This window comes from Pagrus major, chromosome 16, assembly GCF_040436345.1.
Source record: "Pagrus major chromosome 16, Pma_NU_1.0".
Lineage (NCBI taxonomy): Eukaryota > Metazoa > Chordata > Actinopteri > Spariformes > Sparidae > Pagrus > Pagrus major.
In genome coordinates, this window is record NC_133230.1 from 12873921 (window position 1) to 12946009 (window position 72089).

A 72089-nucleotide genomic window follows, 5' to 3' on the forward strand; every position below is an offset into this window, starting at 1 on the left:
CCCTCCCCCCTCTGAATTACTGTGAGATCCTCTTAAACATGTAGTCATTGTGATGGAGGTCGGTAATAAAAGAGCTCGGGTTGCTCCTGTGTTCATTCACTGGAGATGTAGTACGGCAAACAAACAAGGAGAGTGAAAGGCCAACCCTGCTGTTTGCATCCTGTACAGTATAATCCCTAAAAGGAGCTCTTTTGTTGTGAAGGACTGAGCTAACTGCAGGGCGTGGTGGTATTACTGTACCGTACCTCAACACAGGCTGTCAGGGCGAAATACTGCTGGCACAAAAAAAAAAACCAAGAGAAAGAGGAGACGAGAGCGGCGAGGAGGCAGGAGTGAGAAAGAAAATATAAAAACCTTAAATAAAGGCTTCAGCATTGTTATGGTTCAGACAGAAAAAGGCCTGCGGTCGACGTGCTTCAATCATTTTCGTGGCTCTGAACGGAATCAGGTCGTTTCATAATGGGGATGTTGTGTCCCAGATGACAGACAGATCAGCCTCAGCGTGACAGCGATGTACAGTAAACGCCTCGGCAGGCTGGGAGCCGGGCGAGGATGCCAGCGATAAGTGAGAGAGCGGCTCGGCAGACTTGTTATTATAACAGGACGAGGCGTTTGCGGCTCCGCTCGGCTCACATCCAGCTGCGGGGTTGCATAATATGAGAATAGGAAATTTCTGCTGATAAACTCTCTATTGTTCTGAAGTGCCACGCAGACGACAATGTAAACAACACGGGCCGGGCCAAACAGCAACACTGCGAGGTCCCGAGCAGAGACATTGGGTATTTTCTTGCAAAAGGGTGAAAAACTAAAATCTCTTTCAAAGAATCTGATTGGATCTGATTGGACGTCACTAATCGGCTGAAGAATGAGCGGCTGATTGTGAAGCGTGAACGAAGCAGCTGAAGCCAGAACCAACAGTGTGCAGCGCCGGTGGAGGGGAAGAATTAAATATACAATCATGTAGAATAAAAAAACAAGAAGCAGACGGGAGGAACGGGAGGAGGAATCCTTTATGAGCGTGAACAACATAAACTTCATGAAACAAGGACAGGAAGCAGGAGGGTGTTTGCTATTTGACATGTTAGGATGACGATTTCCAGACTCTTACAGCTGAGAAGTGCTGCCAACTGCCAGTCAACATAATGAAACCCACCTTTGTAACTGTGTGTAACCATTTATATGTTGCCCAAAACTTCAAATCGTCTCGTGACCAGCTCAACACAATAACATACAAACAAAATCGACCCTTTAAACTGTAGAAAAATGGGTTAAAAAAAAGTTAAAATGGCCGTGACCCTCGACAAAAATATAAATGCAACACAAATACAAACTTTTTACAATTAATTTCCCTCAATTTTGAGCCCAAATGTGTTGAAATCCACTGGAGTGAGCTTCTCCTTTGTCAAAATAACTCGTCCACCTGGCAGGTGTGGCTCATCAGGACGATGATTAAACAGCGTGATTAGTGCTCAGGTGTGTCTCAGACGGGTCACAATGAAATGAAAATATCCAAGCCTTGAGGGAGTGTGCATTTAGCAGGCTGACTGTACTGTCTACCAGAGCTATTGACCGTTTATTCAAGGTTCATTTCACCACCATAAGTTGTAAAAATTAAAATGAAATGAAAATCTTTGGCTGTAGCATGAGCTCTCCAGGTGGCCTCTCTCAGACGAACCTGCAGGTGAAGAAGCTGCAGGTGGAGGTCCTGGTCTGCTTCTGCTTCACTGCCAAACAACTTTGGAGGCTTATAAGTTTACATTTACCTCGTTTACAAAGCACGTTTAAAAACAGCTGATCAAAGTGATGCACAAAGCCAAAATCACAACACAGAGAATCAGAGATCAATACAAGAAATACATAAAAACACAGCAAAGAAGCAGCTGATTTAAAACAGGAGGGCTCGCATGCTAATGTGTAAAAACACATTTTGAGGCAGGAGTGAACAGGGGAGGATCTGATCGATCTGACTGCGATCAGCCCGCGGCACACCTGTGCACTAATCATGCTGTTTAATCATCATCACCATGTGCCACACCTGTGAGGTGGAGCGGTTATTTTGGCAAAGGAGACGAGCTCACTAACACGGGAGACTCCAGCACACCGTCCACTTCGCTCGCAATTAAGTTTAATACACATTTAGTGTTCTTGTCACACAGCAGCAGGATGATGTTTGTGTTGCTGCAACCATGTTCATTGTTCTGTTTTTCTTTAATAATGTGTGTTTTTAATACAAAAAAGACAGACCATCACCAGACTACCTTTTAAAAATCTGTTTCATGTGAATGTTGATTAACAAAAACCAGCTGATTGGCTGAAAATAGGATTTTAAATGTGTCTTGGCATCTTTACAAACAGTTTATTATTAGAAAGTCTTTTCATACAATCAAATAAAAACCCCACACTGTAAATATAGATCGTATTCTTTTCAAATCTAAACATCTAACAGCCCTCTGGAGGTTTCATTAGCGCGCCCTCAGGACTCTCCTGGCTCACAAACAAACACGGCCCTCCTCGCTCGGAGCGGAACGTGGCCTCCTCGCAGTTCATAACGAGATAAAATGTGGTCCATGTAAGTGGGTGAAGCCGGGATGCGGGCTCAGTTCAGCGGTAGCGAAGCCTCGGGGGAGCTTCGTGCAGGCGGGTTATATCAGGTCAGGATGGGAGCTGCGTATCCTGCAGCGGCCGGCGGCGTTGGTATCCTGGCCTGTTTTCATTCCAGCCGTCTGCTCGGGGACCGGCTCTGGTGGAATTGGTTTCGCCTCAGGTAGAGCGCTGGATGAGGAATCCATATTTTCAGCTAAGTAGGGAAATCTGCACCGCTGTTCAGAGCAATAACCTCAACATCAGCGGTGGAAACCAGACATGTATGGCTCAGGGACAGAAGGTCGGCTGTTTGCGTTGTCTTTTCTCTGCAGGAAATAACTTTCCCTTCGCAGAAAAAATCAAACCGCTGGAATATTTTCTCGTATTTCGGCTTTTGGAAAGAAACGCAGACCAAAAACGGTGCATGATTTAAATGTCCAACCTCTGTATTTCATGCAAGAATAACACAACAAAACACCGCTTCCCAGAGTCACAACGCACCACATCTCCAGTTCCACTTAGGAATATGAAATGATTTACAGCGCGGCACATTTTTCAGCCGCATTAAAAACTCGGAGCTGCTCCCCCGAGCCGGAGCAACACAAATATAAACATCACTTAAAGTTCCTGCGTCCAGATGAACTCAATAGCAAAAACAAATGGCTGGTTGAGTCAGGCAGCGAGCCCTGCGAGCATTCCTTCACCAAATGGGTTTCTCATCTGCTGCGAAGGATTTTTTGTCTCTTCTGCAGCATCTGTTGCTCTGAAATCGGAAACACAACATCAATCTGAGGTGGTAAAAGTTTCTGGAAGTGTTCCTGTCGTGTGAGGGTGCAAGAAACCTGACTGGTGGAGAGTTTGGAAGGTTGTGAGGAAATAAAATGTGCACTCTACACCCTCGTGGGCCTGTGACCACTGCAGACCAGACTCAACAACACATTTGTTTTGTTTTTTCACAGATTAAAGTTAAAAAAAAAAATGTAAAAACTTTTTTATGCACACAAAGGAATATTGTGCGCTCGCTGCACGCTTGCACATTTTCTCAAAACTTGTAACATCTGTGTCATTGTGTCGGGATAAAACTGGACATTTTTGTGGCCTTTCATGGCGAGCCACCATGAAAAGCCACCAAAATGTGCAGTAATCACTAATCATGCTCTTTAATCAGCATCCTGATACGCTACGCCTGTCAGGTGGATGGATTATCTCGACAAAGGAGACGAGCTCACTGACAAAAAGGCAACTTTTGAAACATTTTTTGGCATCTGAAGAACCTCCTGTTTCTGTTCTTTCTTTCTCCTTCACTGCAACGTGATATCTTTTGTCGAAAAAGCACAAACTTTTCCACTGTGTTGGATTTGTTTTACCCAAATCAACCAGTAAAAAAAGCAGCAAAACATTCGGGTCAATAGCATTTGGCGGAGCGTCCACATCTCTCAACCGTACAAGAACTCGATATATTCATTGTGAAGGCTCGTGTGTGACGACTGTATGTGTGGCTGCCTTTATTCAGATTGACTCTGACTGCATGGGGGGACATGGCATCGAGATGAAAACCACTCCGGATGGCCGAGAGCAGAAACCGGAGACCACAAGTTTGGCTGTGTTCGAGCATCAGTGTGTGTCAGAGAGAAAGAGGAACAAGAAAAGCAGAGGCCTCTCAGGTGACGGTAGACGCACTGAACGTCCCTCTAAATATAAAACTCAGCCGCCTTGAACGTATTGAAAAGACGTGTTTGTGTCTGCGCAGCTGTAGACGCTGAGGTTTCCTCGCAGGGACGTCAGATCGATTATTGTGTGCTAACAATCACTGCCTTGTTGTAAACATCTGTTTTGTATGTGAGCTAATGTGCTAGCGGCCTGTCGATGGATGTTTTCATGGCAGTCGCTTCAACCAACAACACAAAGAGGGTCATAAAGAGAACACGCATGAAATATGTTCCTTCAATAAAACTCAGATGCGGGATGTCCAGTCTGTTACAGTCACAGTTTAACAATATCAAGGGATTTATTAGCTTTGTGACAAACCAGTGAAAATGCTTTTTTTTTGCTCAAAGTAAATTCTAGTGGTGACAAATCATGTTTAAAGGTCATGGAGGGTTCACAGAGCTGAAATGAGCTGATCTCAAGTATGTTTGGAGCGTTTTTTATGTCTTGACATGCAATGTTGGTTCAAGATTGTCCTCTAAAAGACAGAAGACCAAAGACTTTTTCCCTCAGTTTAGTCGACAGGATCAAGAACAGAGTTGTCATCTTCCTACAGAGGGTGCTACAGTATCTACATGCGTAAAAACAGCAACATAAATGATGAGAATGAGGTCAGTTCCTGTACGTAAGTCAATTTAAAGAAATGTCTGAATATTTTCTTTCGTCCTCGTAAAAAACATGAGGTTAGCTGCTCCTCACGTAGCGACTGCTACCACAGCTTCGACTGGAACAAGACAGATCCTCTTCTCAACTTGAAAAAAGCTAACGTGAACACGAAGCCAACCAAGACGTATTATGGATCCAACCAGGCTACTTAGGACCCGCCTCAAATCTCACACAGCAGCTCTGGTTGTTTCTGTTTTTCTTGTGGTTGTGAAATGGTGGTTTATGAGCTGTTGTCTTCCAGGTAAACAAACCAACCTATTCAGCCTCTCTCCGAGTCTTCTGCAGCTTCTCTCTCTCTTCAATGCAAGAGTGTGTTTGTGGTCGTTAGGTAGAGCGGACAGTGTCCGTGGGGTTGACCTGCACCCGACCTGATCGCTCTATCGAAGGAGCCGAGAGACACTGAAACTGCAACAGTGAAGGTGTCTCAAAATCGGTTTAAGCTAATTAACACACTTGAGTATGCTAAAACTCTGAACTAGGATGGTGAACGTTATCATTTTTAGCATGTTAGCATGTTAAAGTACCACTGTGCCTAAGAAAAGCTTGACAGAGATGCTAGCATGGCTGTAGACTCTTAATCTCAGATTTAAGCAACACTGTTGTTGTTGAACAGATATGTGTTTGGGTGGAGCCACGCGGCCTCGTACTCCTACAGCCTGTTGATGTAATCTGTTTGCCTCCATTTCACAGTGAACAAACGTAGCATCATTAATACCAGAGATTGTCCCTCATTTCACCGTCTCTCGTCACGTCTCCTCCACAACAAATCCAGATGTAAGCCAAACGCGAGTTTTGCCTTTCAGCCGCAGATTCCCGGGCAGAGCTCCGTGTCCTGACAACCAGAACGCAATCAGACCCTGTTCTCAAGAGCCACAATTAGATTTGTAGCGCTCCAGACTCGGTGTTGAGCAATGCGCCAGCCCCAGACTACACCCTGCTATGAGTTCATTAAGAAACTACCCACACTACACCCATTCATCTCAGTCAGCAGGGTATGCAGGAAACCAGAACCCCATTTCCAAACGCCAGCTACAGCAGAGGCACACACTCACAAAAGACCTCGGCTCGGATGGCTCGCATTGTATCGCCGACTTTCCTTCCTCGACTCCCGCTTGTTTGCCTGATTGTGCTTTGTGTTTTTGGGGGTCGGATTAAGTAAAGAAAACAGATACATTCAGGTATAAAAACAGCCGTAGAGAACATGAGAAGGAAGGGAAGAAGAAAAGGTTCATGTGCACAGTGCAGCCAGGAGAAGCTAAAAGTAGGTCACTTGGCTGAGAGCCGTTTGTCTCGCAACAAAAAGGTGAGTAATAGGACCTGAGGTGGAGGCAAAGGTCAGGAATCCCTCTTACAATCCTGTTTATCTTCTGTGTGTGCATATTTAAACGTGTGTGTGTGTGTGTGTGCATGAGTGCACTCTGGAGCGCAGTATTTTCGAAAAAAAAAGCCGGAGGCGCTGGCGGGTCCTTCGCCCGTCCACCAACATGTTTGGGGGCTGAGTTGTTGCCTGGTTTAGATCCTCCACTTCCCAGAATTCCCACCCGCATCGCTCCCTGCCCGCAGAGCACAAAAGGATGGATGGATCCTCTCCATAAATAACCAGCAGAGCAAAGCCAAAACCACTATGTTTTTCTCTCCATGCTTTGTTTCAAAGGCCCGGGACAGCTTCGCTCCAGAAAAGTAGCTGTCCAAATGTGCTGGATCCATCACACGGGCGGATAAATCTCTGGCACAACATTTGCATAAAGGGGAAAATAAAACGAGTTTTCTGAGATAGAGAAGAAAAACCGTGAACGCGATCAGATTAGACGGACTTGTCAGCACACGAGATTATGAACAGAACAAAGCCAGAACGTGTTGATATAATGTGTCGCGGCGGGTTAGTTTTTCACGAGAGTCCAATCATCTGAAACATCAGAGCGCTGAAACGATTGCTCGACTCGTCCGTCAACACAAAACTAATCACCAGTTTTGATCCGATCGAGCTAAAATATCAAATATCTGCTTGTTTAAAGCTTTTGAATTGTGAGAATTTGCAGCTTTTGTCTGTTTTATATTATTTTAAATGGATATTAGGAGAGTTTTAGTGTGTTGGTGAGACAAAACAAGAAATTAAATGTCACACACAAAATATTGAGCTCATTCAGACCAGAACGAGGTGTTAAAGGTGTTATTGATCTTCTCCCCTTTGTTACCTACAATATGTTCAATAAAACAGTAATGATAAGCATTAAATGACACACTTACACACATCTACACACACACACAAACACCGTCATCATCTCAGGCTCAGCTTTAAAGTGTCTCATTTCACTCCCACAATGCCGCAGCTTTAAAAGCACCCTGGGATTAGTGGCCTGATTAAAGCTGCGTGTGCTCACACATCCCTGCAACACACACCACGTACAGTAAACACACACACTCGCAGGGCCACACACACATACACACAAACACACACTCCAATCAGACAGAGCAGAGGGGGTCAATACGCTCTGTCTGTCACCTTGCCAACTGGAGGTCTTATCAGGCTTCAAACCAGGCAGAAAAGCTTCCTGCAGCAGAAATGTGAGTGTCGACACGTTATCGGCATCATCGCCATCAAATCACAGGTCTGAGGTACCCCACAGCCCCGTTTATATCGACTCAGGAAGGCTAGAGACGCCAGACATCATGGTCAGAATGGTTGATTTTAGTTACATTTAAAGCCAGTAAAGATTCACCATTTATCCATTACTATTAGCCAACTATTGTAGGCTCCCACACTGTATATCCGTTACTTTAAGCTAAGTATTATAACTCTTTATGTGGCCTTATTTAGCTAACTATTTCACCATTTATACATTAGCCCATTGTTAGCCATTAACCTACCTTTAGCTAAGTTTGTTTGTCTGTTTTGTCTGTTTAATTTGACCTATTTCACCATCTATTGCTTCAACTAAATATTTCAAAAGTTGATTTCTTTTTCGCTAAATATTTCCATTAGGCTACTTCAGCTAGCTATTTCACTTTATCCAGCTTATTAGCTAAATATGTCCATGAGTTACACTAACTAATTCACCATTTATCCTTCATTTTCATCTATTTTTTAACTTTATTCATGCTTTTAGCTCAAATTTCACCTGCTCAGTATTTCTGGCCTATTTAGACTAATTGTCCACTACATTTAGCGAACTATTTCAACTGTTTGTTGACTATTTGTGCAACAGTTCCCTCACTCACTAACTTTTTATGCTCCCTAGATTGCAACCACAATATTAGAGCTGACTCTATATGTGGATATATATTCTTGTAAACCAAATTTCTATGCTTTTAAATTAAATAACACTACTAACAATCATGCATGCACCCTGTGGCATCTGCAGAAGGAGGCTACAAGCAGTTGGTAATGGTCCCACACTGGGATAAGACATAATAAGATAATATGTTAGTGGGAGAAATAGTTCATGTGAGCCAAGGAGGCAGTTTTGCTAATAACCAATTACAATATGTCTCCAAAAACCTTAAATAATTTTATCCCCTAAATAATTTAGTGTTAAGCCGACTCCCTTTGCTCTCTACTGACTTTGAGCTGAAAACTCAGCTCCTGCAGTAGATTGAGTGACATGCACAGCTTATAACACTGGTCAGTGGAGTGGATGATTGGGAGCGAGACCTTCACGCTACACTTTTGTCAATATCACATATATATGACCCCGCTGCACTCGCGTTTAAAGTGTAAAGTAAGTATTTCTCACCTCTCTTGTTTCCACTAGTAAAGCCGTGCTGTATGCAGGCATCTGTATGTCGTCTGAATTTTAAAACTGCTCTTGACACTGAAGCATTATCCTGCAGTAGCTGGTGACAGAATGATGAACAGTTGGCTCTGCAGCAGAATACAAGACCAATCCAGAGGCAAATTACTCACAGGGGAAGGTGTGCCCGGGCGATGTACAATGAATGAACAAGTGAGAGGGATGAAAAAAAACACAGAGTGAACATTGAACTCTGGATTTTTTAAAAGATGGCTCTTGGCGTCCAGTTAAGAGTAATTCACGTTCACTGTGAGCGTTTACGCGTGCAGCACAATCTAAAGTCTAATGCGGACTTTTATGGGCTTGTTTTTCAGCAGCCGTGGATCACTTATATCACTGCCAAGCTGAAGGCCAAATAAAGCAAAGCCTTTAGCCGCGCACAAGGAGCTATTCAGGCCATTGAAATACAACTGTGACAATCAGACGTAAGTGAAACCCCTTCATGTTAGTGAGGTCGGTCGGACCGGAGCCTCGGAGCGGTCGCTAAAGGCTACAGAGCGATAGTGCCGCGACTGTTTCCTCTGATCTGTGGCTGATTCAGCTAATGATGCAGAAGGGAATCAATCTGCTGTAATGTTTGAGCAGTGTGACGGGGGACATTAAGCACGGCACATAACGTCGGTGAGAGCTTGACGTGACGGCTCGAGGAGAGTGATGTCAGTTTGTGGATGTCGGTTCGACCAAAGTTCACTTCCGGAAGCACTTCGTCAAGTCGAGTACAAATATCTGTTGTTTTTTAAGGAAAGGAAATTAACTTTCCTTCTCTTAGAGGATACTTCGATGAAAAGATGGATATCAGTCTTACGTCAGGGCATTAATAAGTACGGAGCTGGAGCAGGAAACGATTAGCCTAGCTTAGCTTCACATAAAGACTGAAAGCAGGGGTAAACAGCGAGCTAGCTTAGGCTACTTTCCCGAAAAAACCACAGTTGTTGTATTGTTTTGTGTGTGTGTTGTCTTAAGCATTGCGCTGTAGTTGCATGATAAAAAGGCAGAGGATATACCTGCTGTTGAACAACCGGTTGCGTCATGAACGTAGCTGTTGCCTTTATATTACGCGTGTTACTGGAGGATACCACCAGATGGCAAACGTTAGCTTGTTGTCCCTTCTGCTGCTGATGTATTTACTGTCCACCGACCCTGTCACATCCCCATACTGGCGCTACACTGCCCCTACTGGTCATGTGCATATTGCATCTTGCTGTAAGTCCTCAGGTCGTGCACAACCATCGCTCCAATCGAACGCAGGATAAGCGAAGCAGCCATCAGGCATCATGAACTGCAAACAAGGTCAATAATGACTCATCCTGCTATAAATCATCGGTCCCTGGAGGTAAATATTCCCTCAAGCAGGGAAAAGTGATTCAGAAATCCATGATGTCATCACTGACGGACGGAACCAGGATTTTGTTTTTTGGCACGAAAGCCTGGCGAGTAATTCTTTTTGGACCGATGAGGTCCGGTGTCCAGATTGTAATACCTCCGTGTTTACAGCTGTGGGTATGTCAGGCCCGGTGTTGCCTCCGCTCCGACTGTTTATGCTAAACTAAGATTATCATCTCGCGGCTCCCTAAATGTTAAATTATTCCTGCGAGCTCTTCGACCCACATCACTATTCAAACACACAACATGAGCAGACACGTTCAGAATCACTCTATTATGAGTCCATGATGATGATTAGACCAGATCCAATACACAGCGAACCCAAAGAGACCCAAACAGAGAGAGAACTAACACTGCCTCAACACTTTCTTCTGATTGCGAGTCCACTTGGATCCACTTGGGTGACACTGACACACAAACCAGAGACCTGCAGGAGTCTGAACATCCCTGTAATTTAACCAGACTGATGTTTTCCGAGGCAGCGAGCGGACTCAAGCCCGTGAAAACCTCCTTTTTTTTTTTATCTGTCTTTAATTCAGCCGAGTTCAGTTCGAGGATGTTGTGTTAGAGATTAATTCTTTCGTACTATCGTGGCCGCACCTCCAGATGACCTCCTCCTTCCAGAGAACAAGTCAAGAACAATAAATACCTGAGGTCAGTCTGCAGCTTCAAGAGAAGAGAGCAACAGAAATAGTCCGAATTTTACGAGAAGAGGAGAGTAAACAGAACGAGGGAGGATCGGGCCGGTCCCGGTTGTGTAACCGAAAAACCACATGTTGTCTTTTCTTTTTCTGACTCAGGTACCTTATTCCTCTGAGCTCCACTGGTTTCCATGGCGATAGTTTTGGTATTACAAATCTTTTTTTTAATTAAAGGGTCGTTTCACCCACAATTCATGAACCAAACTATTTTCCCCCTTTATCTTTAGCTGTATTTTCATGCAGATAGCTGGAGTTGTGTGTGCTCCAGAGGTGTAGAAGAAGAAGTTTCTTGGGTTTGGAGAACATCTCTGGTACTCTGGATGATCCACAGAGCGTCTCTCCTCAGGAAAATTACCCTTTAAAGAAACTTAACTTCTAAGTTTTGGGTCCAAATGTCAGGAAAACATCCCGACCCGCCCGGCTGAGTGTCGGACTCATATTTTCTCACTCTTCTGTCTTGTGTGTTTTGTGCATTCCTCTCTGCTGCTGCCCGGCCACGAGGCTTCACAAGGTCACAGGGCTCAAAGAGGGAGACGAGTCGGGGGCCCCAACAAGACGGGTGGAGGTGGAGGTGGAGGTGGAGGAGGGTGGTGGTCCCATAAATCTGCCTGAGCCAGTTTTGCGAGAGCTTGAGGGACAGTGATTCACAGGCAGCGGCGAGGGGCCACCACCGCCCGGGGGCCTGCACAGAGGAGCTGTTGTCAGGCTTCTCCACCACCACCACCACCACCGGCACCACCTCCTGCTTCTGTCCATCCAACCAAACAGCAGCTTCAGGCTAAGCAGCCCCTGTGATCTCCACTTATGGGAAGATGTATGGCTGCTCTGCCCTCTGTAAAAACCTGGGGTCAGATCTGCAGGGGCGCTTATGTAACCCAAACATCACAGACACCTGGCGGAGATGAAAGGCGGAGCGGCTCGTTTTTCACTCGCACTATTACCGGCCATTTCCGCGCTGAAATGCACCATAATAACACTGAAAGACCTTCTGCGCCTTATGAGGACCCGAGGCCATCTTTTTCTGCTTGTGTAATACAGTAGGTGTGCAGCCACGGTGGCTCGAGCCCTGACGCCAGAGCAAAATCTTCCCCTGGCTGCTGATTTGTTTGACTTCTACGCCGAGATTCAAAAAAAGGAGGATTTCAGGGGCTCTGACTGGAGCTTTGCGAGGACGATTTCGCTCTCCAAAATCTCTCATTTTCTACCAGCGGCGGAGCTGATAATGCGTGTCGGAGCTCGAGTTGAAAGCAGCCAAAATGACACGCCACTAGAGATTGAAGACTAATGGACTCATTCAATCCAGCCAAATGTTGTGAAGAGGGGATAAACAACCTTTTTGGCTCATTCCAGGCTGTTTTCTTCCAAACGCGCTGATGTAAACAGATGGGGAAAAGAGTTGTGTTTGTCATAGGAAACAGGTGCTCGCAGGCACATAATCACATGCCATACACAGTAAAGAATAGCCCCCCGTACCCACTTGTGGCCCAGAGAATGGGCTCCAGCTGGGCACGGGTGTATATTACACAAATGAGTGTTTTGAGTGCCCTTACAAGAGGCATTCATCTGAGGATATGACTGTTCACGGGGGACAATGAGAGCCGATAGGGTCCCTGTGATTGTAATAAATGAGCTGACACAGATTAGAGCATTCGGAAACACATGAGAGGCGACTAATTACAGGAGGTCTCTGCCTCTTTAGAGAAAACAAGTCTCAATAACAAACAGACCGACCGAGCGGCTCTCATCAATCTGCATACAAATAACACGTCTGTACATAACGTGCAAGTGCATGTGCCAGAGTTCAGTTTGGCTTTTTTCTAATTAACTTTCTGTGGAGATTTTAAAAGTTAGGCGACCTTCACTGTCACGGTAATGAAAATAAACATGTGGTGGTCGCAGTTTAATTTAGGAAACAGTCAAGGAAAACAAACATATGTGTCGACTGTGAAAGCAGCTTGTTATGATCAATATTTACATTTCTTGTCGTGACCTCTAGTGGTTGTAAACAGTTACAGCTGCAAAGGAGGAAGTCAGGTGAAGTAGTTTAAAGAGCAACAAGTCTGCAAAGAAGGAGGTCGAGGACAGATGGTGAGGTTAAAAAAAGTACAGGACTTTAACCCAGGAGACCCATTCATGTCCCGTCTGACAGTAAAAGTCAACAGGGAGTTATTTTAACTTACTTTCAAACCCAACAAAGCAGTGTTGTTGCCTTAATCTAACCAAACTGCAACAATGGTGCGCTGCAACGGTCACGTTTCATTGGAAATGGTGATACATCTCATTGGCAATGAACTGATTGCAACGTATGAGGATGTGTCGTTAAGAAAAGATGATGTAACTTTGAATGTGTTACGTCCGTTAACATGTGGACACGAGGTAACACAAATCAACATCCAGTTTCACACAGGACACGAGTCTCGTTCTGCTTCTTTGTTAGTTTGTATGTTTCTCATTCTTTAAACTATACAACCTGATAGTTTTTATAAGTGGTATTTGAACACACATTGGTGAATGTATTGCATGTGATTACAAATCTGAAGTTGCGTTATTTGTACGCAGATTGGAGCGAAATGGGCTAAACAGGCCGATTGTCAGACCTGTACGTGTGCTCAGCTTAAGAAATGACAGAAATAACTTTATTTCCACTGCCGTGTTTCCTTTCTGTGATTATGACATGCAGATCTCGAGTGCAGTAACTCTGCAGAGACGAGCTGTGCGCGCTGAGGAGGTGTTAACAGGGTGATGCAGAGAAGCGAAAGTCTTTCCTGCCGGCACGTCAGCTCGTCAGTGATCAGCTTGGGTGTTTCTTGTCACCTCCGTTTAGATGCTGAGCTGAGTGTATGAAGGTGACATCTCTGCCATCATCCGCGCCGTCTTCACTCAAGTCAGGGTGAGCAACTTAAAAATAACCCGTGAATTCATGTTAAATAACCTGTGAATTACCTTTAAATAATTTGTGCTGTCTTTGAGAAAGGATAAAAAGATGTTTTTAATGTGATGTTAGCCACTGTATCAGGAATTCACTTCATTTTTATTTTTATGTGGTACAGAGAGTTTGATATTCGTTTGATTTATTATGTTTTTGTAATTCATTTCTTCAAAATTAACTTGTTCCTCCAGTTGTGATGATGATAAATGATTACAGATGTTGATATCAGCAAGGGGAAATCACAAATACATTGTTTTTGTGAAGCCTTTGTTTTCAGATGTGTAAACTTAAATGTGAAGGTAAATGTTTGTCTCTCCTGAGCTCTAAAAAAACAAGGCCACAGCTCAGAGGACGACTTACTTACTTATGTATTCATTTATTCATTGAAGAAACAGGACGATGGTTTTGGTAAAAGACGGTTGCATTACTGGGTGTTGTAATTTTCTTTTTAACCAGCAGACGCGTTTCTGTGGAGAGGGAAATTCTGCATAATCACACTTCCTCCAAAATTCAAGGTTTCACTATTTCGGAGAAGAACGACCAATTTTTTTTTTTTTTTTTTAATCACATAGAGAAACAAAAACTGCCTGATATATGATAATAATAATAATCAAACTTTACTTCAACAGATAGAGAAATACAACAGGTAATTAATAAAACCACTTGTTCATGAAGGCTTAAAAACGCCAGGGAGCCCAGCATAATAAAATAAGCTTATAAACTTATAGACATTACAGTATGTTTTTTAAGCTTTAACAGCTACAGTATATGTTTAAACAGCTTTTTTTTGTCAATAGCTACATTTAGCTCGATGAAATGTCTTGTTTGACACCAATAATCAGCTCAGAAAAGTTTGGCAAACCACTTTTATTTGACCTTTTTTTACATTTTACATACATTTCCAGGTCCTAATGTTGTGTCCATGTCTTGTTTCATGCTAAATATTTGTTAAAGATAAATAAATGAAAAAACATTTTTCAAAATCAGCGTAATGAGTCATCCTGAAGTTGGTTGCAGTGAGATAAATGCATAAAAAAATGCGATTTTGGACAATCATTGTATATGTATGTGTACTAGATGTACCTAAAGTTAGCCTAGCTAAAATCTTACTTGACTGTCAGCTGGTGGTATAGCTAGCAGAGCAGTGGGCCATCTTATGAGGTGTAACAGGTGAATATTTGGATTTTAGCAGGCAAATTGTGTCACTTAAACTTTTAGCTTTAACTTTATTTTGATGAAATTCTTGAAAGAATCATCATAATACTGTATAATGTTTGTGTGTACATATACACATTTTCCTGTGGGTATTTAAAATATGTTATAAACCTATATCTATATATATCCAAGGATGTATGTATGTAATAATCATATATTGCCTTATAGGTATCTCATACATATTTCCATATCGGCAGAACTTGCCTAAGAATTGACTTATTTTTACGTTTTCATCAGTATCAAAGTGAGCCAGTGATAGCTGCCTGTACTTTAATGGGTTCATTACAAAGAGGAAATGCTAATAGATAATTCGGCATACTTTTAATGGCGCCAATATAATATTTACAAAACTTATAGCATCATTATTCCCCAAATAACTAATAGAAAAGGGGTGACAACACATTGAAAACATCCACTAATATTAACTTTTTTATGCTGAAGTTTTGTATTAATATGGTTTTTTTTTTTTTTTAAATAACTGAACCACAGTTGAGAAAAATAGATTTATTTATATTTAAATAAATAAAATAAACAAATAAATAAATAAAATCAGTCGTGGGAGCTACACATATTGTGAAAATGACGTCATTTCACTTCAGAGCACGGGCGCTTGGGAGGGGAAGGGGGCGTGGCCATAACGGTTATCTCGACCAATCAGGCGGCGTCGAATGTTAACGAGCTGCCCGACAGTGAATGTGTCGCGCGACCCGCAGCAGAGCGGTTAGATTCTGAGCGGAGCGGTCCGGACCAGCGAGACTCCTCAGTACGCGTCTTCTCCCCGTCTATGAAGCTCTGGATGGCTCGGTAACCTCACAGAACCAACCCTCACTCGGATGACCGCTGTTTGAGGCCCGAAAGCGGATTTATTTCACACTTTTTTTTTTTTTTTTTTGTACCCCGGAGTCTCCAGAGGAAAAAAGAGCTGCGAGATGAAATACAAAGTAAGTGAAGCGGCACAGATTGGATCGGACCGGGACTTTAGATGTCTACGTGTGTTTTTAGTGGTGATGAAAGTTTTTCCACTTTATTTTTCACGTCGATAAAACACCACGGATACTTTTAAATGAGAGTATCCGGGTTTGTTTGGGACAGAAGTGGTTTAACGGTGTCAGAGGTGATGCTGATATATGTGTACGTGAACGTCTCATGTGAGGCTCGCTGGTGTGTATCAGGTCCACTTCAGTGTCACAGGGGCGCACACAGAGGACAACAAACCCTCCTCTCGACTCAGAAAGGATGACAGAAATAGAAATATGTGACTATTTGTGTCTTTTTAATCAGCTGCAGCTGAGAAAGATGCTTTAAAAATACCTCTGAGAGTCAGTTTGTCACGCAGCAGGTATAAATATCTGAAGAAACATGTGTTATTGCTGCAGTGGCCCCTCTTGTTGCTGTTGGACTTTGTTTGTCTGAGATTTGTTTTGAGCTTTATGGACAAAAACCTCTAAATATTATCTGATTATATTCTTGAAAAGCCTCAGCTGTTGTTCACTGATCAAATGTAACTGAGTGCATTTACTCATGTGATCAGGTACATGTACTTTACTTGAGTATTTCCATTTATTTCCAACTTCCACTCGAATCTGAAGGCTAATTTGTACTTTTTTTACTCCACTACATTTATGTGATAACTTTAGTAACTAGTTACTTTGCAGATTACACGCTGCATCAGAGCCAAAGCAGCACATTTGTAAATTGATTTATGTTTCTGTCAATCAGGTTAAAGAAATAAAAGCAAACCACTGATTTTAAGACTCAGAAAAATGCTGATTATGTGTATTAATCCATACTTTTACTTTTACTTTAGATACTTAAGTACATTTAATATCAGATACTAGAGTTGTAGACCGGCCTGGTCCATTATCAGAGGCTGTTATTGAGCATTTTTCACAGTTATTGGTGTCTGATTGCCGTTAAATTAATTTAAAAATGCACGACTTAATCTGCAAAGTAACTAAAGTTAGTAAATAAATGTAGAGGACTGGAAGAATAAATGAGCAGGAAATGGAAACCTCTGCATTGTACTTAAGCTCAGTACTCAAGTAGATTGTACTAAGTTACATTTCCTCACTGGAGAGTCAAGATTTCAGATATTTTAAGACTTTTACTCAACTACTTTTTGTGTGGATGACTTTCACTTCAACTAAAGCAATATTTTAGCAAAATACCTTCACTTTTACTTGAATATGACTGTTTGGTGCTGGTATTGTTTTCTCGATTGATCCGTTCTTGGTCTTTAAAACTTTAAATCACAGCTTCTCTGAGCCCGTGTGGAGATTTTTTTTAAATGTCAAAACTCAAATATGCTCAACTATTTAAAGAAAAGGTAGCAAATCCTCAAAAGTGAGAAGCTGGGAACAGGAAAAGACCCAGTTTCAGTTAACTTTCTAACAACTACTTGTTGGATTATTTGGTTCTGTTTTGAGAAATTACTTATTTTTCTTCTCACAAAACTGTTTATTGATAAAATAACAAAGGAAGAAGGAAAAGTCTAGTTTTTGGGGCTTAAATGGCTAAATTAGCATCATAATGTCGCCACAATCCTGTTTAATCAACCTTTATTGAGTTGTTCAAGGGAAAGCTACGTCTCCTGAGGTTGACATATTCATATCAGGAAGTGCACGGTAGAATTTCCCACTTCATCATTTGACACTTTCACTTTGAGATCAATCATGTCCTCATAAAACCCCATGATGCTCTCATCGTGATTGGAGCTTGTGATTGCTCTTTAACTCAGCGTGGAGCCAATCAGAGGCTCTGTTGTGTCTGTCACTGTCAGTCATTGAGGTTTATGTTGTGATGGAGGGCCTGACGTCAGCTTCATCTGAGCTCCGGGAGGATTTGGATTGATTTCTGTGGAGAGTTGTCATGTTTTGATCTCTGCTTTGTGAACGTTAGCTTAAAGACTGCACTCTGTCATGGATTAAGGGCCTTCACCTCCTCACTGAGTGTTTTCTGAAGCTGCTGTTTGCCAGATCTTTGGCTCAGACTCTTGTCTTCGGAGTCCACTGGGCCTGGTGTCACTCTGTAACCGGGTGTGGTTGTGATTGGAGGGCGTCCACGCTGTGTGTATCTACGTCATGGTCCACACTGACTCATTCTCCTGTTCAGAGTACAGAGAGCACAACAGTCCAGGATGATGAGGATGTTTTTTGGGGGATTTCAGGCGAGGACACACGTCTCCGTCCATCAATATTTCGTCGTCAAGAAGAAGATTGATCAACAGTCGTGTTTCCAAGCTGTTATCTGCAACCTCTCTGACGTCTACACTTCTTTGTTTGCCTCCGCCACATTCAGGCAAAGATAAGGAGAGCATAGAAATCATGCAGAGTGCTCTTTGCTTATGATAAAAAACATATCTGCATTATGCAACACCGTCAGAGGGAGAGCAGGGTGGCGATCAGAGGCGTTCCTGGGTCGGACGACACATTTTGCGTCACTCCCGCCTGTGTCCTCTCGCAGATCCTTGTTTAACTCTGTTAAACAGTGTCAAAGTTTACTACGTCCCCTATCAGGTCTCAGCTTTTGCTCTTGATCACAGCCGCCGTGAATTATTCACAGCTATATTAAGCGCTCCTTTCCCTGGCAGAGTGGTTATATTTCAACAGAGGCTTAACGAGGTCGCCACGGCGCTCCGTCACATGTCCTGAGGTGAGGTCCTGACCAGACGCTGCACCCAAAACCCCTCCTCTCTCTCCCCCTCTCCCTCTCTCTGTGACATCAGAGATGTTTCCAGCGGGTGTTCAGGTGTGAAGGGAAGGCTCGTCTCTCCATAGGTCACCTAATGCGTATAATCCTCCAGATGGATGTGCACACAGATGGATCTGTTACAGCGTCAGGGAGGCCCTCCGAGGAGGAGGAGGGAGAGCACGACACATACACAAAACTGTGGTAGTTTAAAGGAGATATATGTAAGAATTTTAGTTGTAAGCTTTTAAAAGTGACCTAAAATACTGAATCCAAAGGTAGCAAAATTTAAGCAGCCAGGTAGCTTAGCATAGCATAAAAAATAGAGTAAAAAAATGTTTAATTCTTTAGAGTTAAACCCGCCATCAAACCACAACTTGTTGTTTTTAATATTTGTATTATGTGCGGATTAAATAAACAAGATATTACATCAGTCAGTGAGGTTTAGAGACGCTCTCATGGGTATTTTGTTAGCTTTGGAAAGAGCTAGGCTAGCTGTTTCTACCTGTTTCCAGTCTGTATGCTAAGCTAAGCTCACCGCCTCCTGACTCCAGCTTTATACTTTAACCGTTGTATCAATTTCCTCTTCAAACTCTTCCCAAAGTACTTCCCAAAGAGTGAAACTGTTCCTTTAAAGTGTTTCTCGGTGACACGACTGTTAAGAATTCCTCTTCTGTGCGTTCTCGCCCGGAGACCTCCTCAACCTTTCAACTCATTCCTCAGCAGCTGACGTAACCGTTGCAGAAATAGCTTCACAACCGCAGTGAAAGAGTGATTAGGTGAACCCAAATTCTGGCCAATATGTGTGTGTGTGTGTGTGTGTTTTAGTTTTTATGGGTTCAGGTTCCAGGCGCTGATCCAACAGTGGAGAGGGCTGGAGGAGAGCGGAGCAGACATTGTTTTCTGGGGAGGGAGGAGGAGGAGGGAGGAGGAGGAGGATCTGTGATGCTGAATGGGCCTGCAGAAAATGAAAGAAAGAGGAAGTTGTGGGGGGAACGAGAGGGCAAACAGAGTTGGATGTATTGTGGCGGCGGTGGTGGGGGAGGGATGGGAGAGCCGGGAGGTCGAGGAGGAGCAGCGCCCTGTGAGAACGAGAGCGTTTGAGGCGATTGTGCGTGGGAAGGGTTGTTCAGAAGATGCACATGATTGTTTCAAGGTGCCCCTTTACGTTGTTAATGAGTCTGGCAGCGAGACGCACACAGATCCAGAGTCTGTGAAGCAAACGGTCCTTTTCTGTGCTTGTTTGAGATCAACCTGTGCACGTCTGAAGGCAGCGAAGCAGCTATTTCTGACCCCTCTGCCTGTTTAAAAAGTCCTGGTATTTTCGTGCTGTGGCCCAAGTTTGCTCCTGTGCAGCGTGAAGAGCTTCTCCCCCAGCGAGAATGAATAGCCGTCCCTCCTCCCCCGCTGCTCCCTCACCCCATGAGCCAGCCATTAACATTTGAAAACGGTCAGCGGGGAGACAGACTATATTGTGTGAGAGAGAGGCTACCCCGACGTCAGCAACAATGCACATAATCATTTCCATGTTTGACCTTTTGGCGGAAATAATTCTCGCCTGCCTCCCGGGCTATTCCCCCCTCGAAGGAATGCCGGCTATTTTGCAGGGTCATCTCTCAAGATGTAGTCGGCCTCTGTCGGCTTGGTGCGACCTCGAGGAGAGTCCTGACAGATAAGAGAAGTTCGGACAGCTGGGAAAACACCGGGGAAGAGAAAAAAAGTGTTTGATATCACCTCACACAGGCTGAAAATGAGTTTGGAGGGCCGTCGGTGGCTTTATCCACCTGAACATGTGATGTAAACATGTGCGTGCATCTCAGGGATTGGGATTGCAGGTTGAGTTTGCAGCTGACGGTGGAAAAATCCACTGTCAGCTGCTCAGAAACAGTTATTAGAGTTAATTTATGATGGAACAAATAATGTTTACTTTGTGGTGACATATTCCTGAACGCCTCTCCATTAAACCTCACTGTAGTGGCAGGAAATCAATCAAAATGACTGAATATTCAGAGCTGACACCATCGCTCAACTGACTGAACATTAACTAACCGCCTACTTGATGATTTGATTCATTAATCAGGATGGTTTTATAGCCAGACTTCCAATTATTCTCTGTTTGAAGCTTCTCACATGTCAGGATTTAGTAGTAGTTTCCTGTTTTCTATCAAATCGAGTTGAACTTCTTTGACTTTTAGACGAAACAAGACATTTAAAGACGTCTTCTCGGGTTCTGGGAGCTTCTCGAATGCACTTGATGAGAATTATAAACCAAATATAAGATAAGAATAATGAAACAGTCATTAGTTGTTGCTCTACTCAGCCTCTGATCAGTCAACCGCTGAAATAAAGAAAGTACAAAACACATCCTCAGTAGATGTTTGTCTAAAGCACTGAAGTGTTAACGGATGAATCTTTGCCTCCAGTCAACAAAAGATTCCTCTTTTATCTGCGCTGCCCTTCATGTTTTCAAAGACAGAAGATGGCAGCCTCGTCGGTTCGTCTTTTTGTGTCCGTGGGATCTTTTGCTTGGCGTGAAATCGGGACGACACTGGAGTGAATCTCCATCTCATTGGCTATTCCTATATGTAAAACCATTCAATGTGGCCCTGCAGAGATACCATGAAACATATTTCACATGTCGGCTATCCCCCCCCCAGGAGGGATTAGCTCTCATCTCCGGGGGTTACCAAGATGCACTCATGTACCCTCGTTTGGCAACGGCGCCGAGCTTGGAAATAATCCACCGCTCTTAACTCCGCCAAAACTGAGCGCCTCTTGGCCGGGAGCCCCGTGAATACCAACCGTACTGTTGTTTTTTTGTGTCGCTGGCTGCTTTCTTGACCCCTGTAGGTGCCGTAAATTGTCTTTACAGGGCAAGAGGTCAGCGTCAGCAACCAAACAAAAGCCTGGGCCCTGGACGCCCGCCAGCACGGGTCGTCAAACTGAAGGACAAGTTTCTCTTCCTGCTGCTTCACCATTCACACAGTCCTACAATGACTTGGCAGAAATATGAGAGGCGACGTTGCAAAATGTGTTTCCCCCAGCAGCAGCTCCAGTTCACAGAATCTGATATACTTTTGAGAGAAAATCTCCAGTGTGGCTTTCACTGCTAATTATAGGTTTGTGCTTGACGTTGAGGACCGGGAGCAAGGGAGTCCAAGACGTGGAAATGATAAGACTCGGTCAGACGTAGCCGGGAACTCTTTTGGGTTTCTGCAGGAGGCAGGAAGCGCTGCGGGCTAAGGAGTGGGACGGAAACAGAGGAGGGCGTCATGTCAAGTTACCTTGTAGTTTATGTGACCGTAAAACAAAATACAACTGTGATGAATGGACAGAGTGAGGAGGAGCTGCAGGAGAACAGTCGTTTTACCCAAGAAGTTACTCAAAACACTTCCTGTAAGCTCATCAGAAGGTGGTTTATGGTGTCACGTCGTATTTCATCATGATTTTTTTTACTCCAGACAGTCAGATTGATAGTAATTAGGCAACAAATGCATTTTAATGATTATTTTCATTTGAACTAACTCTCACCAAGTCATTATACCGTGAAAATAGTAAAAATGACTCTTTCCCAACCCAAATACATTCTGATTACTAACACATATAACTAAAAAAGTAGCATTTGCTAATCTTCTGATGGGCTATGTAGTAAATCATTTTCATTTTGTGTGAAAGTTATAGTTATAGTATAACTATACTATAGTTATAGTTATATTAATTAAGACTTTCCTGTCATGTCACGTAACACCATCAGCAACAGCAGTTGTTGAATGCTGATGTTTGCTGGTAGCTAACGTAACATTAGCGAATGGGGTATTGAATGTTGGTTCACCTTAAATTGTGACCTGATTTTAGCACATTGTAGCTAAAACATGAGTCCAATATTGGACAGTTGTTGAATGCTAACGTTAGTTGTTGTCTTACGTTAGCTAACGGTTTATGAAATATGTTGCTTAACCTTAAATTATGACCTGATTTTAGCGTATTGTAGCTAATACATGAGTCCAATATTGGTGTGGTGTATGTAACACTATCAGCAGTGGTCGAATGCTAACGTTTGCTGTTAGCTAACGTAACGTTAGCGAATGGGAGTATCGAACGTCAGATTACCTTGAGTTATGGCCCGTCTGGATTTTCATCATCCACAGTCTTTACAGTTGCTGGTCAATGGCCGCCATGTGAATAAGCTCTATTAGCTCGTAGAAATGAATCACAGCAGCGGTTCAGTCGTTTGTTTCCTTGCCAACAGATTCAATAATGAGTCTTGTGTAGGTTTTTTTTACTCCACCACAATTATCCAGACACATCACACCGAGCCCCTCCAGGCTCTATTCACTCCACCTGGTGTTTCATGAAAGACGTTTGTCTCCCCGGTGTAAATATGACACCCTCCACCTTCCCTCTCTCGTTTGTGATTCACGAGCTGCAGCAGCACTACGGGCAAATCTCCACCAAACAGCAACAGCGCGGCGACCGGCTCTGACAGGAAATGATGCGCCATGTTGCGTCTAACCACAGTGCAAGCTTCAACAAACCACTGATGCTCAAAACACCACAGTTTAAGGGTGGAGATGTGTGTTTCAGTGAATAAGCATGACTAAAACTGAGTAGTGATGGTGGCGTTTCCCCGAAATCAAAACGAAAATAAATAAATTCAGCGCGTATCAATCCATAACACTTGAACAGGCGATTGATCGTTGACCAGCTCTGTGTCCTGACTATTGATCTACGGCTGCTTACATAACACATCACTCAGTCACTGTGTGGCTGCTGTGTCGGATCACTTTTCCCCTCAGAGGCTCAAAATGAAAGCTGTGACATGGACCTTTTTTTTTTTTTTTTTCCAACCATAATTTTTCAGAAATAGACGAGGTGAAGTTTCACCGAGCCCGGCTGTATAATTAAGTTAATACACGGCCACTGGCTCGCAAAAGAGGCTGTAATCAGAGGGTCAACCCTCCTGCAAACTGTCCAAATGAAGAAATTACCATGTGCTCTGAGCTCTGAACCACTTCCCATGAGCCCTTTTCCTTACCCAGAACCCTTCACACGGCCCATTTATTTGAACTGGCTCTCACCCGCAGCAGGCCGCACTCTGAGGAACGGCTCGTAAAAGTCATCAGGTCCTCATTATCGTCATTACTATAATTATTTTCTATATTTAACTCATGTGAAATGAGGCCAAATGAGTGTGCCGGTTCGCCCCTCTTCTGCGAACCACCCCCGGGACACGTGTTACAGTGGTACGGCCCTAATTTCTTAACACGACGCCGAGGTGTACTGCGTGACGTTCTCACAGTCGGGGCGTACCACTTGTTTTTTTGTGTTTGTTTGAAAACATCCCCGTGCTCCCCGTCGCCGTGGATACTGTTTTCTGTGATGTTGGTGCGGTTGTGTTTTTTTTTTTTTGACCAATGTATTTGTGTGCTTGTTTTGCCAAAGCCACCTCCATTATTATTAGATTGACGTGTGCCCACAGAGAGAGAGGCGGCGCCAGAACCACCCAGAGAGCTCTGACCGAAAAGCAAAAGGTGGAGCCCCCCCCCCTTTTTTTTCAGCAAGTTACATAAGTTCTCTTTTATTTCTGGCACGGTCAGCGCCGGGCTCGCTCCACACGAAACGAGAGGACGTTTGTACTGTTTGTGTTCAGGCGAGACGGCCGGCTTGTTGATGTAGAGGTGTGTGAGTCATAGCAGAGAGTGGAGGGGCTCACACAGCTGGGTCTGCAGGCTGTATGTGGAGCTCCAGGTGCTCGGCTTTTGCACGATTCCTGGTTTACCTAATGACCAAAACATACGATGCGGCGAGAGCGTCAGAGGCCAGATGTTGCAGAGGCACGGCATCAGACCCGGGAGACCCCGAAACTAAACAAAATACATGTGTGCGGGAGGTTTTACACCTCCTTTTATCTTTGAATGTCATCTGGACCTGATCTGTTTGTTCAGTAATGAGGCCAAAGTTTGCTGAGCTTCATCTTCAACATCTTAAGAGCAGAAACAATTAGTCCTTTTAATCGTTTAGTCAACAACCTGCAGCTATTTTTTCTAATAGATGAATCATTTTTAAAGCAAAAGTGGAGCAAACGTGTCTGATTCTTGCCTCTCAGATGTGATGATCTGCTTCTGATAGCTTCGGTTTTGGACTTTCGGTGCCTGTGACTCTTGTAGTTACATAACAAGCATTTCACTGGGTTGTGTGAAAAAGAAGTAAAACATCAATCTGTTTACGGAGATGCAGCGTGTTGAGCCTTCAGGGCCACCGTACAAAAGATTCTATGTAGATTCTTCTTTTTAAGTTCTCGTTTTTGTGTGTTTTGTATGAGACAGGTTGGTTTGTGTCCCACTAAAGCAAATGTCATCATCATTTTTACACACTTAACAACAAGGAAGTGAATCAAAATGTCTGGAAACCACAAAGACGAACTGAAACTAATGATTACTCTCATCGGCGATAAATCTTTTGCTTATTTTCTCGATTAATCGTCAGAAAATGGTGAAAAATTGCAATCAAAGTCCAAAAACCCAAAGATATTAACTGTCACAGACGAGGAAAGAAACTATTGACTTCTATTTTCTTTAAAAAAAACGACTGAAACTGAACTGAATCGATTAATAAAACAGTTGACAGCTAATAGATTAATCGCTGCAGCTCCGCCACTGATGATGTAACCAAACAGTATTCAGTGAGTCAGACTCAGTTTGTGGAAACAGCTCATCAACAAACACGACTACTACAGTACAAACCCTCACGTACAGTATCAGGTCTTGCGGTTGAGTCTGGTGACCACAAGGATCGACACATCTTCACACACTTCACCTTCGTTCTCGCTGTGGTTTGGTTTTTACTGTATGTGAATAAACATAAAAATACAATTGGTGCTCGTGATAACGTTTATAGCCCCTCCACCAATAAAACCTGGGTCATAGATGAGTTCAAACACACTGACTGACTGTGAAACATCACCTCTAATCATCCTGAGCAAACGGGTTGTTAGCTGTAATGGCTAACAGCTACACGCACCTCCTTTTTCTGAAGCGACGCGGAGGAGTGAAGCTCCTGTCTGTTTGCTTCATCCAGCTGTAATCGGAGCAGGTGAAGCCGACTATTAAAGCGGGCGTCACATCTCTGGCATAAACATCGGTTAGTCACAACACGGTGACTGCACCACTCGCCATTGATCCTCCTATAAACACATGTGTTTGCCATTTGTCAGGCGGGGAGGGCCCCTGCTGCTTCACCCACAGACGAGTGCAGCTTCCAGGAAGTTATCTGTTATAAGTCAGCGAGGCGGTCGGCTGCTTCCTAATGTAAATACGAAGCTTTGCTGGTCGTCTGACCCTCGAGGCTGGATGAAATAACACGGGGTGGCAGAGGTGGATAGAGGAGGTTAGACAGCAGCAGCGAGATCTGATCTCAAAACGACGTTTAGGTGCTTTTAATAGCTGCGCTCGCGGCTCGTATGAGCCTCAAAGGTTTATTTTGCCTCTTTAACAACATGTCAGAGGAAGTAATGTGTCTGACACAGTCTCCTTTAAAGGTGCACTACGTAGTTTTGGGGAAGACATGTTAATCATGACTCAATAAACTAACTATCATCAAAGGACGACACAAGTTTTATATCGTGTTACTTCACACAGCGATATGGGGACCGTAAAACACTCTGGGGACCGCTTGTTTTTTCACTTATGGATAAATATTTCTAATGCATATATTGTATTATTACAGTATTAATATTGCAAGTGTTACCTTTTATGAGTTTGAATTTCTACATAGTGCACCTTTTAGCTAGTTAAGCTAGCAGCTAGCATACATAGCAACATGTCACAGATAAGAAACGTGAAAATATCTTGTTTTTAACCAGGTAGCAAGACGTAATGCATCATTTTGTGCAGTTCAAATGTTTCATGAGGCACCGAGGTGATAAAGCAATGCTTGTTTTCTGAGCTTTGGGCCGAGGCATGAAAACAAAACAAGAAACTCCTGAGATGAGTTTAGATTTCTGCACCGAGGCTTCATCAAAGTGTGAATATGTTCTTGTGACTGCGTTTCCGAGCTGTGAGATGTTAAACAGGCATAAAGCATCTCCGTGTGGCTCAGAGGTGACAGTTTCTCTCGCACGTTTTCCTCCGCCGGCTCTGCAGAGGTGGTTTTTACTACCCCTTTTGTTCCATGCGCGTACCGACGCACGCGCTGGTTTGTGATTGTGATGTGTTCACGTGTGGTCAGCGAAACTGGCATCCTTGATTTGACAGCTGGTTACAGCGATCACTATAATTAGAGGAGACAAAGGAGGGTTTGAAACGTGCTTTTCATGTGTCTGTAAGGTGATTTAATTTCTCTTCAGCGCATCAAACACAGTTAAACCACAGCAGGACGCCTGCAAGAACCGCTCGTATGGACAGATCCGGTCTTTTAATGCAAGAGAATTTTCTCATGTGTCTTCAGCCTTTACTCACGGGGGGGGAAAACCCATATTTGGCTTTAGATTGGTGACGCTTTAATGTGTATAATCTCTTATCTGAGTATTTTCTTCACCCTGTTATCATCATTATCGTCATTGCTTGCCAATTTTGGGAGAAGTGGTTCAGATGTTTGGATTTTATTGCCATATTTCGGCAGTTTTTAGAAAATTCTCCCACTCGGGACAAGTGCTGCGAAGCCTTTCTGCAGACTTCTGTCCAGTTTCTTTAGTTTTTCTGACTTCTGACAGCAGGAATTGAAGCTTTTTGTGAATGAAACAAACAGGAACATGCACCTGTATCTGGCACGTTCAGGGTGTTGATTTTGCTCATGAAGGTTGAAACGATACATAAACTATAAATTCCCGCAGTTCTGAGCCTGATTAGTACGAGCGAACCTCCGAGAGATTGAGGGAAGTTCAGGATCAGTGTGAAAATGTTTTCAGCTCTCTGCTGATTTAAAACGAGCAGCACAAATATATTCAAACTGTAATTGTAGCTGCTAGTTGTAATCAAAGCAATCAGCATCTCGTTTCCTCGTGGATGCCTCTGCCAGCCTGGATCAAATTACTGGACTAAGTAGACATACGGGATCCGCTCCTCATTGGGCGACGTTGACCTCACGGGAGGGGGTCACGATTGAACTTGTCGCAGGGAGCCGGTGGCCGCAGGATGATTGTACGGGTGTAATTGTGCAGCGGGTGTTGCCGGCTAACGGCCCTGACAGCGCACTTAGACAATAGCCAGGGAGGCCAGGCCTCGCAGCGAGAGATAACGACGTTAGTAACAGAAAGAGTTTCACGTGGGAAAGAGGAAGGCCAGAGAGGGTTCAAGAAAGGCTTCAGACCAGCAGCAGCCGCACAGCGGGCTTCCTGGTTCCCACAGCGAGCTGCTGCAGGGTGAGGCACACATAAGGTACTCGAAAGATAAGTGAAACTGAATCACTCTCTCTGAAGCTGTGTTTACAGTCGAAGAGGCTATTTTTGACTCATGTTTCTGATAATCCTCACTCTGTAGAAGTAGTTCTTCTCTGTCCAAATGTGCATGTAGTTTTTTTTAGTCCGATTAGGACTCAGATTTTAACCTCAAGTCACCTCATTTCATCTGACACAAGTGGATTTATGCTGCGAGATGAGACTTAAAGGTTTAAAGTCAGCAGCAGCGTGGCTTCAGTACTGTTTCACTTCTTAGTTTCATCTTCATTAAGATATTTCTTAACATTAGCTAACTTCCAGCTAACGTTAGCTGACATTAAGTCCCTTTTAAGTGCTTGGTTAATCCGGCTAATGGTGAATAATGTTAGCCGATGTGTTCACGCAATGTTAGCAAACATTTGCAAACTTCCAGCTAATATTAGCTATCATAACAAACTGGTCACCTGGTTGGTCATGTCAGCTAATGTGTTGGCTAACATTACTAAAACAACTGCTAGGCTTCCCAATTGTTGAAAATGTTAACTTACTTGCAGCTAACATTAGCTACCATGTTGTTTGATTGGTTTAGGTTTGGTTATCAAAGTTATGTTGTGTTAGCTAACATTATCATGATGCCTAATGTTAGCAAACATTAGCTACCCTCTTGCTAACATTAGCTACCATAAGTGACTGGTTATCCGGTTGGTAGTATTAGATGATGTGCTGGCTAACATCACCAAAACAGCTGTTTTTTGGCTACCCAATGTTAGCTAACTTCTAGCTAACATTAGCAACCATAAGTGACTGATCATCTCATTAGTTTATGGTAGGTAATGTTAGCTTATATGTTGGCTAACATTACCAAAATCGACTGGATGTTACCTAATGTGAGTAAATGTGAGCTAACTTCGAGCTAACAGTAGCTTCCATGATGTTTAATTTTGTTTATGGTATGTTGTTTAAGGTGATGTGTTGGCTAACATTACCAAAACAACTGTTAGGCTACCCAGTGTTAGCATACTAGGTAGCTATCCTCCAGTTATCATTAGCTACCATAAACAACTGCTCATTCAATGTGTTTATGGTCGATAATGTGAACATTAAGTAGCTCCATCTTCATTATAAGACCTGTTTTAGCCATTTTATTGCTAAAGCAGTAGAGGCAAAGACTGCTCACATGAAACACAGACCATCTGGGATAACTGAACATCAAACACTCTCCTCTCTCTGTATCTAAAATTAAGGTGCCCTTGCGCAAGGCACTTAATCCCTAATTGCATTTATGGTGCTTACATATCTTACAGTACAGTGCAGTTGTTGTTGAAGGGGGTATCTCCCATGAGTTTGTTATTGTGAGTGTGAAGCGGCTGAAAAGGAGTATTCATGCTCAGTTAACTCCTTCCCCCGGATGAATAAAGGCTTAAGGGAAAAGATTGATGCATTTACTGGGGCAATTAGTCTTAAATGCCTCTTTCAGACACAGAAGTGGCACACTCTGGGGGCTTTTCCTATCTCCAAAATCTGCGGTTTTGAGTCATTATCCCTCAGCCCTCGCCGGCCCTTTAGATAACTGTGCCCTGGAGCGGGACGCAAGCTGAGAAAATCCCATCAAGTTCAGATTGGCTTGAAAGACATCTGGTGCGGAGCTGGGGGCCCTAATGCAATCCTGCATGGTGATTTGAAGTGCAGAAAGAAGTTCACCAGCATGTCGTTCACCGAAGCTTTCCAAAAACTGCCATTGATGTATTGAAAACTAGGGTAAACTCTGGTGTTTTAAAAGAAGAGTTGAGGAAATACTCTTACTCTCTTTGCTGTGGTGGGTCGCCGTTTCCCCCGTTTCTAGTCGTCGTGCTAAGATAAACTAAATTGCTGCTGGCTAGCAAGTAGATTATGTTAAAATGAAGCAAACATCTTCCTCTAAACACGCTCCGCTCTCTCTTCCTCTTGCAGAACCTGATGGCGAAAGCGTTGTACGACAACGTGCCGGAGTCCCCCGAGGAGCTGGCCTTCCGTAAAGGGGACATCCTGACCGTCATAGAGCAGAACACGGGAGGCCTGGAGGGCTGGTGGCTCTGCTCTCTGCACGGCCGCCAAGGCATCGCCCCCGGCAACCGTCTGAAGCTGCTGATCGGACCCATGTTCGAGGCCCAGTCGCCGACCGCCAGCGCGGCCGCGCAGTCCTCCCCTCAGAGCTCGGGGTACCAGCAGAAGCCCGGCCCGGGGGCTCAGGGGATCTACCAGGTGCCCCCGTCCCTCCAGAGTCCTCAGCAGCAGAGTCAGCAGAGCATCTACCAGGTTCCTCCCTCACAAGACATCTACCAGGTGCCACCGAGGAGCACTCTGGCTGCTGATAACGCTCCAAACAAGGTGAGACAGAAAGAAACAAGACTCCTAGTTTACATTTCTATCAGATCATGAACCATGGAAGCACATCTTCACATTTCAAAGGCTGGAACCAGAAAATATTTGGCGATTTTTGCTCGATAAAAGACAATTAATGACTGTGGAACATACTTTAAAATCTCATTACCAGTGATTTATTAGATCCAGTGGTAGAGAGCCGGATGAAAGCACAGATAAATGGAAAATGAAGAGTGGGCTTAGGGAAAGGAGGGAACATGTAGCCTGGTCTTCACGCTGACCTCTGGAGAGAGTCCTTCAGGATCAGAGGGGATTTAAACCAGAACATAATCTCTGCTGGTTTGGACTTCACTGGCTGCTGTGGATATTAGATGTGATGGAACATGGCATTTACGCATTTACACCGTGACCTGTTAGCCCGCCAGTCTGCCACGACTCTCATCAGTATGATTGCACACACAGTGAAAGTAGCAGGGATTGTGTGTCTGCGATGGGAAATGTGTACAGGGTGTGCCGGGCCTGGCGCTCACCACAGAGCAGGGTAGTGTTTTTGTGCAGAGCTCCCATTTGGCTTTTCTTGTACATTGGCACACTGTGTGTAGCAGAGCCAGTCTAAGCCACAGAAGGGCAGTGAATATGGGAATAACTCGTGGAAAAGCAAACAAGTACAGCGCTGGTTTTTTGGATTTTGGTGAAGCACAGCTGCCTGAAAGTAGGTTTTCTTTCTGTGTTTGAATGCTGCACACTTGGTACAGCCAGTACCAGAACACCTGGCATGGTCCTTTACAGTATAGCTACATATACAATCCTCCATATTATATATCTCAGGCTGTCTCAGAAAATACAGCCTGTTATTGAACACAGAAACAAATCTATTGAGTCTAATGTGTTGGCTAACATCACCAAAACCAACTGGGTTTTTGCCTAATGTTAGCAATCGTTAGCTATCTTCCAGCTAACATTAGCTACCATGTTGTTTAGTTTGTTTTGTCGTAGGCTGTGTAAGCTGATGTGTTGGCTAAGATAATCAAAAGTGATTGGATGTTACGCTAATGTTAGCTAACTTTAGCTATCTTCCAGCTAACATTAGCTATGCGACTGGTTATCCTATTTTCTTATGGTAGATCATGTTAGCTGATGTATTGGCTAACATGTAAGGCTAGTTATTGTTAGAAAACGTTAGCCAACTTCCAGCCAACATTAGCTACCATTAACAACTGGTCATTTAATGCGTTTATGGTAGGTCATGTTAGCTGATGTGTTGGTTAACATTAGCAACAAAAGCGACTGGATGTTCCCAGCTAACATTCGCCCACATCAGCTAACATTAGCTACCGTTAAGAGAAGGTCATTCCATTTGATTATGGTAGAATGTTAGCTGTTAGGCTACCTAATGTTTGAAAATGTTAGCTAACTCCAGCTAACATGAGCTACCAAAGCAACCAGATGTTACTAGCTAACATTCGCTCACATCAGCTAACATTAGCTACCATAAATGATTAGGTCATTCCAGTCACTTATGGTAGCTAATGTTAGCAAAAAATAAGCTACATAGGCCTATTGCTTTGCTGACATTGACTCTTCTCTACTTTTGCCACAGTTTAATGTGATTTGTGGCACCAAAACTTACATAGTCTCTGTGTGTATATATGTTTAAAGGCACCAGTGATCCTTCATTACAGATGGAAGTCATTTGGCAGGTGTGTGCTTAAACAGGAAGGAGGAATTTTCCTGTTTATTCAAGCGTTTAACTCGTTCTAGCACCTCAGACCAGATCATCCCTTCAGGAGACGGATAGTAATTACATGCCGAATGAGCTTTTGATGTCCTGAGGGTGTTTTTCTCTAACAAATCAGCCCCAGCCATCATGGAAATGAGCTAAGGTGAGCATTTTGGTGGGTAAATAGGCGGCAGGCGCCGACGGCTTTAGAGGACTTTGTGTGATTCACTGTGATAAAGTCAGTCGGAGCCAGAGGGGCTGAGAGGAGAGACCTGTCAATCAACCTGCACACAGCAGCTCAGTCTACCAACACCTCTGGTTTCCAGCGCCAGGTATTAAAAAAGGCTTTGTTGATAACATGGAAAATTAAATGTGCTTCTAATGAGGCTGCGTTTTGTGCTGTAATCATGTTATTGCAGAGATTAAATTAAAGTCTTGGACGCTCAACTTTCCCTCCAATCTGTGGTTATCAAAGTGGTGCAATTTTCAGCGGTTGTTCCTGTCTGTTAAACAGAAAGAGTTTGATTTTTCTTCTCGTATACTTTTACGTCTGTGTGTCAGTGTTCTGGAGGGGTCCAGACAAGGCTCTGTTGTTTTCCAGCGACGCCTGACTGTTGGACAGCAGCCCTCCATCGGTCTCTGTGGCCGCAAGTCGGTCCTGACGAAGCCAAACAGCAAAATCTGTAGTGAAAACAATTTTAGGAGAAGTATTGTTGGCTCATAAAGTGGAAGTTAAAGGAGCTATTTTTGGGCATTCAGGGTTGAAAAGTCCCCGTTGATTGTGAAAGGACAGGAACTCACCGGGTTGAATCATCTGTACATAAGTCAAAAACATGAAGACATAAGATAACGAGTTTTTGTCAGTTTACTTTCACATTGTTGGTCAACAATATTTCAGCTCAACTGGGGAATATGTAAACAGGTGTAGTCTCCATTTTCCAACTCAGAAAACACAAAAATACATTTTTAAATCAAGATTAATTCAAAACCTCCCTGAAAAAACACATTTCTTTTGGGAATCCTCTCAAAACTCAGCGCATTAAAGGATAACTCCACCAATTTTATTCTTTAAAGTGTGTGTATGTGTGTGAAGCTGCAGTGTTTCAGTTGCATTGTGGGTAATGTAGGCTCCAGCGTGTGGAATAAAAAAGACGATATCTCTGATTCTGCTGTATCGACTTTGAACATTTATTTTCATAATGAGTCCAACATTGTTCTAGAAGAGGAATGTAGACCAGTGGACTGTTTTTCCTACATTACCCACAATGCAACTCAGCCACTGACTGACATCACTGGAGGCAGTTAGTGGCAAGATAGCTGTAAACATCTAGGATATGACTCATGGCCTGTCGGAGGTGAGTTGTGCTACTTATTTATTGTTTTTAGGCGTTTTGTTTTGGTTTTAAGTTGCGATGACGAAGCGTTTGCGGTTTGTTGCGGCTTCTTCACTCTTAGCAACAAGATTCAGGTAACCAGAGCGAAGAGAGAACTGACGGACAAAACATTTCTCAGAGCGAACATAACTCAAGCTGACGGCCGTAATATAAACCCCAGAGTTAACTCAGAATCATCAGAGAGACTCTGAAGTGCTCCAGAGGCTCCGTCCTCCTCTTTGAAACTCTGTAAGCAGACTTCTGGGTCGTCGTATTTGTGGAGATAATTTTTGTTGACTTGAAATCCAAACCCTGACCTTTGCCCTTCAAAACACCGGACTCGATCTTGTTTACTACTGCAGCGGTGTTGATGACAGGCTGCGAGCGTTGACTCATGCTGCATGTGGTGTGGTGTGCTCTGAAGAGGAAAAACAGCCATTCTCCTTGTTTTCAAGTGCAAACACAGCACGCAGACACATGTTCGCTCCCCTCAAATGATTATGGAGGACCGATGCGGGCTTCCTCCGCTGATAATCCCCTCTCGTATTACCCTAAAGCCTCCCGCGGAGAGAAAGGTTCCTGTGCGTCTCGTCCAGGATGCCTCCTCGGGGGTTGGCATGCCAGCGCTGCAGCGCAAATCCAGATTGGGGACTGGTTATTTTCCCTTCATGTGGTGTTGGGGCTCTGGTATATAAAGGCACACTGAGGTCTGGCTCTCGTTGCTTCTCCGGCTGTTTGGTTTGATGCTGCGGCCTTGTCCTTGGGTGACCCTTTTTGGGGAGGGAGGGTGAGCTGGGACCCTCCTCTCGGCCTCTTCAAGGCCTCCCGAAGCCGGGGACCGCGTGGGACAGATGCCTCCAGCTCTCGGGCCACACAAAGAGGCCTCCTCACATGGAGGCCAGCTTTAATCACTCCATTCTTCATCTTCAGCTCTGAAAGGTGCGTCTGTTTCACCAGTTTCTCCCCAGCGTTCCCGTTTCCGCCGTGCTTCCCCCCCCTCTCTGACTCAGGCGCTGAGGTCGCGGCGTTCAAAGATGGGTTGGGTTCAGAGTTCAAAGATCTGCGCCCGAGCTTCTTATCTGCTCCCACCAGACGGCCTTTTCATTCCTCACTTCCTGGCTCATGGTGCTGTGGAGGTGTGCTTCCTTGTATGGGCATTTCCTGCATTCACTGTGTCATACCCATAGATCCAATCTGCCCCGTTGGTGCCATAAAAAGGTAGAGTTTCAACAAAAGGTTTAATTGACTCCCACACAGCTCAAGGAAGTGCACCGATAGCTGTTTATGGGCGACGAGGGCGTGCTATCTACCTCGATAAAAGTCTTCTTTGGAAGTAACCAGGTTATGTGTAATGAATGGCTTGTTTGTTTGCCTCTGCCATATTTTCTCTGCCTAATCATGCGCACGACAATCTCAGCAGCAGATAAGTGAGTTATTTCTTCCTGGAGCGAGCCAGCTCCTTCAGACGCTTGTCTGCTCGCCATTGTCGCAGTCGTGATGAATCGCCGGCCCATGAGGTTTGACCGAGGGGGCAAGGTTATAAATCAGTTGTACCAAAAAGTAATCTGCTCTTGCGGTGCAGCATACCGAGAGACCGAGAGGACTTTCTCCCCTTGAAAGTTTAGAGCAGAGAGTGTGATAAATGAGCAGAAGTCGGAGAGAAGACAGGAAATGCTTTGCTGAAAGTTAACATTTTAGCTGCACGGCTTTAGAGACGGTAATTACCCAAACCCAAGTTGACTTTCAAATTACCTTTTTTTTATCCAACCAGCTGCCCAAAACCCAAAGAGATTCTGTGTCTTGTAATAGGAGGCAAAGAAAAACAGAAAATACTCGCATCTAAAAGCATTTTAAAGCCACACCACACCAGCTCTGTGGATGGATGTCAGCCTGTCGCTTCAGTACATACTGAAATATCTCGACCACTATCGGGTGGATTGGAGGGAAACTTGGTGCAAACATTCACGTTGCCCAGAGGATGATTCAGACTAACTTTGGTGATCCCCTGACTTTTACTGTCGGGACACCGTGAGGTTACATTTGTGATTTTTAGTGGAACAACTGTTGGATGGACATAAATTCATGTTCCCTTCAGGATGGATTGAATTAATTTCCCTGATATTCCCTCGAGTTCGATCATCAGGTCAAATTTCCAATGTGTCAAGAATTTATGACCAAATACCTTGAAAATGAGTCAGAGCAACAAGCACACCACTTTGTTTTCTGTGGTGCCAGGAGCCGAAAAAATCAGTTCCAATGGAAAAATAGTAATTCCCACATGAATGTTTTTAAAGAGCTCAATGTTTCGGTCCCACAGACCTTTTCTCCTGTCTTGTGAAAGGTCTCTGTGACCGAAACATCAACCTTTTTAAAATAAGTCAATGCAGAGGTAAAATAAATATATATATCTGTGCAGGAATGACTATTTTTCATTACAAATACCTGAAAAAAACTAGAGCCAAGTTAATTGATTGCGGATGCCATCGTTCTCTTAAAAGGATTTTTAAAAAATGCTAAAATGAGTCACCAAATATACCACGGAGGATCGCTCAAGTAAGATCTATGTGTGGGAAACACTGGGCTAATGAGCAGATGTACAGGGAGGCGGGAAAAAGACAAAGACAGGAAGTGTGAAACAAGACATGACACATGAGGATAAAACCCACAAAATAAGACTGTAAACCATGTAACTATGTATAAAACAATTGCTACTAGTTTGCTGATGTCTCGGTAGCTAGCTAGCTAGCAAGCTAAGTTGTTTTTGCAGATTTGTGCATGGCAGTCCTGCATTTTGATGTATTTCAATGTTACATTCCCCCTTTGATGGCATATAACACCTGAAATCTCACTAAAGTCCAGCAGGAACGTTGCTACACTTGTTACCGCTCTTCTAATATCAGTTCAGACCGGCAGGATAGGAGCACCGGTTGCTAACGTTAGCCTATAAAGCGCCGATAGAGTCCAGGTTATGAAGCAGTGGTCTTTTATTTTGACAGCGTGAAGTTGTGAATGAATTGCGAGCGTCCATGTTTTTCGAAGACGCCATATTGACACCATTGACGAGAACTGATGATGTATGAGTGCCTTGAAGGGTCGTCCCATTTCTTAGGGGGAGATTTCAACCACCACCAGTCGAAAAACAAGGGATAAGCTGGAGCCTTAGTCTTATTTCCTATTAAGGTTTATGCTTTAGGGTCATGTCTCATTTCACATTATCCCCTTTCTTCTTCTTCGAGGATTGTCTCATGATATTGTCTTCCTAGAAAGTAAACACAGACTGTCAAATACATCTTTTAACATCACGTCTCTTCAGATAATCGCGCCGCCCGGATTTAAGACGCTGCTTTGATCAGCGAGGATGAAGGATGATCCCTATTAGTGCTCAAATCAGTGTGTTCCCTTTTAATGCCCCTCATTAAGCGAGCTGTCTGTTTGGGTTTAGCCAACTTGGACGCGTCACGGAGAGACGGCCCGAAAGCCTCGCAGGATTCACCAGTTAATTACCTGCATTAATTAGTTTGGCACTTTAATAGGCTGCCGCGGCTCCGAGTGGCTGAGGGGGGAACGTTATCGAGCAAAATGGACCACAACAGTGTTGAGAGACGTCTTTTTTGTGCTGTGATTCAGCAAAGCAGAGAAAAAGGGCAGGTTACTACAGAGCAGGAACACACCCTACATTTAGGAGATGCTGTCATATACAAAAACACCACTCTTGCCTCATATACGAGTGATATCGCGGTTAGATCGCCGCACCTGGTGATTCAGATGTTATTTATCTTTGACATTAGAAGGTGAGGCTGTACGCACGGAGGTAGAAGCTGAGAGAGGTCGACTTAGATGGATTGATAAGAGGACAAGAGAGGAGATGATGTGACGGATGGATGAAATTCAATAGCGAGCCACTCTGACGGGCAGTGTCATCGTGACCCGTCTTTTATAAGCAGTGAAAAGCCTCGTTAGCGTTGTTGATTTGTGTCAGCGGGCCTTCGGCAGGGGGAGGAAGTGGCTGCGTGTGTGTGTGTGTCTGTAACCGATGAAAAGGTGTGAAATGACAATTTCCTGTGAAATCGTGCCACGCACATGTGGCTCACCCACAGGCGACGGTGCAGAAGTGAACCTCGTGACATTACTGAAAATATAATGACAGTAATGAGATTTTCTTCCGATGTCAGTGGACAGATGTGTGAAAGAAGAACTGACATGAAGTGTTTCGACGAGGCCGAGCGCCAAAACAGCTTCAGTGCTGAAGACTTTGAACTCTAGTTGAGTGATCGGCGCCATTTTGTGCCAGAATACAACCCTTTAATCAGTGTTTTGATGTGAGATCTGGTGACTGCAAAGGCCACAGCGTATGATTCTCATCTTTCTAATGGTGAAACCTCTCAGTGATGACTTTTTTCTTCGCCTATGTCCGTTTGTTGGTTTGTTGGTTTGTCAGCATGATTACACAAAAACTACTGAACACATTTCCACAAAACTTAACTGGAAAATGGATCTCAGCCCAGAATAGATCCCATTAACTTTTGGTGTGGATCCAGATAAAGGGATGGATCCAGGAATTTGCAAAATAGGGTGTTTTTTTCCACATTTTAGTTAATTTTTAAGGGAATAATACATGGATCTTGATGAAAACATACAACATAGTGTTTTAAAATCAATTATTTGACACATAGGAAGCCATCTTGGATCTAGAGTGATGTGCCTCACTTGGTAAAACAACAATAGAGTAATTTCATCACAATATGATTCAGCTGAAAGTTGATAGTCGATAGTGTTTTCGACGTGACGCTCTGCTCATCAGCACGTACATCTAAGAGAAGCTGATGAGGCAGCTGTTGATGTCATGACGACACCTCTCAAATGAAGTAAAGCTAAAAAGTTCCTACCTGCCAAAACTTGAGCCGGCCAGGATGCAAAGTAAACACAGTGCTGCTGAAAGAGCCGTGAGTCACTCACCAGAACTCGTAGGAGCGTTAACAAGCCATCTATTTGTCTCCTCGGGGCACCAGTTTGAACCTGATCCCTCTTTAGTCACTGTGCCTCCTCCATGAAGGAATCTGAAGAGTCTATCACCAGAGCGGGAACAAATGTTTGCTCAGTCATGATGTCATCGCTCTCTGAAAGCCATCGCAAGAGCCAACCTCATTGGACGTGGCAAATATTTACCCACCAGCAATTACAGCCAGCGCCGAGCGGCCTCAGCAGCAACAGCCTGCTGGGTAAACAGAGGCGGAGATGGGAAATAAATGAGCAGTGTGCATCTGGCGGCGGGTTGAGAGGAGCCGCTGATGGGACGAGCGCTTCTCAAAGCGATGACACGTACCTGTGGAAAAGGTCAGCGAGGTCCGTGACGGACACCTCGCTGCCATCTGCATGTGGCAGCTGAGTCCAGACAGCCCGTTATCGTCAGCACGCAGGCCCGACCCGCAGGGACGGCAGCCGGTTAGAGTGACCTTTAACTAAGCTGCACTTTGCTGTTACTTAGTGAAAGACTGGCTCCCGGTCTGCCGTGTCTGGTTACACGTCTGCCTTTTTTAAATCCTGAAAAATGAAAATACAATATGTAGAAGTTCGTGATGCAGCTCTCAAAATTAAGGCACTTAAATGCACAGTATGTAATTTCTGCAGCCATGGAGTCTCATTGATGACATCATGAAGTAGCGTGGGATCATGGGAGTTGTTGTCTTTATTTTAGATAACCACCATTGCAGATTAAAATCTATCTATCTATCTTTTTTTTCACGTTTGTTTGTCCGTTTGTTTGTTTGTTTGTTGGTTGGTTTGTCAGCAGAATTACACAAAAACTACCAAACAGATTTTCACTAAAGTTGGATGGAGAACGGGTCTTAGCCCTAAATAGACCCAACTAACTTGTGTTGCAGATCCGGATAAGTTACTGATCCAGGAAGCTTTTCCTTTTATGTCACCTTGCGAGACAAGGTGTTTTTTTGACCTTTGTAATTGATTTCTCAGGGAATAATGATTGGTGTGATACAGGGCTGTAAAATGTGATACTGGATTACTGGCTTGATTGAATTCACTGTTGGGCTTTGGCTGAGGTATGCAAAACTTGCCTTAGAATTGTCACATTTTTAAGTTTTCTTTCATATCAAAGTAATCCAGTGATAGTTTTCTGTACATCTATGTATATACTGCAAAAAGAAACTGCTAATAGTTAATTCGGCATACTTTTTCAAAACATTTAAATAAATACAGGCCTATAAAATCCCATAAAGGCTCCATTTTGGGGCGGTTTCAGTTGATTCTTTAAGCACAGTCTCAGACCTTGAAAACCTCTGACTGGATCATATGACCCACACTATATTTTCATTCAACAAATGAAAAATAACGTGGTTTCCATCACTGTTCTGCAAATATACTACAAAGCAGATACAACATCTTTTTCTTGTAGTTTTAACAGCCTGCAGTTGTGCGAGCGTCGGTGCGTGACAGGAGCCCGAAGCAGCGAGTCTATTTATTCCCCCGCTGGTTTATTTCAGAGCTCGGTCTGACGCGTTTAAAACCCCTTCGGTGTATGTTTCAGCGCTGACCCCACAGGCCCTGTTGGGATGATGTATGCACGGACAGGAATGCCAACAATGAACACCTTAAATCACCACGGCCTTGTTCAGATCGGGTCTTATGAGAACCATATGGACTACTGTTAGTCAGACTCCGGCTCAGATGAATGGCATTCCTTTCCATACTAGGCGACGGACTCTCATTTTCCGTTCCTCTCACTTTCCACCTCTGTTACCTTTTTTCATAAATCTCTTTTACAAACCAGTCGCCCTCCTCCTCATCCTCCTCCTCCTCTTCTTCCTCTGAAACATTAATCCCTTTCTGAGTTGGCCGAGGGAACGGCTCCTACTGCTCACGCTCCGATAAACGTCTCCACAGTTCGGGAGGATGGTATTAGGATATTAACTCCGGCTATACGGCGACTCATGAGAGGATACGGGGGCTAAAGTCTTATAACCTCCCCGGAGACTTTCCCCTCTGCCAGGAAGCCATGCGCATGGTTCCTATTTTCGAGCCCTGCTAATGAACCCTTGCTTGCTCTAGTGTGGCGATGCTGGTGCGTGGGGGCAGGAGAGGACTACTGGGCTCAGCGAAGGACATTCCCAGCATTCCTCTGTCTGTCTGACGCGGCAAGGAGGTCTGCAGCTCTGCTTTTAGGGGTGACGACGGCGAGGAGGGGGGGGGGGAGGGGATGGAAACACTGGGATTAGGAGGTGTGGAGGGACTGCTTAGCACTGACGGGTGTACGTGAAAGAGTAGGAGTAGAGTCTGTGTTTGTGTTTTTCTTTTCTGCACCGCGGTGTAAAATATTTTAAAGGTGTATTAAATCCCACAGCGCAAAAATGACAAGGTTGTTCATCAACACCAAACACCAGCGAGCGCTTCACCAGGCTCTGAGATGTCGCCATCGAGCCAGCGCGACAGTAAACTCATTTTTATATCCTCTTCCAGTCATAAAATGTTCTCCTCGCTCGCTGAAAAGCAGCATTTAAAGTTTCTTACTGTTGTTACAAAGATCTGCTGCAGTTTGACTTCTGCTCATTTTACTGCTCGACTGAATCACATTAGTTTTATGTAGTTTTTTATTATCCACACTGCAGATTTTGTGACGGGCTATTCAGTCCTGCCACAGGAAATATAACTCAGCTTTTAGGTCTGTGTTTAGTGTTTTCTTGCTTTCCTTTCGTACTAATTGAAGTCGAATTACTAAACGGTAAACTTTACTTGGTCTGTTTTGACCATTAGCTAATTAGCTAGCTTTGGCTACAGACTTCTCTCTCTTGTTCCTTATATTTCAGTTTTATTCCTTCAAAGAGAAACTTTATAACTCTTAACTGAAGACAAAAAAACTACAATCTTGAAATCAAACATGAATTAATACATTTCTTTCCAATAAAAGGCACGAGCTACTGTTACTGTGCTTTACGTTGCTAATGCAGGCTAATGGTAGCTAGCTTAAGTTAGCAAACTTTAGACAGATGTTGCTGCTTATATCTCTGCAATTTGTATATTTCTGGCTTCACTTTGGGCTCTGAGAAATTCTGTTTTATTTTTCTTTATTTTCTGACATTTTATTGACAAAACAAGCGATGGAGCGTGTGAGTTTCATCCCTGCTGCAGTATTCTGCGGTGTTTCTGCCTGGGTATCATACAGTAGTAGGCCCGTAGAGCTGACAGGAACCGGTCCCTGGTGGGACTCGAACCAGATGTCTTAAAAAGCAACTGACTAAACAGACCGTCTGCTCTGCGGCTCCAGGTCTCTGTTTATCTCTCCGTTTCCTGGGTCCTTTACAAATAGCCTGAAACAGGGAGGATGTTGGTCCGTCTCTGTTGTCAGAACATATCCGCCTCAACTGTAATCACTTATTTCCCCAGGTCACTCGAGGACTGGGAATGAAAATAGGCAAAAAACAATGGAGAACGAGGACAAATGTGCAGAGAGTCTGAGAGCTGGGTGGTGGGATGAAGCGTGTTGTACTGTGTCTTTGTCCTGAACGCTGCTGAGCCCCAGGTGTCGTTTTTTAGACAGCAGCTCTGATTGTTTGTCTCACCTCCCCGCTGTGATTGGACAGGTGGTGACCCCGACCAGAGTGGGACAGTCTTACACCTACAGCCCCGGCCAGCACAACCAGCAGGACCTCTATGATGTCCCACCCAGCAGATCACAGGGGGTAGGTGTCTCATGTTCCCACAGCATGTACAGTCTGAACTCCTGTCCACCTAAAGAGCTAAAAATAGTCTGAATGGCCCCTCAGTGTACAATGTGATGGATTTCAAAGGGGTTACGTGACATTTTCAGCTAAATTTACAGTGACATGTAGTCTGAACCCCCTCCTGAGGAACTCAAATGTAATTATAAACAAAAAGAAAAGAAGATTATTAAATGAAAAAAGGTTTAAAGCAACATGTCCCCTCACTTTGTCACTCTCTGCTCTGACCTGCTACTGTTAATCATTTGAAATAAAGTAAATGGGTCATTCAAACAAACCAGACACATTAGTCGTCACCACAGCAGGAGCTGTTTGAGTATTCGTCACAACCAGAAAGCTGTTTTCTTTTATCTTCAGTTGGTTCCGTATTTGAATCTACCACATATCCTGTTCTGTGCAGTGACCCAATTTTCTCAGAAAGGATCCCTGACAGTTAGTTTTGTCCCGTCATCTTGGTTTAAGCTGATAAACCCTGCAGTGCCTCTTCTGAGGGGCCGAGATGGGACCTTATTTCATAAAAAATATGTCTGGTAGTGAAAGGTGAGGGACAAATACATCTTTTGATAAGTTTACAGGACATTTACACTCAAGGAAACCTAATACCAGAACCTTGAAGACCCGGTGCCGTATATATTAGCTAAATAATACAACTGACTAACTTTCCTTTTGCATGGCCGCAGCTTTAACTGTAAATATGATCAGACTTATTTCTGTGATTTCACCTCTTTCAGTCTTTTTTCTGTGTCGAGGTGTCGGCCATGTTGGCATTCACTGAGCAGTTTAACAAAAAAATGGTCGCATGTGGCACACAGGAAGAGGCAGGACGTCACCTCTCCATTGAATAAAGCTAGTTTTATTGTATTGGTGTATATATTGTGATTATTAAAGCAAAACTAGAGGCGCTCCTACAAAATAAAAGGTTGCAATTTACCTTGAAAGTGCAGAATAAAAGAATTTTAGTTTAAAAATTGAGCTAACGTTGCTGTTATGTCAAAGACGTCTATGCATGCTACTGCAGAGATATCCTCTGAAGTTAGCCCCGGCCTCTGTTCTCTCACAAAACCACTAACTGCACTGTTAACTGAGCTAACTCGCTAACAGCAGCTACAGTTAGCAGCAGTTTGAGGCTATTAATTAAAGGTTGATATGCAGCCCTTTATTAGTTTGGAGTATAATCTAATTAATATAATCTATTTAATCGTTCATCGTGGTCATAAATATGGCTTTTACATATTTGTTGTTAATCTCGTGTTTGCTTCATGTTTCAGGTGTACGATATCCCACCTGGTCAGATGTTCCCTGCTGCCAGAAACCAGGGAGTGTACGACGTCCCCCCGCCTCAGATGGACCCGCGGACGCAAGGCGTTTACGACATCCCTCCGTCTTCACAAGGGGTAAGACAAAAATGTCAACAACCGGCCGATCCTGCACCACAACGAGAGGGCACATCAGTCAGACACTCCATTTATTTCAGTCAGATAATAAAAACTGAGGAAGCGGTGGCTGCTGCTGACCAGAAAATGTTATTTAATGTTTATTGATACAGTTCCTAGTATTTCTCTTAATTGCCTGTAATAAATGAATAATACGTCAAATGTCATATTTAAGACGTTCCTGCGGCCGCTCTAAATGAAACCTTCGCCTGCCAGAAGAGTTTAACCAAAACTCCATGAGTATGGTTCTGAGTCTGAACTCTCCAGTCCAAGGACACAAACTCTTCTGTTTCCAGAGCCTCTAAGATTTCACCAGAGCCGACCAGGCAGAGCGCCACCAGTTTGTTTGTAATAACCTGAAATATGCCGGGACCTGTTATTTGCGTCGCTCCTAATTACAGTTTGGGCAGGCCTGTCTAGCTGTAAAGGGTGCGTTTCAAGGCTGATGGAAATCACTCGCAGGCCACCGTTTTATTCACCCCGCCGCGCTCCCACCGTGCTCCGTGCCATGTACGTCAGAACGCACACTCGGCCCTGTCAAAGTCAGGGGGAGGTTTTTTTTTTCTTTTTACTCTTGTGTCTGTGAGAGGAAGAAACTTTGAGGTTTTAAATATAGTACACGAGCCAGAAGCTCTTTCACTTCCTCAATCTGCAACTGCAGCGCTGCTGTGCAAACAGTATCCGGTGAAAACCCGCCGACATACGGTCCGGTTACATTTACACTTTCCGGGTCAGTTTCCTGTAAGCTCTTAAATGTCATGTAATGAGAAAACTGGGTTTTTCCTAATGAGGGTGAGGGATTAGAGGAGCTAATTTCCCGCTGATTTCTCGCACATGTGTACATTTAATCAGCTTTCATTGCACGGAGAGATTCATCCTTGTGTTTAAAACCATTCAGTCCAGACGCCGACTGAAACCTCCACACTAATAAGTAGCTGCTAGACGTCTAAAGTCATTTCGTTTTAACATCTGAGGAAAGGCTCTGGGGAAATTGAAGATAAAGTCCTTTACATGTTCGGTTGCTCATTATGTGATTAATGAGATTAATGAGGGGCAGCTCTTTTTCAGCAGTATACCGAGTACATTTACTCATCTAAAGCATTAAAGTCTACAGTATTAGTGTTTTAAAAAATACTTATATTCCAAGTTTAAATAAAGATAATGAAATAATATAATAAAGTGTTTGTTTCCTCCAAAAGAACGGCATTTTTATGGGGTTAAACAAGCTCAAAAACTCATGAAACTTTGCACAAGTGGTGGAAATGTTCAGATTTATGGGTTTCAGCCATGGGCGGGGTAAAACGGCTCGCTAGCGCCCCCAAAAATGCAGCCCACTTGTCCAAAAAAGTCTCTTGTGGCTGTGAATCAGACATTTTGAATTAAGTGCTCATTTTTGGCACTTTGCACGTGTTGTGCTTGAACATAAACTCCCTTTTCAGCTTTGACCACATCCAGCTCAAATGTTGTTTTCAAACAAAAGTTATTCAAGGTTTGAGTTTTCGTTGTAGGGTTTGGTCGTGGTGAGGCGGCGAGTAAAAACGTCTCGTCCAGGAACAATAACGTGCGGCAGCCCCGACACACAGGATGCAGTTTTTACTATTATTATTATCAAGAAACTTGTTTTTAATGAAGAAACTTTTTGTTTCTTGTTTCAAATATTCATGTCTGATTGTTTCTTTTGTCTGCAGGTCTACGCGGTGCCTCCCTGCAGGACCAACCCGGCCCTCCAGGAGGGAAACTACGACTTCCCGCAGCCTCTCAAACACAAACAGGAAGGCATCTACGACGTACCTCCACCTGTCCTCACCAAGCCCACACAGAGCCCTCAGTCTCACTATGACTTCCCCCCCAGTGTGGAGCCTCCTGCCCATCACCAACACCCGAACACCAACGGCAACGAGGGCATTTACGACGTGCCTCCGCCCGCCCTTCATTCAGGGGCGGGGTCTCAGAGGGACGTGTACGACATCCCTCGGGGCATGCAGCCGTCGCAGCACAGAACCTCGCCCGCTGACAGAGACAACAGCAAAGGCATCTACGACATCCCGGCTCAGGATGCTCGCGCAGTAGCGGACGTGACGGACGGCGTGAACCGCCTGTCGTTCTCCAGCACCGGCAGCACGCGCAGCAGCATGTCCACCTCGTCGTCCTCCACGGGCTCCAGCTCCGAGGGCCGCCTCGCTCTGGACGTGGACGCCGCTGTGCAGAGGTTGTACCGCCTGCAGCAGGCCGTGGACGCCTCAGTCGGGGCTTTACACTCAATGGCAGCTTCCCCTCACTGGAGGACTTTTCCCTTCATGGAGCGCCACGCTAACGACGTGCGCACGGTGCTGGACCGGGTCCGGGCGGCTCTGGGGGACTTTGTTGTGTTCGGTAGAGGAGCCGCGGCGAACGCCACGGCTCTGTCAGACTCCAGCCTGCACAGTAAGCTGAGACGGCAGCTGGGACGCCTGGAGGACTCGCAGCAGATCCTCCTGCAAATCTACCAGGTCCTGGAGAACTGCAGCTGGGCTCTGAACGCTCTAGTGTCTTCAGGCAAGCACCACAACAAGACCGACGATCTGGATCGCTTCGTCATGGTCTCCAGGACTGTTCCCGACGACGCCAAGCAGCTGGCCTCCACGATAGGCAGCAACGCTGAGCTGCTGTTCAGGCGGACGCACATGGACGGGTCTTTCTCCATCGGCAGCACACCTGAGGAGAACATGATCCACCCGCTCACCTCCCCCTCCTCTGACAACGACAACTACGGAGGGCAGACCAAGCCCTTCCCCGTGCCCTCCAGCCAGGACAAAGACAACATGAACAACAGCGAGAAGTGTGTGAAGAGCTGGATGGAGGACTACGATTACGTGCACCTGCAGGTAAATCCTCAGAGTGAGAAGAGCTGAAAGAGTCAGATTATAAAAGATCGTTCTTGTAGACGGGATCTTTAAAAGTATCCTGATAAAACATTTCTGCAAAATATCTCACAGTCATGTTGCTTTTAGTCTCAGGGTTTCGGCCATTTTAGGTATTTGTGTTGAACAAAGTGTCTTTTTTAAAACTACAACACGATGTCAGACATTTTTAAATCCTACACATGGGGGCTTTAAAGGTACAATATGTAAGAATTTTAGTTTTAAACGTTCAAAAACGAACAAATTATCAACAGAATGTGAAAAAACAACAGTTTTGACGTCTTTGTGTCATCTTCAGAAGAAATCTACTGACGTTAACATGCTAATCAGTTAGCCCCTAGCCAGCTAGAGAGTCAGAGTCAGCTAATGTGGCTGCTAGCTGTCTAACTCATGTAGACGTATCAAAGGTCAAGCCTGAGTGCGTCTGAATGCCTCCTCTCACCTTCGTGTCTTCCTCCGCAGGGCAAAGACGACTTTGAACGTCAGCAGAAGGAGCTGCTGGACAAAGAAAACATTATTAAGCAGAGTCAAGTCCAGCTGGGACAGGAACAGGTGAGAACAAAGCAGGTGACCTTTACGGGTCTCATGGGTGCAGAGACTTTGTGAGCCACACGGCCGCTCAGAGCCAGAGTATAGAAAATAATCAAACAGTGATGTGAGACTCTTTGTACTGAGAGCTTTGAGGTCGCACAGTTTCTGCTGACATTTCCAGTGTTTGAGAGAAATGTGTCTGTGCTCGTCTCTCCGGGTTGAAGTGGGTGGTGCTCAGCTGCTCCCGTCAGCAGTTATCAACATTTAAATCAAAATGTAGTGACAGCTGTGGAGCTGGTTGTTTCCCAACCACTGTCAATTAAATGTGATGGAGCCACACCCACACAGATCTGATGAAGAGCTTCAGCTTCGAGAGTCTGGAGGGTTAAACTCTTGTAACAAACAACAACCAGTGTTTGTTGATATTAAATGTAATAGACTCATGTTTCCAAAGGCTTTAAAACTTTTGGTCATACATCTACCTGAAACTTGCTTTGAAAAGTGACTCAAGCGATTAATCTACTGAACGTTTAGTCTATGAAAATGTCAAAAAGTGGTGAAAAATGTCCGTAACAACCTCTTAAAGCTTCAAGTGATGTGTTTAAAGTCCTTTTTTTACTTCACCAGGAGTCCAAAACAAACCCAAAACATCATTTCACATAAATCAAACAGCAAATCCTCATATTTAAGAAGCCAGAAATAGCAAATATTTGACATTTTTGTCTGGTAAAATGACTCAAACGATTAATCAACTAAGCGTTTCATCTATAAAAAGTCAAAAAGTGGTGAACAATGCCCGTCGCAACCTCCCTCAGCCATAGTGATGTCCTTGAATTGCTTGTTTTGAGTCCAAACCCAGAAAAAAAAGACATTATTTTACAAAAACCAAGGAGCAAATTTAAGATTTTCATATTTGAGAAACTGGAACCAGTAAATATTTGTCATTTTTGCTTGAAAAAAGACTCAAACTATCAGTGGGGTCATCTATAAATGGACCGCTATCTGCAGCTGTAGTCAGAAGTGTGTTTCTGTTTTCAGTAAGAGGAAGACTTCAGTCTCACAGAGCTGAACCTCGTCTCATTATCTCTGTAAAATCATTAACAAGCGAGGAAACTAATCTGAATCCTGTCGCCCTTCACAGATCAATCAGTTCAAGAAGCTGGAGCAGGAAGTGATCAAACCCGTGGAGAACGACATCACACAGTGGATCTCGCACACAGGCGTGACCTCGGCCTCCCCGTCGGACTCGTCCTCCTGCCTCTCCCCGTCCGCCCCCGTCTGCGCCCGGGACCGCCAGCTGCTCGGCTTCTACTCGGAGCAGTGCGAGCAGCACTTCGTCACGCTCCTCAGCGCCGTGGACGCCTTCTTCGGCTGCGTCAGCGCCGGGCAGCCCCCGCGCATCTTCGTGGCGCACAGCAAGTTCGTCATCCTCAGCGCCCACAAACTGGTCTTCATCGGAGACACTCTGTCCCGGCAGGCCTCGGCTCCCGAGGTGGCCAACAGGGTGATGAACTCCAGTAACGTGCTGTGCGACTTGTTAAAGACGGTGGTGGCCGCGACCAAGACGGCCGCCCTGAACTACCCGAACACGGCCGCCATCCAGGAGATGGTGGACAGAGTCACTGACCTCTCGCACCACGCGCAGCAGTTCAAAGAACAGTTGCTGCAGCTGGCCAACTTGTGATTTTTAAACCACGTCGCTGCGTTCATTTCACCATAGACTCCACGTGTACATTAATCTAGCATAAATATATATATTTACAGTACATTTATATATATTGCTCTTCATCTTTAAGCCTGTTTTGGATGTTGTAAATAGTCCGTTCTGTAAATATTTGCTCTATTTTGTGTAGATTGTTTTATATTATGGTATGAATATATATGTAGATGCAGTATTTGGTGTCTCTGTAGGATCATGTAGACGTTTTTCATAACATTCCTGTCGCATATTACGAAGCACCTTATGACGAGATGAGTCCCGTTTTTTTGTTTTTTTTTCTCGTTTTTACCTGTAGAACGTCGTGGATGTGTCTTACTGCTGGTGTGTGACAGTAAATCTCCTGTAAAATCATGTTTAATGTCCATATGTGTGTGTGGAGCTCTCCACAAAGTAAAGGATTGTTCTTTAACCATGTGACTGTGTCGGTTAATCTCTCCGACGTATCGGATTCGTTACAGGAGAGGAGACGTTCCCAGGAGGGGAGGACTAGGAGAGAGGGAGGAAGGTGTTATTATAGTCGAGAGACCTTGAAGAATTGAAGCATTTAAGCAAATTCAAAGCTTTTAAGGCTTATTCTGGTATTTTTGGACTAAAGCGACGAGGCAACGCCATTTAATTTCTATGAATATTGATCAGTTTTATGCTTTTAAGTCAGCTTGAACACTTTTTTAGTATAAAGCCTACTAGCTTTTTTTGCCAGAGGCGGATGAAGACCATGAGATGCAGTTGAAATAAGCCAATAAGTGGGAAATGACTGTTCCCAAGATTTTTCACACTCGTAAGTCATAAATATGAGTCTTGAGGAACAACACCAACATCTTCAGTGTCTTTCCGGAGCTTTCGACCGCACGTTGTTCTTCATCAGCTGATGGATTGTTACATCAGTTTGATCGTTTCTGTTAAACGACTATTTCCAACGTCAAGAACGAACTTTAACCCTCGATCTAATACCGCTAATGTTTCGTTTTTCTGGAGCTTTCAGCTGCAGCTCATGGTCTTCATCCACAGATCCTGAAATATGAATGACGGCACGTTTAAAAGCTCCTGTCGATCCCGCAACGACATCACTTCTGTGGTGAGACACAAAACTTACATAAGGAGCTAAATCCCTCCGAAGCATGACTCAGCAGAAACCACATTAAAAACACCAGTGCAGGGTTTTTTTTAGTTTTCTCTGTAACCGTGGCGACCCTCCGTCGTGTCGAACTCGATCACATCCTCTTCGCTCCCCGAGGGGATATTTAGCGATTTCCAGTCACGTCTGATCAGAGTGAGTTCTGCTCTGTAATCGCAGTGTAAGATGGGAGCTGGAGGGATTTCACTAAGCAGCGCAGAGCTGCTGGACGAGCTGCCTCCGCCAAACACTCCTTCACTTCGCATGTGGAACATCTGACACGACACAAAGACAATAATGAGGACGTCCTCTGGTTTTGAGAGTGACCCGATCAGCTGCGGCACATTTTCTCTGGTTCGCAGTGAAGTGAACTGATAAAAATGTAGAGAATAACAGAAGATCTTCATGCAGGAACATTAAGTTGAGCAGAAACTAAACTGTAGGATGAGTTTTCTTCTTACATCTCTGGTTTTTGCCTGGCGACCACCAACCCCCCTCCCTTCAGCTCCCAATCAGAAAATCTCATTAAAAATCCTCCGAGCTCACGCAGGCTGGCACTTACAAGCAATCCGAGTGTTTTTATTATTCAGTGCATTCCTCTCCGGGCTCTCCGGGGAGAAGAGAAAGAAAGGAATTTGCAGTGACTTTGAAAAGGTTTCCCATTTAACCCAAAGTGCAGACAGACACAGTAAATCAGGAGGATGTCAGGTCCGTCTTACAAATCTGTCTGCTGCATTGTAATCTACCCTGCAGAAGCCAGGGGATGAGAAGGAAAAGGGTTTTAAAGTGTTCAGGCTGATAGAAGGATGTAACGTCCTGATTTTATACCTTTTAAAGATGATTATATCCAAAAAGAAATCCCCAGAAGCTCTAATACATGACAGTAGTGCTTTGAGCGAGGCTACTGCTATACAATATGTTGACAGACCTAATGTTTGCCACCATCTGAGATTAGCGTGTTAGCATGCTAATTATCAACACAGAAGACTTGACGAGGAAAAGTAAGCGATTGTCAGCGACCGAGCTGGAAGTCAGGACGGACACATGGAAAAAAATTCTCTATTTATTTAAAAATAGCAAAAAAATTAAAAACAAGTGCTGAAGAATAATTCTGGACCCATAAAAGATGCAGAAGTAAACTTAAGCAGCAACTAAAGAGCGCTTAAGAGCTGTGGGGGGAACTTATATAGCAGCTGATCAGACCATTTAGAGACAGGAGGGGACGAACAGGACATAAACATCTAAACAAGTGCCAACACAAACCCAACACATGTTGCTAATGCTACCAAACATTAGCTAAACGACAATAATGAGAGAACATTGTAAGAATGGTTTTTTAAATAAACAATAATGATGGAAATCAAAACTAGAGCACTACTTCTGGCCCCCGTTTGCAGGAGGAACATGGTACAGTCCAAATTGGCACTTATTTAAGCAGCCTGAAGCAGCCTGAAAGCCTTTTGCCAGCCAGATGCTTCAGCAGTGACCCCGCAGAGAACCGGTAACACAAAATAAAACACAAAATAAGCTGAATTAATTACACGTACAAGTGAATGAACAAGTTAACTAGTGCGTGCACGACAAATAACTAAATAACTGCTGTCAAAAATGCAAATAAAACTGAACGTTACATGAAACAAAATGGTGTCCGGTATGAAGTTACCACCATTGTGTTTTCTTTGGCGGCTGCTGAGGCCATGACAGCGATCGACAAAGATACGATTCATCCTGAGGGGGGTTATATTCGTCCGCACCGAAGTTCATGGCAAACCAAAACCATCCATTAGTTATCGAGACATTTCCCTGGAAAAACCGCGAGCGTCAACCTCGCGGTAACTCTAGAGGAAGACCGAGGGAATTACCGAAGTCATCAGGATTGATTTTTGTGGGAGCCGTCAACGTCTGCACCAAATTTAATAGCAATACATCAAACAGCTGGTGAGATTTAGCTCCAGACCAACCAACAGGCCGATGTTGCCACACAGCTGTGTAGGCCCAAAGGCTTAGATGGCAGTACAGCTACTTCTCAGCTAAGCTAATTACTGTTAGCAGCAGATTAGCTGTGTTTTTTCTCCATGTTAACTGTTGAATAACTCACTAAATGACTAAGATGTTGGTCCATCATTGATATTTTTTAACTACATATGAGATTTAGCATTTGGGGGGAAAACTAGTAAATTTAGCATTAGCCACAACTAGTCATAGCTCACCAGCTAGCTTGCTTTGTTTAGCTGTAGTTTTGCCATCATAGTACAGTAATAATGGCAACTTGGGACATCTTTTGGCTCTAAACAAGTGAGGAAAATGTTTGTGCTTGAGTTATATTCGCCCTGGAAACTAGTAAATCCACTCAGGCCAGAACATACAGTCCTGCGCTGGAGTCAAAAGCTAAGATGGAGGTTACTGCTACTTCTCTGCTAAGCTAGTTGCTGTTAGCAGCAGATAAGCTGTGTTCATGTTTGGGATTTTCCAACTAGTTATGTTGAATAACTAAATAACTGAGATGGGAACTGGGAAAAATTCAGAAGTAAATTTAGCATTAGCTAAAGCTAGTGATGGCCATCTTACCAGCTAGTGTTTACTTGATATAGCTAGCTTGCTTTGTTTAGCTCTTTTAGGCAGTAACTGTGGCCTTTCAGGAGATCTTGCGGCTCTCAACAAGTGAGAACAATATCTCACAGTTGATTACGCTTGTCCTGTCGTCCTGGAAGCTAAAATAAATCCACAAGTCAAGTTGATGCTGTTTAGCTCGCTGGTTAAATGAAGCAGGAATAGCTGGCTTGTGTTGTTGTGTGAGTATGTTGGAAAAACTACAGACGTTGGTTCATTAAATCAATACTTTTCTATTACAGCTAGCAAGGGAAAATCATTAAGTAGCCTCCATTTAATTTTAGCAAAGGCTAGCCATGGCTGTGTCATAGTCAGCTGCCTGTATTTCGCTGTTATTTTGCCTTTCTGGGGCCGTAATAATGGCTCGTCAGGACATCTTGTGCTCCAAACAAGTGAGAAAATAGCTTTTGGCTGATTAATGGTTGTGACCTGGGGAGAGATTGGTGAATCAATGAGTTATTTTAGTCCTGGCAGCTCTAATAAATCCACTCGGGCCAGAACACACAGTCCTGCTCTGAACATTAGCAGAAGCTTCTGTATGTGTGTCACCAGGGGCAGCAGGCCAAACATCTCATAAATGGCTGTCTTTGGTTTACCACAATTGCACAGCAAGGGCCTTCGCAAGGTGCTGCAGAGACGGGGAGAGCTGAAGCTGCATTTTGTTCAAATCCCCTGGAGCAGTCGTCTCCACGCCGCCCGATGAGACACCGTCTAGTCGAGGCTGAGAAACAGCAAACAGGTGTTGGACTGCTGAGATGGAAATTTGGAGCAGCGGTAATCAAAAAGTCAGCCGCTCACCTGTCTGAGCGAACAACCGGTAAAAAGGTCATCAGAGAGGCGATACGGCCGACAGTAGGAGCAGATAGCAAAGTGTGGTTCTCTGCTGAAAATACAGAGAGTACTGGAGAGTCGATGTCATTTCCTTGGCTTACCACAATCATTTCCTGTAAAGTATTTGCAGGCTCTGAAATTACAGCTTCGTAACTCAGCAGGGCCTCGTTCGCTGAGGCCCCAGCTGCAGGCAGGAGCGCACCGAGCCAGATCTGAGGCGGAGGTGGCATCATTAGTATGAATAAATCCATGAGAGGAGGTTCGCCTCGAAGATAATTTACTGTAAGGGCGGTTTCTTTAATTTTCTGCATCTGTTTCCAGTCGATGATGGATGCGGGATATTCTGGATGTGTGGATTCTCAACATTTGAGTCATACCGCAGTGAAATGTATCAATTACTGCACTTTAAATATTTCTTCCTGGTGTTTTATTACACTTAGCTGTAGAAGAAGTTACTCGTACATTTCGGCGAAGTAAAAGTAGCAACACCACAGAGTAGAAACACTCTGTGACAAGGTGAAAGTTAATAATTACATGGTAATCTGTTCATTTCTAACAGGAGCTAGGACATAAAAACTATCTGTATCTGAGGTGGTTCGGTCTGGAAGTGCGTTTCCAGGAGGACCGAGGCTGCTGAGCGAGTCCGGTTCTGCTCAAGGTTTCTGCCTGTTAAAAGGCAGTTTTTTGAATTGCCGCTCCACAAATAAAGATTGAGTGATTGATTGGATGATCATGGGAATATTATAGGCAGCAATGTCTTTAATTTTCTTTAAAACACGAGCTGTGAACGACATCGTCTCGCTCAACAAACGTCGCCAACGCCAAAGTGGCTGCCACCTCGGCACAGAAAAGGTGCTAGAAAAAGATGAAAATCAAAATAAATCTGTTCGTATTGAAAACTGAAGTTATATGAGAGGGTAGTTCATCAGTAATGTGAGCTGCTGATATACAGGAGCAGCTCTACAATGTTTAAGTTCAACAAGACGACGTCACTAACGCGACTGTCGGCTGTGTCTTCTTTATAATTACGTATTTTCATCTTATTTTTCACTTGTGTTACGACGAACTACGTTAAAAATCTTTTAAATTGACAAACATACGTGTACTTAATGGCACAATTCAAGCAGGATCACAAAATGTCTGTTCACTACCATACAAAGTCTCCAAGTTATAACTGTGGATAATGAACTTGTAGTTCAGTCATGAGTGAAATGAAAACGTGCTTTAAAACGAGCTGACTGAAACAGAGAAGAGTCTAAAAACCACAGGCTGCGGGGGGAAATTCAATACATGTGAACTTCAAAATGTGTCAGTGGGATATTGAAGCTTTACACTTCTGTTTTCTTTACATCCGTAAATCTAAAATGAATCCCTCAGACCTCGCCATGCTGCACGCTGCAGTCACTCTCTGCATCGTTGCTTTGCAGTAAGAACGAGCACTTAAGGAAGAAGCTAATGACCCTCTGCGGCTGAAATGCATTAAAGCCCTCGCCACGATTAAAATGGAGTTTTAAAGCATTTCAAATTAGATTATACATACAGTAGATTAATTCAGTGTGCATCGGGTTCTGGGACATTAATTCACTGCAACAATGTGAAACCAGCCAGCAGAGCTGAGAGGAGGCAGAGAGAGTTCACCATGTGTTTCTCTGCTTGTTTGTTTTTATTTTTAGTATTTTTATTTTTGTGTTTTTAAGCATCTGGTCCTGTTTGTGAGCTCCACTCAGAAACAAAACAGCTGCGGTGTTTGTTTCACAGGATCACAAACCTAGCGACCCCTCGACTCAGGCAAATAAACGATCATCGTACGACTATTTAAATATCTATTCATTCGAACATTTCCTTTATTTTGTACTCTGACCTGAGGGCCTTTTAAAGGTCAGCTGCTCCAAAATAGTTTTATTTCATTCTCAGTTAAGTCGCGAGACATAAAAGCTGCAGGTGAGAGATTTATACTCTTTGTCCACGTGGATTCAACACGTACTGAACAGAATAAAGAGATAAAACGTGTGCTGTCTTGCTCAGGTGTTATGTTGGTGTCTCCTTCAGGCTGCAGTTTTCTGTCAGCGCCACACTGACACCTAGTGGTCAAAGACGAGGATGACAGGTGAAAAGAAAAATACTGGAACACCTGCGAGGTTCATGGATTAATATTAATGAAGTAATAATATAAACTCAGAGATTAATTTTTTACATAACTGAATAAACAAGCTGTTCTCAGAGGAGAATAACGTCCCAGAACACTGTTTGAAGCTAGACAGGTGGCAGGGTCCGCCACATATAAACAAAGTAAAACAATATCAAATTATTAACACAAGAAGATTTTAGATGATTAATCATCAGAAATGTGGCGTAAAGGCGGCTGAACAGCCTTTAAAACCTTTTAAGAGACGACACTTAATATCAAAGTAACGATATAATACTGATTTATTGCCCTGATGAATATGATGATTGGATTAGTTATTAATTAATTACTGCGTACACCACTTTAATGTTGCAGCTGGTTAGCATCGGGCTAATTATTTTATATACTGCTGGGTAGCTCGTGAAACCACCTCCAAGGATCAATATACCATATCTTGTTTAATATTTATAAATCATAAAATTTTCCCACTCTTGAGCTGCTGTGACAATTGAGCTTTACTTTATCTTAATACTTGAGTAAATGTACTTTAGTTACTCTCCACAATCTTGCTTGGTTAAGAGAGAGACTTACTTTTCTGGCACCTAAAGGATGATTTTATCAATAAATCTGCTCATTATGTTCTTGATCAATCTCTTAAAATGGCCATTAAACTCTACGGACTCTATTAATTTCTGAATTTGCATTTCCAAGTGGCTGATACATGTTTTTTTTTTACCATGTGTGCGTACAGAACGAGTTAGTTTATTGTATGTTTATAATCCTGGTAACTTGTATCTTACATATCAGGGTACTGTGAGCCATCAATCACATGTATTTCTCTTTAAAAAACAAACAGTGCTCGACACACTTATGGCATTATTTATTTGAAGCTGGTGCTCCACTGAAGAAGAAAACAAAATGCTGATAAAAAGGTGCAAGAGTTACATGAGTTTTACCTGGAGGGAGAATATTATTACATAAATATATCCACTAGGCCCTGGTCAGCTTTGATTTGCTCTGTAAAAGGAAACCAAGCTACTTGTCAGCTTTTACAAAAAGGAGGTCGTGTAACGAACAGTGGATGCCGTCTCGACAGGCACTGGTACAGACGAGAGGCACAGGGAGAAGGTTCAGACGCCACCCGGTGCAGCAGGGAGCTTCGTCTCATCGCATCGAGATCAGCTAATAACGTACAGAGCTGCTTCAGTCCTCCACACCTTCTCCTCACTCTTCAAGTATAAATCTATTAAAAAAAAAAACAAAAGGGTGAAGGAGAAGTTGCGAGAAACAAAAAGGTCGCTGGAATGAAGCCGTGTCATTCGTCATCTGCCTGGGAGGCTCGGGGGCGTTTTTCTACTGGATGGTCGTCTGTAATACAAAGAGTATACTGTGCAGGAGACGTCGACGTGACAGCGTGAACAATCCTTTTCATTGCACTTTGTAACGTCTTAGGGAACGTTAAATTGTCAGCTGTACAAATCACTTTTCAGTTTTATCTTGAAATGATGTAGACGAGATCATTTTTTTAAACATTTATCCTCCGACGCTGTTAAAAACACGAGACTAAACACGCGTGAGAGGATTGAAAACATCTGCGTGTGTGATGGAGCATCGTCACGCTCCACAGTAGGTGGCAGGAAGCAGCCTCAGACTCAGTTACACATATATGACTGTACATAATTGAACAGATGACATACAGAAATGGACACTAATGTACATTAATGGCTTTTCCCTTTGAAACCAGGAGATCTGCCTGGTCAGTTTAAAGTGTCCTGATGAAGAGGAGGGCTGACTGAGTGTCCTTGTGTAGTGTAGAGCACAGGGTCAGTGGGAAACATCTCTGATGAGCCGTCACCGTGAGCAGAGCTTTGATGCACAGTGGCTGTCTGGGTGATTTTTTTTCTATGAAGTGCTTTCTGGAGAGGCGACTCTTTGGCGTGCCGTCCTGGGCCGACTTCGTGTCGGAGCGCTAGCTGCGCGCTCGCTCTTCGTTTCGGACGGCTGCGTTTCGGCCGGCGGGGTGCTGGCGTCCCCGACCAGTTCACGCAGGAACTTGAATTTGGACAGGAAGAGCTGCCACACTACATACCAACCTGTGGGGTGAAGAAGAGGAAGGAGACGTTCACAGGAATGATCAAGATGCTTTTTCAATCAGTGAGGGACCTTATTTTCCTCCAAGAACAGCTTGTTTATGCAGTTATGGAAAAAATAAATATCTTGATTTTGTATTATCTGATAAATATTGTAAATATTCAAATTCTGAGTTTGAATTTCTTCACAGAAACTACACAGAGCCCCTTAGTGTTTTTCAGCTTCCCAAATACGGATATTTCCTGCTTTTTTTTAAGGATTTCATTTAAAACTGACTTTCTTAGGGGTTTGGACTGACAGAACAAGCCATTTAAAGTCATCCGCTTTGACGTCGATAAGACGATACAAGCTCAGGAAGAACTTTATTGATCCAGAAGGACGATCACATTAAAACCGTGACCTGACATCAGCGGCAATAAGATACATTTAGGTTAAAAATACAATTACACTGAGATGTGATAAAAGGATATGTTGCATCAAGCGATTAATCGATCCATCTAGATAATCAGCATTGATCGTTGCAGTCCTACTCTGGCATTACTAACACCTGCTTCTCTGGCTCAGGTGTGTCCAGTTTCACCCCATCATGTGTGAGGTAGGAGGGTGTCTGAGGAGCAGATCAGCAGCAGCCATGTTTGTGTCCAGACATCTGCCAGACTCCTCTGTGGCTGATAAATATAGAAACTCCTCACTGTAATCGAAACTTGCCGGTCAAAGACATCCAATACACTCTGACCTGCCATACAAAGCAACTTTATTTACAAAGCAATAGGTGGACATTTTAGGCTGAACTGTTGAGCTACATAACAGCATCTCATCAGCTAGCTAGCAGTTCAATCAAGTGACATCGGCCTCGTTGATTTCCCCCCCAAAATCCGATGACAGCAGTGAAAGCAGCCACACAAACACGTGTGAGTTGTGTAAGTGATGAGGGTGATGAGTTGTGTAAACTCACCAAACAGCATGAAGAGCAGCGCGCACACGAGTGTGGCCACAATGACCAGCAGTGTGAGCCCGACACTCTGCCACATCTCTTAGCCGGACACCTGATAGCACCAACCGCATATGGAGCCGAAGAAGCGGCGTGTTTCTCCGCTTCCCCTCCCCGACACAACACGTAGCTTAGCTGGGGTGGGTGGGGGGGGTGTTAGCCGCCTTGGCAGCTTGAGTTAAACAGCCAGCCGAGACGACGGAGAGGAGGAAAACAAACAGCAGCACATTGCAAACTCACACCAGCTTGTTTTGCTAGCGTGCGGCTAGCTAGCTAGTTAGCTAACAGACGCGGTAGTTTTTCACACGCCGACAGAAGACCGCGACTTTAGCCGACGTTAGCTGACGTTAGTCGGTCACAGCGGGGGTAAAAGTCCGTCTTCCGTCCGCTACATAACTGCAACATGTATCCGCTGGCTGTCACAGACGAGGCAGAGCTGCAGCTCGGCTACAGTAACTGGGTTAACACAACACAATCAACGTCATGAGACCGACTCACACTGCGCATGCGCGAGGGCACCGCTTGACTTCTGGGTAATGAAGTTTTTCTGGCGTCAGCTTTCCCCACTTTTATTATTTCTTTGAAAAGCTTTCCAGAAACATGGAAATACACGAAATTTCTAAAACTTATTGTGATTTTTTTGTGTTCACGTTTTTCATTTACGTCGAGTCTGATGATTTCTGTCTTTATACATAAACAAACTTGCCATACTTTGCCTACGTTTTTGTATTATTATATATTTTTGATAGGCCTCAGCGGTCCATATCTCAGCGGGATCTGGAAAAACTAGTCCATGCATTCATCTTCAGTAGACTCAAATACTGTAAGGATGTCTTTAAAGGACTCAAAAGTAGATCACATCACTCCAGTTCTCAGATCTTTACACTGACTTCCTGTCTGTCAGAGAAGCAATTGAATGATTCTGCTACGTTCTGAACCATCCGGACCTCTGAGGTCGTCAGGTCCAGGTCTGCTTTCAGTCCCTACAGTCAAAACTAAACGTGGAGAAGCAGCGTCCAGTTATAATGAGCCACATATCTGGAACAAACTCCCAGAAAACTGCAGGTCCGCTCCAGCTCTCACCTCTTTTAAATGGAGGCTGAAGACCCACTGCCTTTTATTGAATTTTAATGCTTTGATCCATCTCTTGAGCTGCACTCTAACTCTAAATTCATACATTTCTTCACCATAACTGAACCTACGACGCCTGAAAGCACTGTTTCATTTAGTCCAGCAGGAGGAGACATTATCACACATCTGTAATCTGGTGAATCAAGTTCTGGGAACTCTGTTTTTGTGGGTGTGACTGATGTTTTCCAGTATTCTGACACAGCACATGAGCAACTGGAGACTTTCCCACAAAACTGTCGGCTCACGTCTCTTCGAGTTGGACTGGGCGAGGTCACACAAGAAGCAGCATTTAACCAGTTTTTTAAAAAGAGGATGTGGGTGTCAAATTTTGAGGCTGCGACTTCTTTACGTTGCCTTTCACGCTGCTGAGGCGTTGCAGGACGTGACCTCTGACCTCAGAGACTCTATCACATGATGTTATCAGAAGATGTGAACAAGAGATATAAAGGTCCAAGCCATCCTGTCGTTTACTCTCATTCTGTCTCAGATCTTACTGTACTGCTTGGCCGTGACTATGATCACACCGCGTGAGCCTGTGAGCAGCCATTTTATGATTTTTTTTTATAAATTCCTCATCTCCTTCTGTTGTTTAGGAGAAAGCCGCAGATGCTGTTTTGCTGTGAAGCTCCAGAAATGTTTTGTGGACTACATCGACGTGAGGGTGAGGAGACAATGGGTGAAATGTTCCTTTTAAGGGCCGGCTGTGGCTCAGGAGGTTGAGCCGTCGCCCCTGCAGCCTACATGTCATGGTACACACTTAACCCCAGATTGCTCCCAGTGGTTCTTCCGCGACCTTGCACGGTATCCTCCGTCACCAGTGCATGGACGTGTGTTTCCACACTGCTGTACTTTCTTCCATCCCTGCTGACATCTAAGAACAGCACAGCGTGTCCTGACTGGTGTGCATTTGCAGTCAAGTGTACCCTTGCTTGTATGCTAACCTCAGGATTTGCATATTATGTTAAGGTGCACACAGAGCATGAGTCACGCTTCAAGAAGGCACGCGTGAACAGAACAGTGAGTCCAGCCAAAGGAGGCCAGTCCAGCCCCGAGGACGCTGTTGTCTCGTGTATTCGAGGGGTTTTTCACCTGAATGATTAATTCTGTCACGTTTTTGGATTTTTAAGGTGGTTATAATCAGTATTTCATTGTGACAACGGGAGTGATCTGAGTTTTATGGTGTTTTAAACAGAGTTTCAGCTCATTGTTGACTCTTTTTTTGTGTGAAAAAGTGCTAAAAACTTTACACTTGCAACTTGTAGTGTGTTTCTGCAAACCACAGATATTTTTTGTTGCAACTTCATGTTTTTTTAAGATCAGTTTTGAATTTCTTCTGACAATGCTGTACTTATGATCTGGTTATAGGTTTAGGCACAAAAACCACTCGGTCAGGGTTAGAAAAAGCTCACGTTTTGGATTAAAAAATTGTCTTTGTCAACACAAACGCGGCTGGAGACGTCCAGACTTCAGGAAGTAAACATGTAATGTGAACATGTTTCGTAGAAATGTGATATGTAGCCTGTGACACATACAAATGTGAACGTATAAGTTGTTTGCAGAAATGTTAACTGCTACTTTAACACTTTTTTCAGGCGACTGGGCTGTCTAAATACTGTAGCTGTGTGACAATCAGACTCACATTCATCAGGGGGACTCCAACACAACACCAAATGAATGGTTATATTGTTACGTAACTGCTGGATGTGTAAATAAACAGCTGCTTTCAAGTGTCAAGTCACAGCTGCATATCACATTTAAGAGGTTATTGGCGTGTCAGTGTTGTCATTACAACTTTTTGACGCTAACAAGTGGCCAAAACAAACGTACATACATTTCGTAGGCGTATGAACAAAGAAAGCTGCTTTAATTAAAAGTGATAACGATCTCTATGATGCAACAAGATGTTGCATAAGTTCAGCGAAACCCTCAATCAGATTAAAGATATGTGGTTTGGAGTCGGTTCTCTCGTATTGTTTTCCTTTCCAGGAACCTCACCTGTTCCCGTGAACGTGGGACAACCAGCTGCTTTGTTTTTACTGTGAATGGAAAGACTTAGTATCAGTTTAATATTTTGACTGATAGCTGTTAGCCACGGATACATTTCACCATCATGGGCAGGGAGATGGGAGTCGCATTACAACACTTATCAGGGGGTTTATTTTAGGGTAGGTTCACATTTCAAACCTATCTGCATGATATATTCACGTCTATTTCCAATATGAATTGGTGATTTATCGGCGGGCCATCATCACTCCTGACAACCAATATAAATCACTGTCAAAAGATCAATTACTGTTTTATGATTTCACACCGCTGTGGTGACGGTTTTATTTGGTGTTGGCACAGAATGAACTTGGAGAGGTTCAGTCAAAGAGCTATACTTTAATCATTAACCGTGGCAGACTCCACCAGGCCGGTGTTTGCCCCCATTTACATTCTCTGAGCAAAGCTAAGCTAACCAGCTGTAGCTCCTGGTTTGCTAACAGACATAAGAGTCGTATCGAACTTTCTTCTGACAAGAAAAACAATTATTTGTTGATGATCATGTGTTTAATTTGTAGGATATTGAACTAGAAACAGTAGATTAAGATAGTAAGTAAGTAGCAAAATACTTCAAAACTGTTCATAGGTACAAGACTTTAATAAAAATAATACTTATTTACTTACGTTAGCATTCAACCACTTCCTAGCTGACATTACTATTTGATACATGTGACAAAGTACAGTAGAATAAGTGTAAATTAATTCAAAAATATTAACTTACATCTTGGACACACTTGAGGAAGGCTAACCAGATGGTCATGTTAGCTCGGAAGTGGTTGAATGCTAACATTAGCTAATGAGTTATATATGTTCTTTTACTTAAATTTGGCCAATGTCCCTCCAGATTTGAACTGTCCTTCATCTTTTCGGTTGCTGATTGATCTCCGTGTGGTGAAGTGATAATACGGCCTAGAAAACAGCAGAATTATCGCAGCATTTGAGCTGCCCACCCTGAGCATGAAGACGGAGGAAGATGGCCGCCGTGTGAGCATGGTTTTAGCTTCTTAACAACAGCTAATGCTAGCATACAACTACGTCCTTGCTAACATTACCATTTGATAGTGTTACATCACATATCGTGGACACATTTATTTACTGGACGTGAAGTGGTTGAATGCTACGATAGCAAACAGGTTTTCAAATATGTTACTTCACCTTGAAATATTTTCACTATCCATCATCTTTTCAGCTGCTGATTAATAAGGACACACTGAAAAGATAAATATTCGTCAGATACTCGACACTAAAACGAACTAAACCTGGAAAATGCCCGCCGTGAGACTATTACTATTACAGAGAGCAACTTGTTTTTCAGTGGCTGTACCACATCAGTGCTTGTGTTTTCATTTCATGTGAGAATTTCTCAACTAACCATCTGTACAGTAATTATTATGCCGTTTCATTGGCAGGCTTGGATACCAAAACATAATTATAGAAGCATCAGAAAACGTGACTGCGGATATAAACGTGTGAAAAAGAGCCTGCAGGTTTCACAGACATAATTACCAAAAACAGTCTGAACTCTGTTGGGTCATGATAGCGTCTCCTCAAGAGTCTGACATCATCAGACATCACCTTTTCTCTTTTCTAATCCAAGCTAGCACCACTGATATTCTCAATTACGCATCATGATATTGCATGTTAACACAGGACTGTATTCATTCCTACATTTTTTTGCTAAACGTGTTAAAACTGCTGTCTAGGTAGACCTTTAGCTGGCCTGATCTCCAACAACATGGAGACTTGTTTGGACTATTTGGAAGAGGTGGAGTTGCTGACAAGACCAACAACCTGGACCTGAACGTTACCAAGACCAAGGAGATGTTGGTAGATTTCAGGAGGGAGAAGCAGAGGTCCCATTACGCATCAGATCTACGGGACCCCGGTGGAGAAGGTGTCCAGCTATAGGTACCTCGGAGTTCATATCTCTGAGGAGCTAACATGGACAACCCACATCATCTCACTGGTGAAGAAGGCTAGGCAGCGCCTGTATCGCCTCAGACGGCTGAGGAAATTTAAGATCTCCACAGGGCTGCAGAAAACCTTCTTCCCTGCCTCTCTGGAAGCATCACCACCTGGTACGGCAACTGCTGCACGCAGGACCAGAAATCTGCAGGACCAGAACTGCATTGCCCTGCCTTCAGGACATTTACACCAGGCGGTGCAGGTCCAGAGCGACCAGGATCATGACGGACATTCACCGACCCAACCATGAACTGTGTGTGAAGCTGCTTTCTGGCAAGCGCCTACGCAGTGTCATGGCCGGGACTGAGCGTCTGAAGAGGAGCTTCTTCCTTCATTCGGACAATACATTTTCATAAATCAACATTGCACACATGCATACTCACCGTGCTACTTTGCGCACGGTTCCTTCTGTAAATACTTTTGTCTTTTTGATTATAATATGTAGATATATATATATTTTATTTTATTTTCTGGTTGCACTATTTTTTTGCACAATAAACGGAGATGTTGCAATTTCATTTTTTTCATTTCATTTCACCGCTGCTGCACCTGTACGATTGCATGTGACGAATACATCTTTGAATCTTGGATTATTAAATGAATTAATTTTTCTTTCCTGTTTGTTCTTATTTATACACAACAAACAGTGACTTTTTATTTTATCTCACAGTATCTAGATTCTGTTGAAAGTAGACAAGAACATTTCCTTGTTCCACATCCGTACTCGTATGTGAGCCTGTATTGTGTGTTGGAGTTTAATGTGTATTTAGTTAATATCGTTTTGCAGTGTAAGCAGGGAAAGTACAGTTCGAGCTGCAACTTTTTTCCGCAACTGACTCATAAATCTGTTTGAGTTTTTTCCCTCCAGCAGCTCTTTGTGTTTGCTAAACGCACCATGACTAAACACGCTCACTTGTCTGACAGTGTGAAGCAATCACGGATCAGAATTTGTATTATACCGAGCACCTGCCTCGTGCGAGTACACCGTGTGGTAACAGTGGGAGGGTTCATGGAGATCAAGGGGCTATTTTTCATGTTGAAAGAGATTGAGTTGCTTTTTTTCTTCAACTGCCAGTAACTGAAACGGGAGGTCTCCCACCTCCGCACCAAACACAACGCTATCTGATCTATCTCTTGATTTATGAAGAAGAACATGTGCTGCTTTGGTTCATCATAACTTGTGTCTGTGTGGATGTAAAGAGGTGATGTTAAACGCACACGAGGGCTATGCAAAGACAGCAAACCTGTTTTACATATGTACTGTAGTGCCTGTATATACTCCTCGTCTTATTTGGATACAGTCAGAGGTGGAATAAAGTACATTTACTCACCGTACTCAAATAAAAATGTGAGGTACTTAGACCTATAGTGTATATATATGCGTGTGTGTATATATAGTGTCATATACGTGATGCATTGTTAGCATCTTTAGCTCCACTTTGACTAACCGCGACAGTAAAATGCTCGACATCCAATCCATGTAAGTTTTTGTGTTTGCAATCTGACTTGTAATGTCGCATTTTTATATTTCTCTATTGCTACTTTTAATTAAAGTGTAAGTTCACCCAAAAAATGAACATTCAGTCATTATCTACTCACCGTCACGCTGGTGAAAGGTTCGGGGGGTTGCAGCATTCTCCTCAACAACTGAAGTAGACGGGGTTGTCCAGCTCGCCAGGTGTGATCCAGGTCTACGGAAGCCTCGGGAACCCAAATTGATTTGAAAAGCTTGTGCACGTGTTGCAGACAGGATGTTTGCTAACGCTCTTAGCTTAGCTTAGCTTAGCTTAGCAGCTACAGTCATGACTTCGGCTTCTGGAGACTTTGATCGTGGCTGTCGAGTCCTCGTCTACTTCAGTCATTTTATTTTATCATATCTGTCTATTGGATATTTTAGTCTTACATGTGTTCTGGCTAACAATTTCTATATTAATGAGGTTATTTCACTCGAGTCGAGGGCTGCACGTCTCTCTTTCACACACACACAGTATTAGTAATGTCAAAAAGTGATAGATGGATCCTCAGTTACTGTTGAGTAAGCGTGTGGTGAGTCATAAATTCCCTCTGCACATGATTACAAATGTTTATTTTCATTTCGTAACAATTACAGTCATCGATATAAACATTACATATCCATGTCTGTCATTCTCAGTCAACCATCGGTCAATCAACCCTCGTGTAAATATTATAAATGTAACTATAAATTAAAACACTGACAAACACTTTTCTTATACCGTCCTCGTATCATCTTACAAAAACACACTCGACACTTTCTCATCGATATCAACAAGTACAGACACATTAAATAAACTCGACTGGGAATATAAGACATACATAAGGTTTACGATCACTTATGCCTATAAAGTGTGCGAAACAATAACTCAACATGATTTCATCATGACACGTTTGCCGAAGGTGTGATACTGCCAATTATTGCCCAACCCCACGCAGCAGTTAGCTGGTAAAGCTTGGTGCACGGTGCCAATATGACACAAAGACATTTTCATATTCAGTGCTCCCCTCACCCACACCAAACATATAATTAACAGTTTTACGAGGGCATCAGCAGGTGTTATAAAAGTGTTTTTTTACGACAACAGTTGACAGATTCCATTTAATTGCACCACGTCAGGAATCTGACCTTGGTTTCGACTGTCGCGCACCGTTGGCACTACTCAACTACGCCGGAGGCTTTATAGTCGGCTGAGCAGGTAGAATCGGTGGTTAGAGAAATTAATCCGTTGTTCTGGCTGTTCACCTCTGCAAATCGGTGCACAAGAATAGAGACGGAAAAGGAAAGGAAAGCCCTTTAAGTCTGTCGTTTAGTATCCACGATTTCATGTATTTAGTGTGTTTTTTTCACCTCCTATTCTCGATGAGAACTGGCTGGATATCGTGTGTCAAAGCCAATAGCACACATATGCCTTGCAGACGTGATAGACATTGGAAAGACGGCGTATGGGGAGCATTTGCTAATTGCTAAAAGCCGCAGACAACGGACGTCCAGTACCAACTACAGCCACAGATGCTCACCAACAGCCCCGACAACGCTGCGTCAGGGCCTCAAATAATCAGCGTGCACTATAAGATTTGGCCACCTGTTGAATTCATACTCAAAACAAATAGGAGGCAGCATATCAGTGGAGTAACCGCTAACTGCTGCTAACTGCAGACGCCATTAGCTCGTTAGCTCAGTTAGCCGTGCAGCTAGTGGTCCGGACCTGGAGCTCGGGAAGAGTTGTGTTTAGACTGCTAGCACAGGAGCTTTGGACCAGGACAGGCCGGGGGCTAACTGGTTAGCATGCTAACCTCAGTAGACATCTCTGCATCAACACTGTTGTTTTTTGAGATTGTAGTTTCTAATTTTTTTTTTTCCTATTCTTTCAACTACAATTCGGACGCATTGCACCTTTAAATCACATCACGAGGCGTTAAAATCCTCTTTTTCCTTTTTCTCTTTCCTGTTTTTTAAATAAAAGATACAATTTGTATCAACAGCACACTGGCTCTTATTTTACCCAGTTCAATAAGGTAACTTATTTTCCAAAACATTCAAATAAAGTTTATAACAAGGTGGATACCACAATACAAAAATACACAAACTCATGTTTCGATTCTCTGTCTTTCCACTGAAAGACGTGGGTTCACACGGGCCCAGGATTCATCTCATCTCTGCTACTTGTTCTGACTCTGCAGCATGAGGATCTCAGCCACCAGCATCTGCGGATCCATCTGCTGAGGGAACATGTTCATGGCCGTGTCCACTAAGTGGGCGCTGAAGATGGCGAGGAGCTTCTTCCGGACGACCTCTCTCTCCCCCCCCTTGGCCGGACTCGGTTGCGGCCCCTGAGGCGGCGGAGGAGGCTCCCAGTGCGGCAGGCTGCGGGCCGCCAGAGGATTAGCCCCGAACGGATCGGACCAGTACTGCTGCTGCTGCTGGGGGTTGTGGACTCTGTTGCGCTGGAAGTCTGGCGGCTGACTGTACGCAGGCATGCTGACTGGGTACCCGCCGTAGTTGGCGTATTGTGGCAGGCCGTAGGGGATGATGTCAGAGCCGTGGCTGCTGACGGGCCCAAGGCTGTACTGCTGGTTGTGGTGCTGGAAAGCTGGTGCGGTCCCCTGAGAGGACGGGCCATGTGAGCAACAGCTGCACGGTGCACTGCGAGGTGGGCCGTACTGCTGCCTCACACTGTGGGTATACTGGTGATCACTCCAAGGAGCCTCCAGCGGCTGACTGTCTATGGAGCCCAAACCAGAGTCCAGCTGCTCCTGAGAGCCACCGTGCCGCACTGAGGCCTGGTCAGAAGACGAGTGTTGGCCGGTCTTCTCCTTTCTAGACGTGGTTCTCTTATTGGAGCGGTGACTCGTCTTCACCTGATGTTCGTGTTTGTGATCTTTCTTCAAGGAGCCGCTCTCGTGTCCCAGAGTCAGTTTCTTTGCCATGTCCTCCACCAGCGAGAGGCTTTGTCCCGGCACCGGACTCGAGCGAGCTGAAGGCACTTTCTGAGCAGGGGACGTTTGCTTGGCGCTCTCCCGCAGCTCGTCGGCAACCGAGCGATTGGACTGTTTGGGTCGCTCAGGATGGCTGAATTTACATTTGATCCCATACGTACATTTCTTACCTGAAAGAGGTAACAGTAGTAATGATAAGTTTTAATTCAAAGCACAATGACAGACAGGACCAGCGATGCGATATGAAAGTTCTCTCACCATATGGGCACAGTTGTTTTTTCTGAGTCTTTGGAAACTTCCGCAGAAAGTTCTCCAGGGTCGGTCCATGACGGCCCAGAGGATCATCAGGAGGCATGAACCTGCGTCAGGAGATTCAAACATTAGTCCAAATGTAGCACTCGGGGAGAGAGCGAAGGAAGCGTCGCATCAAGGAGGCAGAACTCACTTGTTATTGACGAAGGAGTACATGAGCAGCCTCTCCTCGATGAAGCGCTTCCACTTGGGTTTCTCCGCCTGAAGGTCCCGGTACATGTCGTTGGACACGATGATGCCGTCAGACTCGTAGGCCAGCTTGACGATGAAGCAGTCGTCGTTACAAACCACCCGTTTACCTGCGACGCGGCGAGACGGCGTGAACACCAGAATCTTCCTCTTCTCCAGGTCTCTGAGGATGTGTTGATCTGTAAAAACAAACATAAAGTGTCAGATATTGTTTCGTTTTGACGATAATATCGGCTGAAAACAGATTATTATTGGTCGGGCTCTACTTTCTGTTTAAATATACAGTGTTTGGTTATAATACGAATGGATTCAAGCTGCTTTTAGTCAATCACACACAAATAAAGGCAGATTACACTTCACACACAACCTTCACACTTCACAACACTGTTCCATTTTGATTTGCGTCAGACAGATTTAACCTAGTTTAACATTAAACTACGGGGCCTTACGAGAACATCCTGTAAAAAAAAGCAAACCATTTATCAGCATGAGCAATCTGTTCATGTAGCAAACAAGCAGTTTGGTGTCACTTGCTGCTTCTAAATAGGCCACAGTGACAGCTTCAATGGTTATCTTGTAGCATCACAAACCATTGGAAAAACCCTGCATTGACATCCCTTTGATATGTAGCGACAAAGATTGCAGATAAAGTTCATTTACTTTGCATTTAGATAACAATCAACACGGGGTATTTCCCAGCAGTTGAATCACAGGAAATCATATCCTGCTCTTCTTAATCTGTCAGGTCCAGTGAGAAACGCCCGTGGACTCCCTTGTTTTATTTCTATTAAAATGTTTTTTTAAAAATGTGAAGAATGGTATTTAAAATGTCCCAGAACACAAGCTGACATATTTTAATGTCTTGTTTCGTCCAACCAGCAGTCAAAAGCACAAAGATATTCAAGTATTTATATGTTCTCATTTCCAGTATGACAGAAAAAGAGGTACAACCTGCTTTCTTATCATAATAATGAGTATAATAACACCTCACAGTGATCCCCGCCACACCCTGGATCAAATTAACAATGACGGCAGTGTTATGTGGCAAAGCAGGAAGTAGAAAACGTCCAAACAAACGTGAATTCCCATATTTCTCACCTGTGATGGGAACATCTGGCCTGGGCTGCTCCTTCCTCCACAAGGGAACAAACACGGTGATATCAGAGTGGCCTCGCTCCAGGAAGAAGTTCACAGTCAGCTGGATTCCCAAACAAGAGAAAACTTCCTTGTTCCCATGGCTAAATGAAGGAAGGGATGAATGGAAAACAGGGAAATTAGTTGAGGAACAACATTCACACTTCAGCAATTAAAAAGTGTCTGTGGACAAAAACTTGGGAAACAATGACTGACGTGTCCTTTACAACGTCACTCTTATCAGTACAACCTTTTACAACACGTGCTATGTAAATCTGAGGATCACAATAGAGTTGTGGAGGAGAGCTTGATGATTTAGTTAACTATATGCACTCCAAATATCAGAAAATGTATCAAACAAGGAGGGAAATATTTACAAAAAAACAATTATAGTGGTTAAACCCAGACTGAAATGTAATATAGGACATATATGCCCCAATATATATTATATCATATGTGATTACTACGTGGATATATGGAGATATCGTTTGTTTTTTTTACATATATGAAATACCCATAGTAAAATGTGTTTATGGGCCCACAGCTGTGTCTCTGGGCTATGCAGAGTGGACGGGCCGAGTGTCTGGAGGGGAGGGCTGCTCCTCCGTACACGCCGAGCTAGAACGACTCGGTTTCGGCAAGCCGGCGTTGCCACAGGGCTGCTCCTGGAGGGGCGACCGGTCCTTCAGACATCCGGCCCGTCCGCTCTCTCCAGCCCAGAGACACTCTGACAGCACCCGGCCAGTCAGGGAGAGTCTCTGCAACAGCCAAATAGGGCGGTGTGTTTACTGGGGAAACTACAGGTCACAGTCCCCTATATTAGCACCGCCATGAAGCACTTGAGAAGCTGGAAAAGGCGGGGAGGTGCACATCAGGCCACAGCATCCATCTACTAAGAGAGGCTGTTGTGTGACATGCGAGTATGAGAAGAATTTTTTCATGATGGTATTGAAAGGCACACTGTCGCCATTTTTAAATACGCTGGGATAAAGTATCCACGGCCAACCGTAATGTGCAGTTACTCTGAATTTATAAAGCGCGTTTCCCAAAGAGTCAAAACTATTATGTCATAATAATAATTTGCAAAATTAACATTTTTGCTATCTTGTTCGGACCAATGCAGTAACCCACAAAGTACTCCAGTATCTGTGGTTTAATCTAAGTTTGTTGTTGAGCATGGAGACATCCTTCACTTCAACACCTACGTGCAACTACCTGTCAGAAACACTGATATCGGAGCACTTAACCTCAGGAATCCAAAGACACGACACGTTGTCCCTGCTTATTTACTTTAGCTGAGCTGTAATATGTAAATACGACATCTCTTGTCAGCCCTCAGGATTTTTCTGGATGTGTCGAGTTTAAAGCCAAGACAAACAAGAGAGGTGAAGAAGACAGACGAGAGAGGGAGCAGAGGTGTGAAATGCTGTCAGGCCCGTTTCTGTCAGAATCAGCTCTTTATGAAGAGGTGCAGGTCTTCAAGGAAACAAGAAGGCACTCATATATTCCCTGATTTGCATACTCGAGCTGGCTGTCTACGACATGCCTGAACGGGCACGCCTGGCCCGGGAAAGGCAAGACAGAGAGGTGTATACTGTGCACACACACACACACACACACTTTACACACTGCATTTATTACAGTCTCATTCTCTCACTCATTGTTGCTGTTCCTCTAACTGTACCTGCAGGATGTCTAGGTATGACATGGTGAACGAAGGAAAAGGTTGCACGTACCCAGAGGCAGAGCTCCCTCAATTACAGACCATAAATCATCAAAGGTAGTGCTGAGAAGGTGAGCAGATAACAGATCCTGCTTTTCTTTTAGCAATATGACAACCTTCAACACTGAAGTAGCAGTAGCCCTCTGAGGAAAATGGGAACTACCCCACGGGCGACGATTAAACAGATGACACCAACTGTAATTCTGGATGAGCTCGGTCCAGTTTGGCACAAAACTGTTTAAAATCTGTGATCTTGGAAAGGATTATCGAGTTTATTTAGGGCTGCATAATTAATCCAAATATAATCTGTGTGGCAAAACCGCATTTTAAACGAAGTACTGTAGAGCTGCAGAGGTGTCTCGGTCTACGTATCTTGTTTTCCAGATGCAAGAAAACATGTTTGTACGGTACAGACCAAAACAAATGTCAGTGACATTTGTGGTTTTGAGGTGACATTTATGTTCCACTAAGGATGTATTGTGATCATTTTAAATTCAATTCACACTTTGTTTTAAGTCCAAATACCTACGAAACTACTGACACGCTAACACGCTAAGCTGGGCATCACAATCT

The 72089-nt window shown here is 43.8% G+C and overlaps 3 protein-coding genes across 3 annotated transcripts in view; 1 reads left to right on the plus strand and 2 right to left on the minus strand.

Moving 5' to 3' along the window:
* Positions 1-15689: 15689 nt before the first annotated feature.
* On the plus strand, positions 15690-49219 carry nedd9 (neural precursor cell expressed, developmentally down-regulated 9). The gene is made up of 7 exons (XM_073484109.1): positions 15690-15916; positions 29986-30402; positions 42084-42182; positions 43490-43615; positions 45343-46518; positions 47017-47106; positions 48227-49219. The coding sequence occupies exons 1-7, from the start codon at positions 15905-15907 to the stop codon at positions 48767-48769; spliced, it is 2463 nt and encodes an 820-aa protein (XP_073340210.1). The 5' UTR covers positions 15690-15904; the 3' UTR covers positions 48770-49219.
* Positions 49220-56344: 7125 nt separating this feature from the next.
* Positions 56345-59042, minus strand: smim13 (small integral membrane protein 13). Its single transcript, XM_073484443.1, has 2 exons — positions 58532-59042; positions 56345-57578 (listed from the first exon to the last, which is right to left on the minus strand). The coding sequence occupies exons 1-2, from the start codon at positions 58605-58607 to the stop codon at positions 57388-57390; spliced, it is 267 nt and encodes an 88-aa protein (XP_073340544.1). The 5' UTR covers positions 58608-59042; the 3' UTR covers positions 56345-57387.
* Positions 59043-65775: 6733 nt separating this feature from the next.
* Positions 65776-72089, minus strand: part of zc3h12ab (zinc finger CCCH-type containing 12Ab) — a 10236-nt gene continuing 3922 nt past the window's right edge. Inside the window, exons 3-6 of the mRNA XM_073482800.1 lie at positions 69758-69897; positions 68604-68838; positions 68417-68517; positions 65776-68328 (exon numbers count right to left, since the gene is read on the minus strand). Coding sequence (XP_073338901.1) covers positions 67382-68328; positions 68417-68517; positions 68604-68838; positions 69758-69897 — 1423 coding nt within the window. The 3' untranslated portion in view covers positions 65776-67381. The remainder of the gene's footprint in view (positions 68329-68416; positions 68518-68603; positions 68839-69757; positions 69898-72089) is intronic.

Coding starts and splice junctions, on each gene's coding strand:
- smim13 (XM_073484443.1), bottom strand. CDS start 58,607: ATGTGGCAGAGTGTCGGGCTCACACTGCTGGTCATTGTGGCCACACTC. Junction 57,579..58,531: donor GCTGCTCTTCATGCTGTTTG/GTGAGTTTACAC, acceptor TTCACCCCACAG/GTTGGTATGTAGTGTGGCAG.
- nedd9 (XM_073484109.1), top strand. Junction 42,183..43,489: donor CACCCAGCAGATCACAGGGG/GTAGGTGTCTCA, acceptor TTCATGTTTCAG/GTGTACGATATCCCACCTGG. Junction 46,519..47,016: donor ACGATTACGTGCACCTGCAG/GTAAATCCTCAG, acceptor CTTCCTCCGCAG/GGCAAAGACGACTTTGAACG.